We start from the raw sequence: 58,414 nt of genomic DNA on the forward strand, positions 1-58,414 counted from the left end.
TGGCGCTCAGATTTGTATTTTAGCAAAACCACTGTGGTTGTCAGTGGAGAAGAGGCCACAGGGAAGTGAAGGTGCAGTTAGGGAGCCCCGTGAGTCTGTCTGCTCCTCACACCTGTCACTGCGGGGAGCTCCCTCTGAGAGCAGGAGGGCTCAGTGTGCCACAGCCCAGACCTCCCAGGGAGACCAGCATTATGGGCCCAGGGTGGGGCTGAAGCTAGAAATGGCTCTTAACCCAAGCACTCTGGCATGGTGACAGGCAGGGAAAATATGATTTTACATGTATTTATTTATTTATAGGTATTAATAATTCTCATGTATCGTGTGTACTTTTCAAGCCCAGGCCTGAGTGGCACTGAGGGAACTGAGAGCAAAGCTCATGTCCGGGCCCCACACAGGGTTGGAGAGCACAGTGAGGATGGCCCTGTGCACCTGCAGGTAAGGGACAGCAGGGTCACCTGAGAGCAGAGGGTGGGTCTGCTGAATTCTCTGTTGTGACCACCTCCTAAAACACTGAAGAGTCCACAGCCATAACAGCTGTTTGAAAATGCATAAGAAAGAACCTGTCATTATCAGAAATGACTGTCCAAGGTCAGAAGAAAACTTTGCTATGCTGATCCCCAGAATGGTAACTCTTTTCCAGCACATACCTGAACCTGTCAGCTGCAAATTTCTGCTCTTGATTTTTTGATAGTCTGTATGACAAATGTTACAGCAAAATTTCTGGAAAACTCAAACAAACGACATAACCTACATTTTCCTTTTGTACTAAGTTTTTAATTCCAAGAAAGAGGCAGGTCAGGAACACATTGGAAACCTGATTTCTTATCAGATCCTAATGAAAAAGAATGAATTTTAACTGTCTGGACAAAGGAGTTTTTTTCGTTTTTTTCATTAGTACATAGTTTGAAAAGTTTATTAGCTTCGCAATAGCCACCGTCAGCATTAGGCAAGCAGTTAATTCTTCAAAAAGATTAGCAGATTGGTCTTGTCTGTCCTTTGCTTCCACGCCTGCTTTACTAAAATCTAAAAATCTTCCTTGCTTTGTCCATTGTTTTCATATCCTCATGAGGCTTCCTCTGGCTGCCAGGCTGCAGAAACTTCTTCACAGTTGGGAGGTTGCTGATTCTGGTTTGCAGGGCCTGCAATGCACAGATCACAGCCTCACAGTGCAGCCCAAAGACTAAAGCAATTATTAGACAACCCAGGAAATCTGAGCCCTGCCACTCTACACACAGACAGCGTCTCCTCCTTAAGCACCAGTGTGGCAGCTGGGAACAGACACCAGAGAAATGAAGATACAAGGAGAAACGAAGATATGGGAAAACTGAGGTGAGAATGAAGATAGAAGATAGTAAAGGCAAACAATGGGGCCAGTCAGACCAATTTTCCCACTGAGAGGTGGACATGGGGAGTGGGTGGAAGTGTGTAGGGGAGCCCTGGGCAGACAAGAACACAAGGTCTGACAGCAGGAACTACAGTTCAGGGAAGGAAACCAGATGGAAAGAGACCTGCCCAGACAGACTCAGTGTGGGAAGACAGGAGAACCCCCAGGATGATGGGAATCCCAGAGAAATCAGGCACAGAGACTACAGTGGAATGGGTTGGGGGGAGATGCTGGGCTTTGGGCCCTTTCATTCCAAAAGGTGAAATATTCTTGGGGTAACACCCACCTGAAATTTCCATGCCATAGCACGAATCTTATCACGCCTCAGAACCAGGGCCTGGAAGCTCATTAGGGAGACCTGGGGGTAGTGCCAGCCTGGAGGAGGCTGGGGTCTGAATGTCACCAGTCCAAGGGCCCAAATACTACATTCCATCACAGGAGATGTGGGGCTGCCTCTCTGGGGGCTGTGAGATAGTGAAACTGATCACCTTCAGCAGAGGGAACTTGGCGGTAAGGCTGGGGTCAAACTCTTCCACGTTGTAGATAAGTTCAACCAGCTGAATGTCAGCCCGGCTCAGCCTGTTGCCAACAAAGTAGTCCTGTCCATGGCTCTTTAACACCTGGGGAATTCGAGGCATCAGATCAGGGACACACACACAGAGACAGGCTGGGCACCTGCTTGTCCCTGAGCCTCTCCATCCTGACCCTCCCACCTCTGCATCCTCACTGGCAGGTGTGAGACCCAGACCTTTCTCCAGGGTCCCTGATTCATGAGCGAGAGTAAGAATCGGGCTCTCCTCCCCGCTCCCCTCCTCGGGGGAAACCCAGGCTCCCGTTGCCTCTGCTCATTCCCACAGCCCTGCAGAGTTCGCACCTCCCACCCACACTGGCATCTTCCACGTGGGCCCGGGTCTCAGCACCTGCTGCGGCATGTTTCTGTCTGCCCCGCGCCCTAAAGCTCGCAGCCCTGATGTTCCAGGACTAGCTCTGCTCTTTGCTCTCTCTCTTTGCAGTCTCCCTTGACAGCCCTCTCCCCTTCTTCTCTCCCCATTTCCTGGCCTACATGCTGGGATCTGAAGTAAACCTGGGTGACCTTGAATTCATCACTTCTCTTGCAGCCTTGGCTCTGACTCCTAACTTACACTGCATTGTAATTTGCAAGCTGAAGTGTCTAGGGATGAACTGCACTCATGCCTGAAACTTATTTGAAATGTAAAAATAATCTTACTCCACATCCCCTTGCCACCATTCTTGTTTAGATACTTCTCATCCATCTCTGAAGCACTACAGTACTCTCGTGATGGGCAGCTGGTCTCATGTCTCCCCACACACGGTTCCAAAACACTGTCTGCCATATTGGTCTCACCATGTTCCTCTTGAATAAAAGCCCATGGTGTTGTAGAGACTCTAGTCTAGACCAACATCTAGTGTGGCGCTGAACCTTGCACAGCCCACATTCTACGATGACAATAAAATTCTGTTGAATACAGAATTCTAGACTTGGGTCTAGTAAATTGAAATTTTCCTGGAAAATTATAACTTGGGTATAAGTACTATAATTTTTCTTCACCGCCTATTTTTATAAAATGCCTTGAGCGTCAGAGAGCTGCACTCGGGTTCAGGAAGTGTCACTGAAAGTGAAGGTCACTGCCTCATGAATGCCCGGCATGATTTCCATTGCCCTCTGAACTCAGCGCCTTGATGTGCTGAACAGCTCCACTTACTTTTTCAAAGGCAGGGAAATAGCGATTGGTTGTTTTCTCTTTGAGCAAGGCAAGCTGGTTGACTTGCTCCTCAGGTGGATACGTGAGTAGCATGATGATGATTTCATTCAAATCCATCATACCTTCCACATACATATCGATCCTGGAGGACGATACAGCCTGTTAAATGCCTCCTGTCTTAGACTTAATGGTTTAAAACTTTAAGAGAATAGAGCATCAGGTGGTGACCATGTAATTCACCTGCAGTGGGTACTTTTTATAGGTCATTCAATTTCATGTGATTTTTACATATATCAACATTTATTACATAAAACACCCGATCAGGGTAGATGTCTTTCTAATATTTTTGTTACACACATGATCAAATACAGGTTCAAAGATCATCAGTGACTCCTCCTGAGTTATTGTAATAAGAAAAATTGGTGGATTCCCTGCAAGTAACCACCCATACTGCACTAAATTTGCCGTTTCTATTTTTGGTCGTTCTGTTCTGTTCATCAACTCAGTGTGACTCAGGTGGCCAAAGACCTGCTGCCTCAGTGACCTCAACAGAGTCCCTGGCACACCCATCTCGGTCATGTTCCTCTTCCTCTCCCACCATTCTGTTCCTCCCAGGCACACGTCTCTGCCCCATGTTAGCAGGTCTTTCAACCGTCCCCCATAAACACCGTCCACAGCCCCCTCCAAGTGCTGCTGCCCTGCTCTAGCCGTGTCTGCATTTCTCCCGACCCCACGTGAACACCCTTCCCTGGTGCGATCCTGACACAGTTACCACCAGTGTGGACAGTAGGAGACCTTCTTTTCTTTTCTGTCAAGTTGGGGTTTCCAGGATACTTTTTTAAATAATAGTTTTATGGACATATTTACATACTGTAATTGTAACCCCTTTAAATTATACTATTCTGTGGTTTTTGGTACATTAATAGAATTCTGCAAATATCACAACATTCTAATTGCAGAACATTTTTATCACCCTGAAAAGAAAATCTGTACCCATTGGCAGTATTCTTCATTTCTCCCCACTCCCCACTCCTCTAGCCCCAAGCCACCACTAATCTATTTTCTGCCTCCATGGGTTTGAATATTCTGGACATTTCATACAAAGGAAATCCTGCAAAATTTGACCTTCGGAGTCTGGTTTCCTTTATGTCATAATGTCTTTAAGGTCAACCATGTTGAGGATACATCAAAACCTCATTCTTTTTCATGGCCAAATAATGTCCCCGTGTGCCTCTGGCACACTTTAATCCTCCATTATTCTGCTCATGGATAATTCTCCTGTTTGACTTCTTTACCTTTATGAATATTGCTGTTATTTTATTGATAAGATGTAGTGTGGATGTATCTTCAATTGTATGGGTGACAATCCAGTAGAGAAATTGGTAAGTGTGTATAAAACTTTTGTAGGAAAAGTGAGTGATTCCAACAAGGTTTTATTTTGAGTCCTGAGCTCTCAGCATAACTGGGAGGAGCCCCCAGAGCTTTGGTCATCCTGAATACCTCTGGCTGTTTCAGACTCGTATCAAAATGTTAAGGTAAACCCAGCTTCTTAGACACCAGGCTGTTCTAACCCTTGTCAAGTGACCAGTCCATATAACTGGTTGATAACTGAGTTACCTGATCATCATTGTCATACTTACTGAAGCTCAAATTTCAGCTCCTTTGGATCATTCCCTCCCCAGGCCATCATCTGCACACACTCAAGCAATCCATCCTTGTCCCTACCAGCTGGTGGGAACTCAGCTCCTAAAGGCCTGAGCACCTGGAACCAGGATTCCACCACCCTCCTGAGTTCATGGTTCATGAGTGTTTGGAAGCCTCTATCATGGCGCTGAACCCGTGGGCTGCATCCTCGTGTATGATCACACTCGCCTGAACCCTTCCACGTTCCTCTTCCCTCAGGTCCACAGGACACTGCTGCCCTGAACCTCAGTGCCCAAGGCCCAGCCTGCTGCTGTCCTGACCCCCTGCATGGTCCTGCTCACTCGAGGCAGGACCTCAAGCTCTCCTGGGTCAGCTGCTGGTGTGAGGACAGAAAATGTACCTACAGGGCTCTCTCCTTTAAGTCCTTCCCATAGAGGTTGTGCTTGCTGGCAATGTAGTTGAGGATGGCTCTCGTCTGCACCAGCTCCATCCCATCAATCTCCACCAGTGGCACTTGCTGGAATGGCAGACGCCCGTCTGCACGAAGAAGGAACAAAAAAGGAGAGGGAGGTGACTATGGGCCCAGCTCTTTTTAGAATGAAAAAGCATTTGGTGCAATGATCGAAGATAAAATATAAAACATAAAATCATTGTCTGGTAGACTTTCAACTCAAAGAGGATTTGGTTTTTAGTGTCTTATAGTCCTTTTTCTTATTAATCTGTATTTTCCTTTTCAGCCTTTTTATTTCCTATCCAATGATGGGTCCCCCGTATATTTTGTGTTGATTTATCTTCATGGATATTTTGCAAGAAACTCAGAGAGGCTACAACAGGGCTACCATCCTAATGTCATTTAAAATGGGAAGTTCTGAAAGTAAGTCTCATGGTATTCATGACATTTAAGGTAGATCTCACAGAAGTTTCTATGTAAAGGTCCCTTTCTGTGCTCTTCAAAGCCTATAATATTGCCAGGATATCACCTTGTCAGCCTGGGAAGAGTAAAGAACTCAAGATGGACCCATACTTACTGCTTTCCTCCAATGCATGTCCTTGCTGTGTGGGACCCTGAGCTGTCACAGCTCGAACACGGTGCAGAAAACACGAGAAAGCAAGGGGAGGGCCTTCTCAGGGCACTGGGGATGGTTCCTTTAGCAAATGCTGAGTAAGGTCCAGCCCTTTTCAGCCCTGAGAGTTGCCAGATCTGCTCAAGGAGACTCTCCCCTACCATTTTAACCACTTTTCTCCCTCTCCACCACCCCAAATCACCACTCCCCAACAGGCATGGCCTGGTGTGAAGACCTCCCCATGTACCTTCTACTAGATACTCACAGAGGCATTTAGATACTTGTTCTTACCATTTCTTAACTTATCCAGATCTTCTGCTGTTTCTAAAAATATCTCTTCGAACTGAAGGCAAAAACAGCAAATGGGTTCTTGTTAGTTCATCCCGTAGCATCACAGACTTTTCAAGTTGCATACCCCGGTCCAGAACATACCATGGAGAAGGGAAGATTTCTGAGTTTTGCAGGTACACAGATTAGTCTGGTCATGGCCATTTGGGAATTTAGAGTAGACCCATCAGGAAAAAGGTCTGTGTTATAGCACATAGCTGCTCCTTCTTGTATTTCACTTCACCCCTTCCCTTACCTCACCAGTGTCCATGATCCAGTCATTATTTGGAAACAGAAGTCACTGCAGGGAAGGGACTGAAATGTTGTTTGGTTAAAATGTTGCAATGTCTCAGGAAAGCCTGTGTGCCCAGGAGAGATGAGAGAAGAACTTGGGTGTGCCCCCCTGCCGTGTACCATGGACCGACGACTATCTAAGATTCTGCCCCCAGGGTTTCTACTGTAATTTCTATCACTCTTTTCTATTTCATAGATTAAAAGGGCTTCTCAATCTAGGAAAGGTCAGGAATTTGGGGGTTCCTAATGTGCTCCCTGGAACAGACTTTGTTGCCGATCTGTGATCACGCAGGGTCATAGCATATTAATAGGTATAAATGTGTGATACAGGTGTGTAAGTGAGGAGGGGTGCGTGTGCCAGCAATTAACAAAGTGTCCACTTCAAGGCAAACGGAGGGATGGTGGTTGGTCACTGCAAGAGGTGGGATGGGGTTGGCCAGTGTGGTGTGTTTTTGTTTATTTTGCTGTTTTCTTTGAGATAGGGTCTCACTCTGTCACACAGTCTAGACTGCAGTGTCATCATCATAGGTCACTGCAACTTTAAACTCCTGGGTACAAGCGATCTTCCTGCCTCAGCCTCCTGAGTAGCTGGGACTGTAGCTATGAGCCACCAAGCCTTGCTAACTTTTCCATTTTTTGTAGAGACAGGGTTTCACTTTTGCTAAGACTGGTCTCAAACTCCTGGCCTCAAGCCATGCTCCCACCCTAGCCTCCCAAAGTGCTTGGATTAAAGGTGTGAGCCACCGCAGGGGGTCACCACTGTGATGTTGCTGGACAGCCTGAGGGACTGGGTCGTAACCATCACCCTCTGGGCACCAGGAACCCAGAGCGCTGAGCGAGGGCCTCCAGTCAGTCCTGCCCCCCGGTCCCCTCAGTCAAGCTGGGATGGAGAGGAGGGAGCCTGGGTGCTCTAAGCCGAGCCCCTGCACCTGCTGTGCTGCACTCACCCTGCCCAGGGCTCTCACACACCCCTGGACGACTGTGAGAGCAGCTTCTTCATTTGCAGAAAGAAAACAACCGGGAATGACCCTCTGGATTTGTTGTGTGCTTGTGTCTTCATAAAATGAGGAAGGATCAGGCTAAAGTCCCACGTATGAACAAAGCAACGGAGAAAGTGCAATCCCGAGGCTTCGGTCCACACGTTGCTCTGAGGCTGAAGGACACAGGTTCCCTTCACAGGACGCCTCCTCACCCTGACAGCCTCCTTTCCTGCTCCTGCCTCAGGGACAAGATCTCCTGAGCCTGTCCCTGCCTCTCTCCCTCACACACACTTGCTGGGCCTCAGTCTGCACAGGCAAGTGTTTTTCCCAGGGACACCTGCAGAGGGCAGCCCTCCACACAATCACACCCAGAAACCCACCAGCATGTCCTGTTCAGACACTGGGAGGAAGGGCCTTGGAACACTGTGGAATGCTTGGGTGGTCTCCTAGAGGCCCCCACTCCTCATTTTAATCAACCACTTACTTGTCTGTGTTCTCAGAGACATGCAGCTGCCTTAGGGCAGGGACCAAGTCTGTCTTGTTCTCTGTCTACCCCAGGGCCTAGCACAGAGCCTGGCACTTCATAGGTGCTCAACAAAATAATTGCTGAATGAGTTTCCTCAGTCTAACGGGAAATTTATTACAATCCACTCCCTCCTTCCATCCATCATGCTTTATACTTTAATTACGTTTCACTTCTCACATATTTTATCTTTTCATTATGGAAATCTCTAGCATGTATAAAAATACATATAACATCCAATGATCCATTGTGTTTCAGTCACCTAGCTTCAGTAATTACCAGCTCAAGCCAAGTTGTTTTCATTGTATGCCAAACTCTCTCTGGTAGTCACAATATGAAACAAATCTGGGGTATCATATCATCTCACCCTAAATACTGGAATGTGTACCTATAAAACATAACAGCCATTTTAAAACTAACAATAATACCATCCCCCAAATCAGGCAAAATTACACTAAAAAATTAACAAGAATTCTTTACTACTATCTTTATTGAATCAATATTCAGGTTCCTAATTGTGGTATGAATGTCATAAAGTATATTTTACATTTTGTTTTTATCCAAATCAAAATAAGGTCCACACATAAGGTATAATTGATGTTTCTTCTGTTTCTTCTGAAAATATTTTTTAATTGTTTATGTGCTTTTGGATAAACAGATTTCTTCCATTTTCATTTGGTCAAATCAGTCCATTTTTTTCTTAGTAACTATGAATATTTTCACTGAAGGTAAAATTATTCATAGGTCATCTTGTACAGAAGTCTACTGCCTTAGAAAAGAAATTTCATACAGTCCATTTTAGATGCAAGTTAGGTTGACCTAAGTCCCAACCTACCTCTACTCCAGCTGCAGCCAAGAGCCAGCGGATGGCCTCCATTCTGCCCCGTCCATCGTAGTAGTGAAGCTTGACCTTTCCCGGCATAGTAGCAGTCTCTTGCTTTCTGTAAACAGAAATAAATATATGAATGAATGGGTCCACAGAAGCAAAATGTATTTTTGGATGTAAGGTTGGGAGTATCTGCTTTCCTTGTGGCAGGGTTGGAGGAGTCCCCAGAAGGTCTTCTATGGCTCAATTTCTTACCACCATTGTGAAAATGCACCAAAACCAGTCTCATGTTGCCATTTGTCTTTAATTTGAGAACCTAAATAGGGCAGCCTGGATCCCACCAGGGGAAGGTCCTGGGAGCCTGGGAGGGACCTTTAAACCAGAGGACCTCACTGACAGGGAGGAGCAGGAGGGGGCAGAGTCAGTCTTCAGCTCTGGGTGTTACGCTGCTCTCGCTCACAAGCAGAACTGGGGCTTAGTCTTGTCCTGACTGTGGCCGGTATCTACATTGTCTTTTACAGAACAAGGTGCTCACTTCTTTTTCTATTAGATTTCCATATTTTCCCACTTCTGGGTGAATTTTATTTTTTAACCTTGAAAAACAGAAGTTGCTGCATTAACATTATATTACAAGGAAAGGAAGCAATATTGGTTTAGAGTCTACCACATAATAAACAATTTCTCATTTTTATTCACATTTATTTGTCATAAAAGTTACTTGATGTATATCCTGTTATTATTCTAAGTTTACACTTGAGATTATTCATATCAATAGAAATTTTGTGATGTGCTAAACCTAGCATGGTTTTTTTCTTTTTTTTTTTTTTTTTGAGACAGAGTCTCACTCTGTTGCCCAGGCTAGAGTGAGTGCCGTGGCGTTAGCCTAGCTCACAGCAACCTCAAACTCCTGAGCTCAAGCGATCCTCCTGTCTCAGCCTCCCGAGTAGCTGGGACTACAGGCATGCACCACCATGCCCGGCTAATTTTTTCTATATATATTTTTAGCTGTCCATATAATTTCTTTCTATTTTTAGTAGAGATGGGGTCTCGCTCTTGCTCAGGCTGGTCTCGAACTCCTGAGCTCAAACGATCCGCCCACCTCGGCCTCCCAGAGTGCTAGGATTACAGGCGTGAGCCACCGCGCCCGGCCCTAGCATGGTTTTTATTTGACAATAAATTTTGTTTTAATTTAAAGAGGTTTATTCAGAACCAAAGAGGTTTATTCTGAACTGGTGTGTGACCAGTCTGGAGCATATGACCTCAAGAGAAAATGTGCTGTGACAATAAAGTCTTGGAGCTTGTCTATACAAGCATTTGGCAAACATTAGGTCATGACCTAGTAGTGGCTTGTACAATTCACACAGTGGGCTCTGACTAGCATTTTAAACTTGCACGTCATAGAAAATACCAGCGTGCATCAGGTGCCAGGGGTAAATTCTTTTGCGTGTGTGGAACATTAATTTATGTTGTGTGCAAGTGAATGCACATATATGTGTGTGTGCTCTGGGTGGTTGTACGACGTAAGAAACACATGTGCCTGGGACTAGCTAAAAACGTTTGACAGCTGTTGCTCTAGTCTGCACTATTGACATTTTGGGGTGGGTAATTCTTGCTGTGAGGGTCTGTCCCGTGCACTGGGGGATATTACAAAGCAGCATCCCTGGCTTCTACACTCTGGTAGCATAGTGTTGTGACATCATGACAACCAGACACATGTCCACACATTGTCAGATGTCCCTGGGGCAAAATCAGCCCTGGCCCAGAGGGAGAACCACTGCTGTATTCCAAGGTCCCACATAACATGGAACGAAAGGGATCACCTCACCCAGAGACCAGGCCAGTTGAGCAACAGTGTCAGGCAAGCTGCAGCAGTGGTGTGACAAAAGCACAGGATTCATTAAAAAGCAAATATTCCATTGCCTAAACCTAGGGAGGGACAGTATCGGTCTCATTTGTAGTCAGAGACTAAAACTTCAGAGCTGAAATGGACAATCTGCCGCTCCAGAGATAAAGTGTGAAGTCAGAAAACATTTAAACATATTTTGAAAGATTTATGGTTGTTGAATTTTTAGCACAAATATATTTCTCTACACACAATAGCTATACTTCCAAAAAGGTATGTGAAACTTAAATTTTTTTTTTTTTTTTTTGCGACAGAGTCTCACTCTTTTGTCCGGACTACAGTGCTGTGGCGTCAGCCTAGCTCACAGCAACCTCAAAGCCCTGGGCTCAAGCGATCCTCCTGCCTCAGCCTCCGGAGTAGCTGGGACTACAGGCATGCGCCACCATGCCCAGCTAATTTTTTCCATATATATGTTTTTAGTTGTCCATATAATTTCTTTCTATTTTTAGTAGAGATGGGGTCTCACTCTTGCTCAGGCTGGGCTCAAACTCCTGAGCTCAAACAAACCACCCGCCTCGGCCTCCCAGAGTGCTAGGATTACAGGTGTGAGCCACCACACACAGCCAAAACTTAAATTTTAATATGTCAAAATAATTTAGCTATTCCAGGAGAATCTTTATTTTTTTTTTCTTTCCTTTACATGTTTTTTTCTGGGTTATAAATAAATGTTTCTATCTCTCTTTTTGGAAACTTTCACTCACACTTCCTAACTAACACCCACTGAGCAGTTTCCATGTCCAGCCATGGCCGTCATGGACACTGATGCTGGTAGGAAGGTACGAGTTTGATTTGGTCGCTGCCTCCAAAGGAGTTTAAACCTAGTGAGAACAACAGGCTTGTGGACAACTGACAGAGCAGAATGCGCCCAGCAGAGCCTTCACTTAACAGGTTCCTGGGAACTCCAACCAAAGTCATGATTTTCTTCGCCAAGCAAGTCAGAGCAAGGGCTGCCAGGCTGGGAAACCTGAGGACCTGCCCCTGCCCACGTGGCTCCTACCGTCCAGGGTGGCATCGTCCAGGCTCAGCAACTGTTTTTATCTCTCAAATGTCTGCTTTCTACTCTTAGGTTAGGGTCACTCCTTGGAGTTGTCCAAAAATCTGTTTATGGCATATTTAAAAGTGCTTGTTCTTTATTACTGTTTCAATTTCGTCTTCCTTGGGCACTATTTTTTTTCCTCTGAATTTTTTTTTTTGCCCTGCAAAGGTCCAACACCAATGTGACGTTTCACAGGGTCTCTGTGAGATTCGGAGGCTTTCCTGGATAAGATCTTTGTTTTATTTATTTATTTTTTACATTGGCAATTATTGGGGTGCAGTACAGACTCTCATCGTGTTACATCCTACTGGGTGACTTCATGCCCGTTATAAATACTAGTTAGACATCCTACTGATACATGGATCTCTCCTTCACCCCTTCCCCAGTTACAGTGCTACAAGAGTCTGAGAAGTCAGCCCTTCCTCCAAGTTTCTGAGATTATGGACTCACTTTTGAAAGACTGAACAACATCTCCATTGTGAGACCTCAGGCTGTGGGTTGGAGTCTCTCTGGACAAGGCGCCTAGGAAAGACCACCTGAAACAAAGGGACAGGGGATGCCCCGTTGACCTTTGGGAAAACGCCAGGGAGGCCTGGGCCCAGTGGTCTCTACTGGCTTTGTGCACAGCTTGGGTTATTTCTTATTTTCTTCCTCTGCTTTATCCTCGTATAATTCCAGCTAATAAATGACAAGTTGCCTCTTCCTCTCCTCCTCTCCTGACTCACTGCTCTCAGAGACAACCTACTTCTCCCTTTTTGCAACTACCCTCCAGTTTACGTCCACTTTTGGTACAAAAGCCCCTCCAAGGCTGGGCGTGGTGGCTCACGCCTGTAATCCTAGCACTCTGGGAGTCCGAGGCAGGTGGATCGCTCCACGTCAGGAGTTCGAGACCAGCCTGAGCAAGAGCAAGACCCCGTCTCTACTAAAAATAGAAAGAAATTATCTGGCCAACTAAAATATATATAGAAAAAAATTAGCCGGGCATGGTGGCACATACCTGTAGTCACAGCTACTGGGGAGGCTGAGGCAGTAGGATTGCTTAAGCCCAGGAGTTTGAGGTTGCTGTGAGCTAAGCTGACGCCATGGCACTCACTCTAGCCCAGGAAACAAAGCAAGACTGTCTCAACAACAACAAAAAAAGCCCCTCCAGTTTCCACCCGAAATTTTAAGTACACACTGGGCCTCCCTAGTGAGGCTCACCTTACTTCGAGGGGCTCTTGTTTAAAACCTCTTGAGTATCCTGTATCAAGGAAAATTCCGAGTCCACATGGACAATCTGCCACCATAGTATTAAAACATGGAGTCTGGAGCTCGCTGTCTATCTCTCTATTTTCTTTTTTACCGACTTTAACTCTGCAGTGGCTGAGTTCCTACTGGTGTTGAGACAAAGCTCACGGAATGTGGATCATTAATTCAGTTCACTAATTAGAGCAGAAAATTCTGGCTATAATATAGACATTCAAAACTCATTTCCACTGGAAAAAAAAAACAACTAAAAGAGGTTTTCTTAAAAAAAAAATCAAACTGCCATGGAACCCGCTTTACGGAAAACTCTGGTCCTCAGCTTTCATTATATTACCTATTGGGGCAAGTAAAGTTTAGCCATGTTAGCAAGTTACAATTTTGCCAGAAATAATTTTCATCCAACCACTTTTTGCAAAATGGTGAGTTTATATTGTTATCTCAAGACTGAAATTCAGAGGTAAAGACTATTAGATCTTTGTGTGCATATGCGTATATATGTTTAAATGTATTTATGTGTATGTACATTGTTATATATTGTGTTTCCATGGTACCAAATTGGCATATAAAGGAGTGCTCATAAATTAAGTAAATAAGTCTAAGTGCTTTTTAAGTTCATGTGAGTTTTTAAAACACTTTTGGTAAACAAGATAGGTTATTAAAAAGGAAAAGTTATTATTTGTAAAATAAAAACAAGTATGTCTTCTAATTGCCAGAATACACTGTTGCCAGAGTTTATCAGTCATTTTTACCTTTTACTGCTGCTTAATGTTTTAAGGTGTCAAGATTTAATATAAAGATTATAAAACTATAAACCCAGCCAAACCAAAATGGTCTGTGTTTATGTAATTTTTCATAAGTAAGACTAATTGAATATTGGTAGCTTAATGAAAACAACTAGATCTTCTGAGTTAAGAGCAAAAACACCCATGCATTTGTTGTTCTTAGGTAATATACACAGGCTATAAAAATGGTTAATAGGGAAATAACTTAAAATAATAACTAAGATCTAAGTCCATTGCTAAAATAAATAAATTAAATAAATATAAATAAAATAGATGCTTATAACAAATACTTCAAAATTTCCTGCTTCTTAGGTTTTTACTAAAATGTAAGGCTATTAAGAATAAAAATTCTCGTCAATATATGTGATTTATATGTATATAAAGTATACAAAAAATAAGATGTGTTTTTATTCAAATAATAAAAGATGATAGAAGAGGACTAAACTGTGTTCTTATTGAAAGAGGAGTAATTCCGACTGATTCAAAAGTTGTTGAAAGGTTGTTAAAAAAAAGGCTAGAGGGGCCGGGCGCGGTGGCTCACGCCTGTAATCCTAGCACTCTGGGAGGCCGAGGCGGGTGGATCGCTCAAGGTCAGGAGTTCGAGACCAGCCTGAGCAAGAGCGAGACCCCGTCTCTACTAAAAATAGAAAGAAATTATATGGACAGCTAAAAATATATATATAGAAAAATTAGCCGGGCATAGTGGCGCATGCCTGTAGTCCCAGCTACTCGGGAGGCTGAGGCAGTAGGATCGCTTAAGCCGAGGAGTCTGAGGTTGCGAGGTTGCTGTGAGCTAAGCTGACGCCACGGCACTCACTCTAGCCTGGGCAACAAAGTGAGACTCTGTCTCAAAAAAAAAAAAAAAAAAAAAAAAAAAAAGGCTAGAGGGACCCTGTACATGGGAGAGAGAGAGGGACGTGGAGGGTTATGGACACAAAGATGTATATTTTTGACAAGAAGTTTTGGTAAGAAAAGAGAATGATTTAATATAAAGAAATGATGTTGTATAGTAAATTTTTATGCGAAAATAAACTGGTTATTTAAGAAAGGGGAAATTGAGGACAATATAGAAAGTCCAAGTATGTCATAGATGGTCTGTGTAAGTTGTGATAAGATTAATGAAAGAAAATTTATAAAGGAATTTTGTATGTGATCAAATTGGCTACAATTTTATTAATAAAAAATATTTTTTTGGTTAAAACAAGGTTTTCTTAAGGTATTGATTTGCTCTTACTAAAATTCCAAAAAGTTCTGATTCTAATTCTGTAATCTGCTTCTTTTGAGACTTCTCAGATTTCTATCTCAGAAGTTCAGCTTTTGCTCCATCTTGCTGTTTTCAGACTTTTTTCTCCTTCAGAAGGCCTGAGATGGTAACCCTCTCCTTCAACCCTTTTGGTGGTTCCTGTAACTTTCTTCCCCCCTCTAGATCTGGTTCTAAGTCTGCTGCTAATGTCTGAGGCTAAAACGTTTACGTTCAAAGTCTACAAAGCAATGTTTTTTTCTTAGCTTCTTCATATGTCTGAACTGTTCAATATGATTAAAAAAATCTTCCTATGCTGTTACTAAGAGTTACACGTTCCCCTTCTCAAGGTACTACTTTTCTAGTTCCTTGTTTCCTTTATAACATAATACTCACTCATTACCCGAACAGTCTACTTACGTCTGACCCTTTTCATGAGGTTTGACTTCCAAGTTGCCCAAATTGGTTTCCCATGAGAAAAAGCAATTGCACTAAAGATTTGGGGTTTTTTTTACTTTTTAGTTACTGGCCTAAGAATCAAAGGTTTTATGTTTTATCAAGATAATTCTTACTGTCTGTATTAGGTTTTTGATTACTTGGGAAACCTGTGCTTTGAAAGTTAAGGTTTTTCTGTATTGCCTTTAAAGTCTCCTGATTGTCGCTCTTGGTTAAGCAAATTGCTATTATTTTATAGTCACATGGGATCCTATTTTGATCACATGTTCTAAGCCTTTTAACATCTTTCACAAATGTCTGCAAAATTTAGATAATTTCAATGTTTAGCTACTTATAAGCTTCTTTTTCCTGTCATTGCCACAACTAGGCAGGATTTATAACCTTTTTGGTTAAGATGTTAGTTCTTTAAACAGACCACAAAGGCATTCTGATATAAAAGCCTCTACATGCTTAGCTCAAAGGGCTTTAACAAAATGCTTGTTTTGTATAGTGAATTCCTGCAAGTCTGACAGTAACTCAACGGTTATAGATAAGTTAACTTTATAACCTTCCTTTTGGCCTTTGCTCTTATGTTGTTTAAATGGTTTTAAAAGTTGATAAATTCCTGCCCACCTCCATCTCATCGGCCTTGAACATCTAACTGGCCATAAGTCTTTTGACTTGAAGTCTCTGGGCCACAGTGTCCCACTGAGGGACAGGGTGGAACCGGGGCAGGGAGTTGCACCACCCTGGCAATGACCAGGCAAAAGGAAAGTTTGGCCATCAATGAAAGTCCTGCCTCTGGCAAATCTTGGCCAAAAGGAAAAAAATGTAAACCCCCCTGACTGGACAGACCCCTCTTGCCAAGGGGACCCCAGAAAACCGTTAAAATGGAGACTTAAGAGGTCAGACACACCTTGTCATACTTCCCTCCTTTTGGAGTTTAACATTAATGTTAAAATAGAAATCATAAGGTTGAAAAAATGGCCTCGATGACAATAAGATACCAAATTTAAAAACAGAACCTGAGGCCATTTCAGACAAGGCTTAAGGTGCTGCCCTAAAACTAGAGATAAAGACACTCAGATCATCGTGGTATTACAGCCTGCAGGATGCAGGCCGGGACCCAGTCACATTCCCCCCAGGAGCCCGGCTGACACTGAAGTAGGGCTGAGCCTGTTTCAGTTTAGTCCACGCAGGGACTTGAACTACTCGGTCTTGAACACCCTGAGAGAGAATCTCACTCACCCAGAATACAAAATTTCCAGAGTGTCAGAAAAGGCAAGAGACAGTCCCTTTATTGGCCTGGTTCATCCCCTTCCTTGGCCCACTGGCAGTTCTCCTGCTTTCCTTGCTTTTTGGGCCTTAGGTTATTAACCTTTTGGTGAGCTTTGTTAGTAAAAGACTAAAACAATTGAGCTGCAGATAGACCCTCAGCCTTCAGCAGCCCTCAAGAATGGGGAGCAAATAGAAGAGGGATTTCTGGCCAGGACAGCGCCAGCAGCAGGGGCTTGGGAGGGATTAAAACACAAAGAGAGTTTTAGACCAAGCCAAAAGACTACACAAGCTTAATAACCCTGCTGCTCAAAACAGGAGACTACACTAAAGTTCATCTCCCTTGTTCCTTCCCTTACTGGGACCAGTAATGTTCCAACTATTATAATACTACTACTGCTTCTCAGTCCCTGCTTTTTTAACTTACTAATAAAGTGTCTTCCAGGCCCCAAGAGTTCCATGTCAAGGTGGTGGTGGCACAGGGGTTCCAATCTATACTGTCTGCTGAAGACCCCTATAAATCATCAGACCAGTCAACAAGAGATTTGTACCACCTCCAAAAGGGAGTAGGGACAGCAACCCTAGTCAGCAGGAACCAATTCCAGAACATGGGACCTTGGACCCTTCTCCTTAAGAATCAGGAGGGTGGGCTGGGCGTGGTGGCTCACACCTGTAATCCTAGGACTCTGGTAAGCCGAGGCAGGCAGATCATTTGAGCTCCTGAGTTTGAGACCAGGCTGAGCAAGAGCGAGAACCCGTCTCTACTAAAAAAATATAGAAAGAAATTAGCTGGACAACTAAAAATATATAGAGAAAAATTAGCCAGGCATGGTGGCGCATGTCTGTAGTCCCAGCTACTTAGGAGGCTGAGGCAAGAGGATTGATTGAGCCCAGGAGTTTGAGGTTGCTGTGAGCTAGGCTGACGCCACGGCACTCACTCTAGCCTGGGCGAAAAAGCGAGACTCTGTCTCAAAAAAGAAAAGAAAAAAAGAATCAGGAGGGTGAAATCTCTCAGGGGGTAATGACACAGTACAAGGACAGGACTAGGGCCTCCCTTCTGACCAAGGGAGGCAACATGGCACAACATGATCCAGCCTAGTGAACTGAAGAAGAAAAAAACAGAAACAAAAACAAATGACTTCCGTGTCTGCTGGAATTCAGCACACACCCACACAAGGGGGGTGGGATAAACCGTCTGGCTGTTGAGTAGTATTTTCTGAGACCACGGAAACAAAATGCTGACAGTAGCTGATAAGGAACCTGGCTGCAAAGAAACCAGACCTATCCGGATCTAACCACCTCAAGCCAAAAAGAACCCCCACACCTCCCTTACTCTGCCTTCCCCCCCCCCTTATAATCTCATTTTGATGCTAAAAATCATGCAGGGAGTTGAGATTTAACATGCTGTTGAGACATGCCACACGTGAAGCAACACTTAATAGAACTATACAGGCGCAAGACAATCTCCACCTCTAAGTGCTTACATGTCACCCTTTTCCTGCCTAAGCCTCTTTAAAACTCCCCCTGAACTCCCCTCCAGGAGGCGGCCTGAGGACTTTTCCTCCCAGTGCCTAGCCTGCAACTCCCATTCCTCCTCTTGCTGGTTTCTCTTGCACAGAGAGCCCAAGGGCCTGGGCCAGCCAGCACTGTCCTGTGAGCTATCTTTTCTCCTAACAACTGTTTCGCCCTGCAGAGCTCCAACCAAAGTGACTTTTCACAGCGTCTTTCTGAGATCCCAAGGCTTTCCTGTATCAGATCTTTTTTTTTTTTATGTTGTCAATTCTTGCCCGGCACCACTGACTCTTACCATGTTACATCCTACCTGGTCACTACATGCACCTCATAAAAATTATTTACATGTTCTAGTGATATATCTAGCGATCTCTCAAGGAATACCCAGTTACAAGCAGAAAGGGAAAGTAACAGTGCTCCTGCTCCCTGTCCCCTCTCCCTGTGACCTCACAGGAAGCAGGACATCAATCCAGGTTCAGTCCAGGCTTCACAGGATGGGACTGAGTTAGATAACTCAAAAGCTACACTTTTTTGTTTAGTTTGTTTTTTAGCTTTCCCGTTATAGAGCTTCCCGTTTTAGAACCCAGTAGTGCAGAGTAGTTACATAACAAGCTGGGATCATGGTAGCAAAATAACCAATGCTGATTATGAAATCCACCATGTACTGTTTAAACATAATTATCATGGCAATGGAACTCGCTCACACAGTAGAAACATTAAGACTATGCAAAAATAAAAGTGTTTTGCCAGGGTAGCCATGGGAACATCTAGTCTGCCAAACGCAAGGAATTTGCAAATGCTCTGTTAGACCAGAAACAAGACAGCTCAAGAGAAGGGCATCATTATTAAGTTTGTCTAAGATGCAATTCCACAGCACTTGTTTTACTGTCCTATACATGTAGATTCATTTGCAATTTTGAGACTTTCAACTTTGCTCAGCCATTGGTCCCACAAACATTGAACAAGTAACAGGAGGAGGAGGAAGAGGATGAGGGGAAGAAGAAAGATGAAGAGGAAGGAGAAAGTGGAAGAGGAGAAGGGGAAATAGCACACCACTTGGTATCCAACTGCAAAGTATTAATAACTCATGTGAACAATAAGCTAATGTGTATGTAATTGAATGTGTCCATGTAAATTTAGTTCCTAATGGGCAGGCATTGATGATTTGTTTCCCACCTGGAGGGGCGGCTTTAGAGGCAGAAGAGGCATGCAAACACCCTGGTACATTTCTTTACATTACTCAAGTGGCACCCCAAAGGGGTGACCCTGCCATATGTAAATCCTGTATAATCGTGTGTTGCCTCCTGTATGAATCATACTGATACCTCCTGTTTAACTGTGTAACAAATTGCATGTAAGCTCCGACAAATGCATGGCGGCATTTTCAGATTGCCAGTACTGTTGTCACTCTCACTTTTCTCACACCATCTAAGTCACTGCCTTTGTTTTCTAATTCCTGAATCTTATTTTTGTTTAAGCCATTTGTTCAGGAACCAGTAAACAATGCTTGAATTGTCTCCTGAGCACACTAAGAAGGCACAATAAGAACATGAAGTACCCACACAAAGTAACACATTGAAACATGCTCTCCTAGTGAAGCAGACACAGAACATTTAGGAAGGTTCTTAAGGTCGGCACTAACCTAATGAAGTCCTGGCTACGTCTCTGCTCAGCTCCTCCAGGCCAGCTCCTGAGCTGTGTGCCAGCTGCTTAAATGCTGGGACACTCCTGCCCGCTGAACTGGGCGGGCCCAATAGGGAACAGCCACTCCCACTGCCTTGAAGGCTCCAGAGTTCCCTGCTGGACTAAAAAGCATGACAGTCAACAATGCTTCATTTCAAGCTGATCCAAAAATGCACAATAAGGGATTTTAAAACCGTTTCCTGCCTCAGAAGGTCCCGGGGCACCAGGCTTGTTTGAACACTGTTTAAGGAAGACCTTATTAAACAGGCTGCAGATTTGAGCAGATGAGACACCATGTGGGGGGAGGAGGAGAGTGGCATAACAGGGTGTTGTCAGGGAAGGGGACTTGAGAGAGAGAATGGGGAGACTGAACCTATGTTTAGAAAAAGCACTCAATGATGAATGCTGTTGCAAAATTCTGTAGGCTGAAGAATCTAGCAGAGTTGTCCTAGCCCTGGGTGGGAAAACCTCAGCTGCATTTCCTGGGGTCACTGGCTGATCCTTCTCTATGGGGAACATGTTGGCCTTTCTCTGTAGCCCAAGGCCCTTGATGCACCATTTCTTCTGCCCGGAACATGCTCTTCTCCCCTCCTCGCAGGCATCTCGTCGTTCCTCCGTCCTATCACTCTTCCCACATTCTGTGTTCAACGTCTGCATTTCCCCTGCTCAGTGTGAGCTCCTAAGGACAAGGCTGCCCAGTCCTTGTGGCTGACCGCAGCGCCCAGCATATGGCAGAGGCTCAATGTGTATCTGTGATTTCTCTATTTCTAAAGGAAATTGTCTAACATACAAACTTAGAAAGAACAGTGCAATGAGCTTGATGTACCCATCACCTTGGTTCAACTACCGTCAGCAATATTGAAAGCAAACCCCAGACTTTGTCTTATTTCATCAATAAGTAATTTAATGTGTATCTCTGAAACCTTTTTTTGGAGATATTTACATTACAGAAAAATTGCAAAACTGGTACAGAGTTTCCCAATACCCTTCGCCCAGTGTCTTCTAATGTTACATTCTTACACAACCATAGTTTTAGTACAAGGATCAAAACCAAGAATTTATCACTTATATAATACTATGAACTAACTGTAGCCCTTATTTGTATTTCACCAGTTTTTCAAGAAACGTCCTTTTTCTGCTTCACGTTGATCCCATTTGGGATCCCACAGTGGATTTGTTTTTCCCCAGACAGTGTCTTGCTCTGTCACCCAGGCTGGAGTGCAATGACAAGACCATAGCTCCCTGCAGCCTCCAACTCCTGGGTTCAAGCAATCCTGCCTTTTCCACCTCCCAAAGTGCTTGGGTTACAGGCTGAGCCACCACGCCCAGCCCCAACACTGTCTTTAGTTGTTATGTCTCCTTAGTCCCCTCAATCTGTGACAGTTCCTCAGTCTTTCCTTGTCTTTCATGACCATGGCACTTTTGAAGATTCTTGGTAAGATATTTTGTGGAATGTACCTCAGTTTTGGTGTATCTGCTGTTCTCCCATGATTCGGTTGAGTTTATGCATTTTTTGCAAAGCATCACAGGAGTCTTACTGTTCCCATCTCAGGATACCATTCCCACAAGGAATATCACACCCGAGACATAGTATGTCTTATTAATGGTGATGTGAACCTTGATCCCTTGAGTAAAGTAGTGTCTGCCAGGTTTGTCCACTATAATGTCACTCTTTATCCCTTTGGAATTAATAAATATCGATGGGAGATACTTTATGACTATGCAAATACTCTGTTTCAGAATAAGTTTCCACCCTCTAACTTTAGTATCCACTATGGATCTTGTCTGCAGCAAACACTACCTTCATGTTTGTCTAACGGTGATTTTCTATTTCCCTCATCCCATCTACATTTAATAATTGGAATTCTTCTTTAAGGAACACCTACCCCTTCTCCTTCTTTCTCTCCACACTCGGCCCTTGTGTGTCCATCCGTCTGTCTGTCTCTCTCTTCATCTAATCATTTCATTATTGACTTCTAGCAGTATGGAGTTATGGATATTTTATTCTAAAGATTACAATCTAGCACTATCCATATATATAATTTGTGGCTCATACTGCTCCAGCTTTGGCCTGTGGGAGCTCCTTCAGGTTGGTCTTTGTGTCCTTTGTGACAAGCCTCCTCTTTTTGTGAGCATTTCCAGAGATTTCCTTGGCCAAAGATGTTCCAGGCTTTTCTTGTATTTTCTCTGCCCCAGCCCTTAAGTAAGCCATTTCTCGAAAGATCCTTGTTTCCTTCTATTGGGGAAGGTATTTCAAAGCTAGGATCTAGGCACTGTGTGTTGCACTGCTTCTGGGATTTTAATGTTCCCAGGCCCTCCCCAGTGGTCAATATATGTATGTATGTTAACGTAAACACACACACACACACACAAATACACACACACACACACACACACATTTTTAATCTCTTTCTCTGACAAGTGAGAAACTTGGCTCTGATTATTTAAAATATACAGTATTTACACATTTTTCAGTCTAGTACACATAAAATAGTTCCGGAACTGCTGATGTGTACCTCTAGGAGAAACAAATTTAGTAACAAGAGTATAGTGTTCTCCTCACCTTTTACATAGTTTTTTCCCTGGAGCCAAAGATAGATTTATAAGATCAGTATTTACTGTCTTGTCACCCTCCTGACTCTGTAACATAAAAGCAGTTCCTGATGTGACTACAGCTACTTTTCATTTCAATAAATGCCTTCCCAAGGAAAGGGGTAGTGCCAAGTTAGGGAAAAGCTACTCCCACACCTTTCAGGGCCAGGGCTCCCTACTGGATTGGAAGAGAAATTGCCAACTCATCTTCTTGGCACAGAAGACCTGGTTAATATGTTCCTTTTCAAGGTTGGCAATGAATGTTTAAACAAAAAGAATCAGCTGTTAATTGATTTTGCTTTCTCTGCAATGCCATAGAGGCTGGCTTTTTATCTTTTTATTTTTAATTATTATGGGTACATAGTTGTATATTTTTATAGGGTACATGTGAGGTTTTGATATAGGCATACAATGTGAATTAATAAAATCAGGGGAATTTGAGTATCCATCACCTAAGGCATTTATCATTTCTTTGTGTTAGGCACATTCCAATTCCACCCTTTCAGTTATTTTAAAGTGTACCCTAACTTATTGTTGATTACAGTCACTTTGCTGTGCTGTCAAACATTGTTCATTCTATCTAACTATATTTTTGCACCCATTAACCATCCCCACTCTATCTCTCCCTCTCTGCTACCCTTCCCAGCCTCTGGTAAGCATCATTCTACTCTCTGTCACCATGAGATCAATTGTGTTTAATATTTAGCCCCCACGTACATGTGAGAACATGCAAGATTTGTCTTTCTGCGCTTGGCTTATTTCATGCAATAGAATGTTCTCCAGTTCTCTCCATGTTGTTGTAAATGGTAGGATTTCATTCTTTTTTGTGGCTATATCATATTCCATTGTGTATATAGACCACAATTTCTTTATCCATTCATCCATTGATGGACACTTAGGTTGATTCCAAATCTTGACTAATGTAAATAGCGCTTCAATGCACATAGGAGGGCAGATATCTTTTCAATATATGAAATTCCCATCCTTTGGATATATACCTAGCAGTGGGATTGCTGGGTCATATGGTAGTTCTATTTGTAGTGTTTGGAGGAAATTCCACACTGTTCTCCATAGTGGTTGCACTGATTTAGATTCCCACCAACAGTGTACGAGGGTTCCCCTTTCTCCACATCCTCTCTAACATTCATTATTGCCTGTCTGTTTGATAAGAGCCATTTTAACTGGGGTATGAGGATGTCTCATTGTAGTTTTGATTTGCCTTTCTCTGATGACTAATGATGTTGAGCATTTTTTCATATACCTGTTGGCCATTTGTATGTCTTCTTTTCAGAAATGTCTATCCAGATCCTTTGCTCATTTTTTAATCGGATCAAGTTTTTTTGCTGTTGAGTTGTTGGAGCTGCTTATATATTCTACTTATTAATCTCTTGTCAGATGGGTAGTTTGCAAATATTTTCTTCCATTCTGTGGGTTGTCTCTTCACTTTTTTGATCATTTCCTTTGCTGTGCAGAAGCTTTTTTAGCTTGATGTGATCCCATTTGTCTAATTTTGCTTTGGTTGCCTGTGTTGGGGGGTATTACTCAAGAAGGCCTTGCCCGGACCGATGTCCTAAACCATTTCCACAAAGTTTTATTTTACCAGTTTCATAGTTTCAGATCTTAGATTAAAGTCTTTAATCCATTTTGATTTGATTTTTGCACATGGTGAGAGATAAGGGTCTAGTTTCAGTCTTCTGCATATGGATATCCAGTTTTGCCAGCACCATTTATTGAAGAGACGGAGACTGACTTTTTAAAGCCACTTACTAGAGGGTTTTCATGACTTGAACACAAGAACTAAGGCAGATGACAAACTCCTACTGTGGACATACGTAGCCAGGAGGTGATGTCTGTAAAGGACAAGCTGATGACATTCTGGAAGACTTTCCTTAGTGGGTTGCTAGATAAAATATAGGACACCAGTTAAATGGAAATCTGAGGCAATTAATAATTAATAATTTTTAGTATAATTGTGTTCTAAACATTCCACATAACATAATTATACTAAAATTTTTATAAATTATGTACCTGAAATTCATATTTACCTGGTATCCCCTGTTTTATCTGCCAAATCTTGCAATGACATTTGCATGCTTTCTCCTCCTCTGCCTTCCTCACATTATTCTTCCTGGCCTTTGGGCTTTTGTGTCTTGCCTTTGTCCTGAATGGAATACTCTGCTTTCACCTATTAGTGTATTTTCTCTATGTAGCTTTCCTTATATTGCTTTGACGTTATGTACTTAATATCAGTTTCCCACATAGGCTTTGAGCTCCTGGGGGAAGAGCTTCCATCCGTGTGAGTCAAGTCCTACTAATTGGAACTCCACCACTCGAGAAATTTCGTGTAGCAGCAAGACTTCTTGTAAGTTGTATTCTTGTTGAAGTGTCTCTGTACAAAATTCTAATCATTCTTACTTTCTTTTGCGATGTAGACTAAGAGCATGGATTATGTAAATCAAACCAGACCTTGAGAAGGATCCCCAGATATGCATGCCTTATTGGAGAGAGTGCGTGAGTTATTGAAACGTTTCAAAAGGTATTGGGGAATATTGATAGCTGCCATTCTTGGCATCGTAGCCTTGGCAGCTAAGGCAGCTGTCTCTGGGATGGCATCCATCAGACTATTCAAACCACAGAGTTTGTACAACAATGGCCTGCCAGTGCCAGTCAAGCTTGGGGAGCACAAGCAAAGATTGACCAACAGGTAGAAGGAACCAGTAAGTCGGGCAGAGAGATGTAAAGAAAGTTAAAGAAATGAGAATGTATTTTTGATAAGTAAAGTTAAAAAGAAAGAGACTAATTTTGTATAGAAAGGAAACTTATATGAAAATTTTTATTCTAAAAATAACTGGTGGTTTAAGAAAGAAAATTTGGGACAAAAACAGAAAGTCCAAGCATGTCAAAGATAGCCCGCACAAGTCGAGATAAAGTTCGTGGAGGAAAATTTATGAAAGAATTTTTTATGTAATTAAGTTGGCTATAGTGAAAAGTGAATCTCTAGTTAAAACAACAAAGTTCTCTAGTCTCAGTTTGTAAGACTTATATAAGAAGCCTCTTAAATTTCTGTTCTTCTATACATGTTTAAACAAATAGACAAAATACATCAAAAGTTCAAAACTTAAAGGGTTAATCTACCACTGTAAAGTTAAAAAGTAGAGTCCATTAAACTTTCTATCTATCTTTTGCCTGTTAAAGCTGCAATTACTAAGTTACTGGGATTGAAATATAGCTCACTGAAGTATGTTTTGTGATAAATTCAAGGCCAACTGGGAACAGCAAGTTACTCATTCAAAACAGAAGGAAAAAAAAGGGAGATAAAAAGAGCCCTTACAGTGTTGTGATTCCTGTCCTAATCCTACTCCCTAACAGGGAAACACTGGCTGAAATTGCAGATGGGTTACAGTCTCTGAACCCTGTTGCTTGGTTTTGAGGACTAAAAAGAAAGTTATTGGGAAATGTCTTAATCACATTGATTTGTATTCTCTGCTTTTGTCTAATCCTCTAATGCATCCTTGCAGGGCTCCTCAGGGGGGAAACTGCAAAGGCCGCCTTTCTAACTCTGCAATCCAAACAAAAAGGGGGAGATGTAGCAGCAGGAGCTGTGAGCTGGCTGTTTCCTTAATGCTGAATGGGTGTGGAGGGAGGAAAGCCGAGTCCCAGCTGGCGGAAAGCCACCTGGTCAGCAGCCCGAGAGGTTGAAGTAAACAGCCATGTCTCCAGTGACTGCAGTCATGTAGGAGGCCTGGGAATGTTCTTTGAACAGAGCATTCTCAAAATGTAGAGACTGGGGAGCAAGCGGCCATCTGTTTCCTGCCCTTGAGTTCCCTCCTTCCCTCTTGAGTTGTAGGAATGAAAGCGATGTACACACCAAGGACGGGGCTCTTTGCTCTTAGAAGCATCCAGTCCCCCGCGCCCACTTGTCCTGATAATTGGCTATTGTGTCTTCATGTCTGCGGAGCCGCTGGGTTCGGGGTTCCCTGTGGCTGAGCTGGACTCAGCAAAAAGGCACAGACACTCAGAGAGTGAGGTGCTAGAAGACAGAGGCAGATATTACAGTGATGGGGACAGAATCCGTGGGAGTCAAGAAATGCCAAGAGTGACCAGAAGTAAAAGAGGCAGGGAAGGATTCTTCCCTAGAGTTTGCAGAGGAATGTGGCCCTACTGACACCTCAACTTCAAATTTCTGGCCTTCAGAAGTATAAGAGAATACACTTATATTGTTTCAAGCCACCTGCTTTGTAGTAATCTGTTACAGTAGCCATAAGAAACTAAGACAAACTCCCACCTATTCCCTCTACTACATGGGGTTATCTTGAAGCAAATTCCAGATGCCATAGCACCTTGTCTATAAATAATAATATTTACCTCTGGAAAGTAACCATTTCTTTTTTAAACATGATAACATTAAAAATTTGAAATTGCTTAATTTTATCTAATATTTAGCATTCTAATCTACCTAAGTCCCAAGTAGATGCCTTTGCAGTAGGTTTATTTTCCTCAGCATCCCAGCAAGGTCCGTACATAGCATTTGAGTGATGTGAATAAATGTACTTTGTAGAAATGGAGTCACACCAAGTGAGTGGGGCTTTGTGAGCTCTCCAAGCCCAGACTCAGGTCCTAGGTCCTGGAGGTGTACATGGAGCTGTGCAGGTGTCACAGCCGTTGGTGATGCAGCCCTGGGGACCCAGGAGGCCATGCCCCACCCCGAGAGCTGACAGGACAGGAGCAGACACAGTGGCCCCCGGCTGTTGACAGAGCCTTCCAGGGCTCTGTGGAGGGCAGAGGAGAGGCCACGAGGTGGGCAGGGAAGTGTGGCCAGGTGGGAAGGAGCTTGCCAGGCAGGGCTGGCCACTGTGCCCAGGCAGGAAGGCCAGAGGCCCCGCCATGCTCTGGGGGTGATGGCTGGAGATCAGGGGGTGAGGAGGCGAGTAGACCCGTTCTGCTTGCAATGGGGACTCACTGAAGAATTTCAGAAAGGTGGTGGCGCTCAGATTTGTATTTTAGCAAAACCACTGCGGTTGTCAGTGGAGAAGAGACTAGAGGGAAATGAAGGTGCAGTCAGGGTGCCCTGTGAGTCTGTCTGCTCCTCACACCTGTCACTGCGGGGAGCTCCCTCTGAGAGCAGGGGGGCTCAGTGTGCCACAGCCCAGACCTCCCGGGGAGACCAGCATTATGGGCCCAGCGTGGGGCTCAAGCTAGAAATGGCTCCTAACCCAAGCACTCTGGCATGGTGACAGGCAGGGAAAATATGATTTTACATGTATGTATTTATAGGTATTAATAATTCCCATGTATCATGTGTACTTTTCAAGCCCAGGCCTGAGTGGCACTGAGAGAACTGAGAGCAAAGCTCATGTCCGGGCCCCACACAGGGTTGGAGAGCACAGTGAGGATGGCCCTGTGCACCTGCAGGTAAGGGACAGCAGGGTCACCTGAGAGCAAAGGTGGGTCTGTTGTGTTCTGTGTTGTGCCCACCTCCTGGAACATAGAAGAGTCCACAGCCATAACAGCTGTTTGAAAATGTATAAGAAAGAACCTTTCATTATCAGAAATAAAATGACTGTCCAAGGTCAGAAGAAAACTTTGCTATGCTGATCCCCAGAATGGTAACTCTTTTCCAGCACATACCTGAAACTGTCAGCTGCAAATTTCTGCACTTGATTTTTTGATAGTCTGTATGACAAATGTTACAGCAAAATTTCTGGAAAACTCAAACAGACCACATAATCTACATTTTCGTTTTGTACTAAGTTTTTAATTCCAAGAAAGAGGCAGGTCAGGAACACATTGGAAATCTGATTTCTTATCAGATCCTAATGAAAAAGAATGAATTTTAACTGTGTGGTCAAAGGAGTTTTTTTGTTTGTTTGTTTTTTTCATTAGTACATAATTTGAAAAGTTTCTTAGCTTCGCAATAGCCACCGTCAGCATTAGGCAAGCAGTTAATTCTTAGAAAATGTTAACAGATTGGTCTTGGCTGTGCTTTGCTTCCACGCCTGCTTTACTAAAATCTAAAAATCTTCTTTGCTTTCTCCAACGATTTCATATCATCACGAGGCTTCCTCTGGCTGTCAGGTTGCAGAAACTTCTTCACAGTTGGGAGGTTGCTGATTCTGGTTTGCAGGGCCTGCAATGCACAGATCACAGCCTCACAGTGCAGCCCAAAGACCACAGCAATTATTAGACAACCCAGGAAATCTGAGCCCTGCCACTCTACACACAGACTGAGTCCCCTCCTTCAGCACCAGTGTGGCCGCTGGGAACAGACACCAGTGAGAAATAAAGATATGGGAAAACTGAGGTGAGAATGAAGATAGATGATAGTAAAGGCAAACAATGGGGCCAGTCAGACCAATTTTCCCACTGAGATGTGGACACGAGGGGTGGGCAGGAGTGTGTAGGGAAGCCCTGGGCAGACAGGAACACAAGGTCTGACAGCAGGGACTAGAGTCCAGGGAAGGAAACCAGATGGAAAGAGACCTGCCCAGACAGACTCAGTGTGGGAAGACAGTGGATTCCCCGGGAAGATGTGAATCCCAGAGAAATCGGGCACAGAGACTGCAATGGAATGAATGGGAGTGGGGGGAGATGCTGGGTTCTGGGCCCTTTCCACTGCAAAAAGTAAAATACACTTGGGGTATGACCCACCTGAAATTTCCATGCCATAGCAAGAATCTTATCACGCCTCAGAACCAGGGCCTGGAAGCTCATTTGGGAGACCTGGGGGCAGTGCCAGCCTGGAGGAGGCTGGGGTCTGAATGTCACCAGTCCAAGGGCCCAAATACTACATTCCATCACGGGAGATGTGGGGCTGCCTCTCTGGGGGCTGTGAGATAGTGAAACTGATCACCTTCAGCAGAGGGAAGTTGGCGGTAAGGCCGGGGTGAAGCTCTTCCACGTTGTAGATAAGTTCAACCAGGTGAATGTCAGCCCGGCTCAGCCTGTTGCCAACAAGTTAGTCCTGTCCATGGCTCTTTAACACCTGGGGAATTCGAGGCATCAGATCAGGCTCACAGGCACAGTCAGGCTGGCACCTGCTCTAGTCCCCGAGCCTCTCCAGCCTGACCCTCTCACCTCTCCGTCCTCATTGACAGGTGTGAGACCCAGACCTTTCTCCATGGTCCCTGATTCAGAAGTGGGCTCTGCCCCCTGCTCCCCTCGTCGGGGGAAGCCCAGGCTCTCATTTCCTCTGCTCATTCCCACAGCTCTGCAGAGTTCACACCTCCCACCTGCACTGGCATCTTCCACGTGTGCCCGGGTCTCAGCACCTGCTGTGGCATGTTTCTGTCTGCCCCGAGCCCTAAAGCTCACAGCCCTGACATTCCAGGGCTAGCTCTGCTCTCTGCTCTCTCCATCTGCAGTCTCCCTTGACAGCCCTCTCCACCCAGGAGGACACTTCTCCTCCTTCTTCTCTCCTCATTTCCTGGTCTACATGCTGGGATCTGAAGTAAACCTGGGTGACCTTGAATTCATCACTTCTCTTGTAGATTTGGTTCTGACTCCTAACTTACACTGCATTGTAATTTGCAAGCTGAAGTGTCTAGGGGTGAACTGCACTCATGCCTGAAATTTATTTGAAATGTAAAAATAATCTTACTCCACATCCCATTGCCACCATTCTTGTTTAGATACTTCTCATCCATCTCTGAAGCACTACAGTACTCTCGTGATGGGCAGGTGGTCTCATGTCTCCCCACACATGGTTCCAAAACACTGTCTGCCATATTGGTCTCACCATGTTCCTCTTGAATAAAAGCTCAGGGAGTTCTAGAGACTCTAGTCTAGACCAACATCTAGTGTGGCTCTGAGCCTTGCACAGCCCAAATTCTACGATGACAGTAAAATTCTGTTGAATACAGAATTCTAGACTTGGGTCTAGTAAATTGAAATTTTCCTGGAAAATTATAACTTGGGGATAAGTACTACAATTCTTCTTCACCGCCTATTTTTATAAAATGCCTTGAGTGTCAGAGAGCTGCACTCGGGTTCAGGAAGTGTCACTGACAGTGAAGGTCACTGCCTCATGAATGCCCAGCATGATTTCCATTGCCCTCTGAACTCAGCGCCTTGATGTGCCGAACAGCTCCACTTACTTTTTCAAAGGCAGGGAAATAGCGATTGGTTGTTTTCTCTTTGAGCAAGGCAAGCTGGTTGACTTGCTCCTCAGATGGATACATCAGCAGCATTATGATCATTTCGTTCAAATCCATCACACCTTCCCCATACATATCAATCCTGAAGGATGACACAGGCTGCTAAATGCCTCCTGTCTTAGACTAAATGGTTTAAAACTTTAAGAGAATAGAGCATCAAGTGGTGACAATTAATTCACCTGCAGTGGGTACTTTTTATAGGTCATTCAATTTCATGTGATTTTTACATATATCAACATTTATTACATAAAACAGCCTATTGGGCTAGATGTCTTTCTAAAATTTTTGTTACAACATGATCAAATACAGGTTCAAAGATCATCAGTGACCCCTCCTGAGTTATAGAAAAATTGGTGGATTCCCTGCAAGTAACCACCCATACTGCACTAAATTTGCCATTTCTATTTTTGGTCATTCTGTTCTGCTCATAAACTCAGTGTCACTCAGGTGGCCAAAGACCTGCTGCCTCAGTGACCTCAACAGAGTCCCTGGCACACCCATCTCGGTCATGTTCCTCTTCCTCTCCCACCATTCTGCTCCTCCCAGGCACACGTCTCTGCCCCATGTTAGCAGTTCTTTCAACCGTTCCCCATAAACACCGTCCACAGCCCCCTCCAAGTGCTGCTGCCCTGCTCCAGCCGTGTCTGCATTTCTCCCGACCCCACGTGAACACCCTTCCCTGGTGCGATTCTGACACAGTTACAACCAGTGTGGACAGTAGGAGATCTTCTTTTCTTTTCTGTTAAACTGGGTTTTCCACAACACTTTTTAAAATAACAGCTTTATGGACATATATTCACATACTATATTTGTCACGCATTTAAAGTATACTATTCAGTGGATTTTGGTACATTCATAGAATTCTACAAATATCACAACATTCTAATTCCAGAATATTTTCATCACCCTGAAAAGAAAATCTGTACCCATTGGCAGGATTCTTCATTTCTCCCCACTCCCCACTCCTCTAGCCCCAGGCAACCACTAATCTATTTTCTGCCTCCATGGGTTTGAATATTCTGGACATTTCATACAAAGGAAATCCTACAAAATTTGACCTTCTGTGTCTGGTTTCCTTTATGTCATAATGTCTTTAAGGTCAACCACGTTGAGGATACATCAAAACCTCATTCTTTTTCATGGCCAAATAATGTCCCCCTGGGTGCCTTTGGCACACTTTGATCCTCCATTACTCTGCTCATGGATAATTGTCCTGTTTTGACTTTTTTACCTTTATGAATATTGCTGTTATTTTATTTACAAGATGTAGTGTGGAGGTATCTTCTATTGTATGGGTGATAATCCAGTAGAGAAATTGGATAAGTGTGTATTAAACTTTTGGAGGAAAGGCGAGTGATTCCAACAAGGTTTTATTTTGAGTCCTGAGCTCTCAGCACAACTGGGAGGAGCCCCCAGAGCCTTGGTCATACTGAATACCTCTGGCTGCTTCAGACTCGTATCAAAACGTTAAGGTAAACCCAGCTTCTTAGACACCAGGCTGTTCTAACCCTTGTCAAGTGACCAGTCCATATAACTGGTTGATAACTGAGTTACCTGATCATCATTCTTGTAAATACTGAAACTCAAATTTCAGCTCCTGTGGATTGATCCCTCCCCAGGCCATCATCTGCACACACTCAAGCAATCCATCCTTGTCCCTACCTGCTGGCAAGAACTCAGGTCCTAAAGGCCTGGAGCACCTGGAACCAGGATTCCACCACCCTCCTGAGTTCATGGTTCACGAGTGTTTGGAAGGCTCTGTCATGGCGCTGCACCCGTGGGCTGCATCCTCGTGTATGATCACACTCGCCTGAACCCTCCCACGTTCCTCTTCCCTCACGTACACAGGACACTGCCATCCTGGACTTCAACACATGTGCCCAAGGCCCAGCCTGCTGCTCCCTGAACCCCGTCACAGTCCTGCTCACTCGAGGCAGGACTTCAGGCTCTCCTGGGTCATCTGCTGGTGTGAGGACAGAAAATGTACCTAGAGGGCTCTCTCCTTTAAGTCCTTCCCATAGAGGTTGTGCTTGCTGGCGAAGTAGTTGAGGATGGCTCTCGTCTGCACCAGCTCCATCCAATCAATCTCCACCAGTGGCACTAGCTGGAACATCAGACGCCCGTCTTTGGGAAGAAGGAAAGAAAAAGGAGAGAGGGAGGTGACTATGGGCCCGGCCCTTTTTAGAATGAAAAAGCATTTGGTGCAATGATCGAAGATAAAATATAAAACATAAAATCATTGTCTGGTAGACTTTCAACTCAAAGAGGATTTTGTGTTTAGTGTCTTATAGTCCTTTTTCTTATTAATCTGTATTTTTCTTTCCAGCCTTTTTATTTCCTATCCAATGGTAGGTCCCCCGTATATTTTGTGTTGATTTATCTTCATGGATAGTATGCAAGAAACTCTGAGAGGCTACAACACGGCTACCATCCTAATGTCATTTAAAATGAGAAGTTCTGAAAGTAAGTCTCATGGTATTCATGACATTTAAGGTAGGTCTCACAGAAGTTTCTATGTACAGGTATCTTTCTGTGCTCTTCAAAGCCTATAGTATTGCCAGGATATCACCTTGTCAGCCTGGGAAGAGTAAAGAACTCAAGATGGACCCATATTTACTGCTTTCCTCCAATGCATGTCCTTGTGTGTCCTTGCCTGGGGGAGCTGTGTGGGACCCTGAGCTGCCACAGCTCGAACTCGGTGCAGAAATCATGAGAAAGCAAGGACAGGGCATTCTCAGGGAGCTGGGGATGGTTCCTTTAGCAAATACTCAGTGAAGTCCGGCCCTTTTCAGCCCTGAGAGTTGCCAGACCTGCTCAAGGAAACACTCCCCTTCCATTTTAACCAAATTTCTCCCTCTCCACCACCCCAAATCACCACTCCCAACAGGCATGGCCTGGTGTGAAGACCTCCCCATGTACCTTCTCTTAGATACCTACACAGAGGCATTTAGATACTTGTTCTTTTTTTTTTTTTTGTTGAGACAGAGTCTCACTTTGTTGCCCAGGCTAGAGTGAGTGCCGTGGCGTCAGCTTAGCTCACAGCAACCTCAGACTCCTGGGCTTAAGCGATCCTACTGCCTCAGCCTCCCAAGTAGCTGGGACTACAGGCATGCGCCACTATGCCCGGCTAATTTTTTCTATATAGATTTTTAGTTGTCCATATAATGTCTTTCTATTTTTAGTAGAGACGGGGTCTCGCTCAGGCTGGTCTCGAACTCCTGACCTTGAGCAATCCACCCGCCTCGGCCTCCCAGAGTGCTAGGATTACAGGCGTGAGCCACCGCGCCCGGCCTAGATACTTGTTCTTACCATTTCTTAACTTATCCAGATCTTCTACTGTTTCTAAAAATATCTCTTCGAACTGAAGGCAAAAACAGCAAATGGGTTCTTGTTAGTTCATCCCATAGCATCATAGACTTTTCAAGTTGCATACCCCTGTCCAGAACATAACATGGAGAAGGGAAGATTTCTGAGTTTTGCAGGTACATGGATCAGTCTGGTCATGGCCATTTGGGAATTTAGAGTAGACCCATCAGGAAAAGGGTCTGTGTCATAGCACATAGCTGCTCCTTCTTGTATTTCACTTCACCCCCACCCAGACCTCACCAGTGTCCATGATCCAGTCATGATTTGGAAGCAGAAGAAACTGGAGGGAAGGGACTGAAATCTTATTTTGGTTAATATGTTGCAATGTCTCAGGAAAGCCTGTGTGCCCAGGAGAGGTGAGAGAACAACCTGGGTGTGCCCCGCACGGACTGTGCAATGGTCCAACGACTATGTAAGATTCTGCCCCCAGGGTTTCTATTGTAATTTCTATCACTCTTTCCCATTTCATAGTTTATAAGGGCTTCTCAATCTAGGAAAGGTCAGGAATTTGGGGGTTCCTAATGTGCTCCATGGAATAGACTTTGTTGCCGATCTGTGATCACGCAGGGTCATAGTATATTAATAGGTATAAATGTGTGATACAGATGTGTAAGTGAGGAGGGGTGTGTGTGCCAGCAATTAACAAAGCGTCCATTTCAAGGCAAACAGAGGGATGGTGGTTGGTCACTGCAAGAGGTGGGATGGGGTTGGCCAGTGTGGTGTGTTTTTGTTTATTTTGTTGTTTTCTTTGAGACGGGGTCTCACTCTGTCACGCAGTCTAGACTACAGTGTCATCATCATAGGTCACTGCAACCTTAAACTCCTGGGTACAAGCGATCCTCCTGCCTCAGCCTCCTGAGTAACTGGGACTGCAGGTGTGAGCCACCAAGCCTTGCTAACTTTTCTATTTTTTGTAGAGACAGGGTTTCACTTTTGCTCAGACTGGTCTCAAACTCCTGGCCTCAAGCCATCTTCCCACCTCAGTTTCCCAAAGTGCTCGGATTAAAGGTGTGAGCCACCGCACGGGGTCACCACTGTGATGTTGCTGGACAGCCTGAGGGACTGGATCATAACCATCACCCTCTGGGCACCAGGAACCCAGAGCGCTGAGCGAGGGCCTCCAGTCAGCCCTGCCTCCCAGTCCCCTCAGTCAAGCTGGGATGGAGAGGAGGGAGCCTGGGTGCTCTAAGCCGTGCCCCTGCACCTGCTGTGCTGCACTCACCCTGCCCAGGGCTCTCACACACCCCTGGACGACTGTGAGAGCAGCTTCTTCACTTGCAGAAAGAAAACAACCGGGAATGACACTCTGGATTTGTTGTGTGCTTGTGTCTTCATAAAATGAGGAAGGATCAGGCTAAAGTCCCACGTATGAACAAAGCAATGGAGAAAGTGCAATCCCGAGGCTTCGGTCCACACGTTGCTCTGAGGCTGAAGGGACCACACAGGTTCCCTTCACAGGACGCCTCCTCACCCTGACAGCCTCCTTTCCTGTTCCTGCCTCAGGGACAAGATCTCCTGAGCCTGTCCCTGCCTCTCTCCCTCACACACACTTGCTGGGCCTCAGTCTGCACAGGCAAGTGTTTTTCCCAGGGACACCTGCAGAGGGCAGCGCTCCACACAGTCACACCCAGAAACCCACCAGCATGTCCTGTTCAGACACTGGGAGGAAGGGCCTTGGAACACTGTGGAATGCTTGGGTGGTCTCCTAGAGGCCCCCACTCCTCATTTTAATCACCTACCTACTTTCCTGTGTCCTCAGAGACATTCAGCTGCCCTAGGGCAGGGACCAAGTCTGTCTTGTTCTCAGTCTACCCCAGGGCCTAGCACAGAGCCTGGCACTTCATAGGTGCTCAACAAAATAATTGCTGAATGAGTTTCCTCAATCTAACAGGAAGTTTATTACAATCCACACCCTCCTTCCATCCATCATGCTTTATACTTTAATTACGTTTCACTTCTCACATATTTTATCTTTTCATTATGGAAATCTCTAGCATGTATAAAAAATACATATAACATCCAATGATCCATTGTGTTTCAGTCACTTAGCTTCAGTAATTACCAGCTCAGGCCAAGTTGCTTTCATTGTATGCCAAACTCTCTCCGGTAGTCACAATATGAAACAAACCTGGGGTATCATATCATCTCACCCCAAATACTGGAATATGTTCCTATAAAACGTAACAACCATTTAAAAAATAACAATAGGCCGGGCGCGGTGGCTCACGCCTGTAATCCTAGCACTCTGGGAGGCCGAGGCGGGTGGATCGCTCGAGGTCAGGAGTTCGAGACCAGCCTGAGCAAGAGTGAGACCCCTTCTCTACTAAAAATAGAAAGAAATTATATGGACAACTAAAATATATATATACAAAAAATTAGCCGGGCATGGTGGAGCATGCCTGTAGTCCCAGCTACTCGGGAGGCTGAGGCAGTAGGATCGCTTAAGTCCAGGAGTCTGTGGTTGCTGTGAGCTAGACTGACGCTACGGCACTCACTCTAGCCCGGGCAACAGAGTGAGACTCTGTCTCAAAAAAAAAAAAAAAAAAAAATAACAATAAATGCCATCCCTAAAATCAGGCACTATTACACTAAAAAATTAACAAATATTCTTTAATATCATCTAATATTTAATAAATATTCAAGTTTCTAATTGTGGTATAAATGTCATAAATTATGTTTTATACTTTGTTTAAATCCAAATCTAAATAAGGTCCACACATAATGTTTAATTGATGTTTCTTTTGAAAATATCTTTTAATTGCTTATGTGATCTTGGATGGACAGCTTTCTTTTACTTTCATTTAGTCAAATCAGAACATTTTTTCTTAGTAACTAGGCATATTGAAAGCAGAACTATTCATAGATTATCTTGTACGAAAGTCTACTGGCTTAGAAAAGAAATTTCATACAGTCCATTTTAGATGTAACTTAAATTGACCTAAATCCCAACCTACCTCTACTCATGCTGCAGCCAAGAGCCACCGGATGGCCTCCATTCTGCCCCGTCCATCGTAGTAGTGAAGCTTGACCTTTCCCGGCATAGTAGCAGTCTCTTGCTTTCTGTAAACAGAAATAAATATATGAATGAATGGGTCCACAGAAGCAAAATGTCCTTTTGGATGTAAGGTTGGGAGTATCTGCTTTCCTTGTGGCAGGGTTGGAGGAGTCCCCAGAAGGTCTTCCTTGGCCCAATTTCTTACCACCATTGTGAAAATGCACCAAACCAGTCTCATGTTGCCATTTGTCCTTAATTTGAGAACCTAAATAGGGCAGCCTGGATCCCACCCAGGTGAAGGCCCTGGAAGCCTGGGAGGGACCTTTAAACAAGAGGACCTCACTGACAGGGAGGAGCAGGAGGGAGCAGAGTCAGTCTTCAGCTCTGGGTGTTACGCTGCTCTGGCTCACAAGCAGAACTGGGGCTTAGTCTTGTCCTGACTGTGGCCGGTATCTACATTGTCTTTTACAGAACAAGGTGCTCACTTCTTTTTCTATTAGATTTCCATATTTTCCCACTTCTGGCTGAATTTTATTTTTTAACCTGAAAAACAGTAGTTGCTGCATTAACATTATATTACAAAGAAAGGAAGCAATATTGGTTTAGTGTCTACAACATAATAAACAATTTCTCATTTTTATTCACATTTATTTGTCATAAAAGTTACTTGATGTATATCCTGTTATTATTCTAAGTTTACACTTGAGATTATTCATATCAATAGAAATTTTGTGATGTGCTAAACCTAGCATGGTTTTTATTTGACAATAAATTTTGTTTTAATTTAAAGAGGTTTATTCGGAACCAAAGAGGTTTATTCTGAACTGGTGTGTGACCAGTCTGGAGCACATGACCTCAAGAGAAAATGTGCTGTGACAATAAAGTCTTGGAGCTTGTCTATACAAGCATTTGGCAAACATTAGGTCATGACCTAGTAGTGGCTTGTACAATTCACACAGTGGGCTCTGACTAGCATTTTAAAGTTGCACGTCATAGAAAATAGCAGCGTGTATCAGGTGCCAGGGGTAAATTCTTTTGCGTGTGTGGAACATTAATTTATGTTGTGTGCAAGTGAGTGCACATATATGTGTGTGTGCTCTGGGTGGTTGTACGACGTAAGAAACACATGTGCCTGGGACTAGCTAAAAACGTTTGACAGCTGTTGCTCTAGTCTGCACTATTGACATTTTGGGGTGGGTAATTCTTGCTGTGAGGGTCTGTCCCGTGCACTGGGGGATATTACAAAGCAGCATCCCTGGCTTCCACACACTGGTAGCATAGTGTTGTGACATCATGACAACCAGACATATGTCCACACATTGTCAGATGTCCCTGGGGCAAAATCAGCCCTGGCCCAGAGGGAGAACCACTGCTGTATTCCAAGGTCCCACATAACATGGAACGAAGGGATCACCTCACCCAGAGACCAGGCCAGTTGAGCAACAGTGTCAGGCAAGCTGCAGCAGTGGTGTGACAAAAGCACAGGATTCATTAAAAAGCAAATATTCCATTGCCTAAACCTAGGGAGGGACAGTATCGGTCTCATTTGTAGTCAGAGACTAAAACTTCAGAGCTGAAATGGACAATCTGCCGCTCCAGAGATAAAGTGTGAAGTCAGAAAACATTTAAACATATTTTGAAAGATTTATGGTTGTTGAATTTTTAGCACAAATATATTTCTCTACACACAATAGCTATACTTCTAAAAAGGCATGTGAAACTTAAATTTTTTTTTTTTTTTTTGAGACAGAGTCTCACTCTGTTGCCCAGGCTAGAGTGAGTGCCGTGGCATCAGCCTAGCTCACGGCAACCTCAAACTCCTGGGCTCAAGCGATCCTCCTGCCTCAGCCTCCCCAGTAGCTGGGACTACAGGCATGCGCCACCATGCCCGGCTAATTTTTTCTATATATTTTAAGTTGTCCAGCTAATTTCTTTCTATTTTTAGTAGAGACGGGGTCTCACTCTTGCTCAGGCTGATCTCGAACTCCTGAGCCCAAACGATCCTCCCGCCTCGGCCTCCCAGAGTGCTAGGATTACAGGTGTGAGCCACCACGCCTGGCCGAAACTTAAATTTTAATATGTCAAAATAATTTAGGTATTCCAGGAGAATCTTTATTTTTTTTACTTTCCTTGACATGTTTTTTCTGGGTTACATATAAATGGATGTATGTCTCTTTTTGGAAACTTTCATTCACACTTCCTAACTATCATCTGCTGAGCAGTTTCCATGTCCAGCCATGGCCTCACGGACACTGATGCTGGTAGGGAAGGTACGAGTTTGATTTGGTCGCTGCCTCCAAAGGAGTTTAAATCTAGTGAGAACAACAGGCTTGTGGACAACTGACAGAGCAGAATGCTCCCAGCAGAGACTTCACTTAACAGATTTCTGGGAATTCCAACCAAAGTCGTGATTTTCTTCGCCAAGCAAGTCAGAGCAAGGGCTGCCAGGCTGGGAAACCTGAGGACCTGCCCCTGCCCACGTGGCTCCGACTGTCCAGGGTGGCATTGTCCAGGCTCAGCAACTGTTTTTACCTCTCAAGTGTCTGCTTTCTGCTCTTAGGTTAGGGTCACTCCTTGGAGTTGTCCAAAAATCTGTTTATGGCATATTTAAAAGTGCTTGTTCTTTATTTCGGTTTTAATTTCGTCTTCCTTGGGCACTATTTTTTTTCTATGAATTTTTTTTTTTTGCCCTGCAAAGGCCCAACACCAATGTGACGTTTCACAGGGTCTCTGTGAGATTCCGAGGCTTTCCTGGGTAAGATCTTTGTTTTATTTATTTATTTTTTACGTTGGCAATTATTGCGGGGCAGTACGGACTCTCATCGTGTTACATCCTACTGGGTGACTTCATGCCCGTTATAAATACTAGTTAGACATCCTACTGATACATGGATCTCTCCTCTCACCACTTCCGCAGTTACAGTGCTATAAGAGTCTGAGAAGTCAGCCCTTCCTCCAAGTTTCTGAGATTAAGGACTCACTTTTGGAAGACTGAACGACATCTCCACTGTGAGACCTCAGGATGTGGGTTGGATCCCTCTGGACGAGGTGCCTAGGAAAGACCACCTGAAACAAAGGGACAGGGGATGCCCCGTTGGCCTTTGGGAAAGTGCCAGGGACGCCTGGGCCCGGTAGTCTCTACTGGCTTTGTGCACAGTTTGGGTTATTTCTTATTTTCTTCCTCTGCTTTATCCTCATATAATTCCAGCTAATAAATGACAAGTTGCCTCTTTCTCTCCTCCGCTCCTGACTCACTGCTCTCAGGGACAACCTACTTCTCCCTTTTTGCAACTACCCTCCAGTTTACGTCCACTTTTGGTACAAAAGCCCCTCCAGTTTCCACCCGAAATTTTAGGTACACGCTGGGCCTCCCTAGTGAGCCTCACCTTACTTCGAGGGGCTTTTGTTTAAAACCTCTTGTGTGTCCTGCATCAAGGAAAATTCCAGGTCCAAATGGACAGTCTGCCTCCATAGAGTTAAAACGTGGAGTCTGGAGCTTGCTGTCTATCTCTCTATTTTCTTTTCTACCGACTTTAACTCTGCAGTGGCTGAGTTCCTACTGGTGTTGAGACAAAGCTCACAGAATGTGGATCATTAATTCAGTTCACTAATTAGAGCAGAAAATTCTGGCTATAATTTAGACATTGAAAACTCATTTCACGTGGAAAAAAAAAAACAACTAAAAGAGGTTTTTTCGAAAAAAAAAAAAAATCAAACTGCCATGGAACCAACATTACTGGAAACTTTGGTCCTCAGGTTTCATTACATGACCTATTGGGGCAAGTAAAGTTTAGCCATGTTAACAAGTTACAATTTGCATCCAACCACTTTTTGCAAAATGGTGAGTTTATATTGTTATCTCAAGACTGAAATTCAGAGGTAAAGACTATTAGATCACTGTGTGCATATGTGTATATATGTTTAAATGTATTTATGTATATGGTTATATATTGTGTTTCCATGGTACCAAATTCACTTATAAAGGTGTGCTCATAAATTAAGTAAAGGTGCTCTCTAAGTTCATGTGAGTTTTTAATACATTTTTGTTAAACAAGCTAGGTTATTAAAAAGGAAAAGTTATTAAAAACAAATGTCTTCAAATTGCCACACGAATTGTTGCCAGACTTTACGAGTCAATTTACCTTTTACCCCTGTTTAATGTTTTAAGGTGTCAAGGTTTAATAGAAATATTATAAAACTATAAACCCAGCCAAATCCAAAATGATCTGTGTTTATGTGATTTTTGATAAGTAAGACTAATTTAATATTGGTAGCTTAAGGAAAACAGCTGAATCTTCTGAGTTATCAGCAAAAACACCCACGCATTTGTTGTTCTTATGTAATATACACAAGCTATAAGAATGGCTAACGGGGAAATAACTTAAAATAACAACTAACATCGAGGTAAATTGCTAGAATAAATAAATTGAATCAACATAAATAAAATAGATGCTTATAACAAACAATTCGAAATTTGCTGCTTCTTAGGTTTTTACTAAAAGGTAAGGCTATTAAGAATAAAAATTCTAGTCAATATATGTGATTGTATATATGTATTTATATAGTATACAAAAAATAAGATGTATTTTTTTTTAAACAATAAAAGATTACAGAAGAGGCCTAAAATGTGTTCTTATTGAAAAAGGGGTAACTCTGACTGATTCAAAGGTTGTTTAAAGATTATTTGTTTAAAAAAAAAAAAAAAAAAAGGGTAGAGGGACCCTGTACATGGGAGAGGGAGAGGGATGTGGAGGGTTATGGACACAAAGATGTATATTTTTTATAACAAGTTTTGGCAAGAAAAGAGAATGATTTAATATAAAGAAATGATGTTATATAGTACATTTTTATGCAAAAATAAACTGGTTATTTAAGAAAGGGGAAACTGAGGGCAATATAGAAAGTCCAAGTATGTCATAGATGGTCTATGTAAGTTGTGATAAGATTAATGAAAGAAAATTTATAAAGAAATTTTATGTGTGATCAAGTTCGCTACAATTTTATTAATAAAAAATATTTTTTTGGGCCGGGCGCGGTGGCTCACGCCTGTAATCCTAGCGCTCTGGGAGGCTGAGGCGGGTGGATCGCTCCAGGTCAGGAGTTCAAGACCAGCCTGAGCAAGAGCGAGACCGCATCTCTACTAAAAAAATAGAAAGAAATTATCTGGTCAACTAAAATATATACAGAAAAAATTAGCCGGGCATGGTGGCGCATGCCTGTAGTCCCAGCTACTCGGGAGGCTGAGGCGGTAGGATCGCTTAAGCCCAGCAGTTTGAGGTTGCTGTGAGCTAGGCTGACGCCACAGCACTCACTCTAGCCAAGGCAACAAAGCGAGACTCTGTCTCAAAAAAAAATAAATAAAAAATAAAATAAAAATTTTTTTTGGTTAAAACAAGGTTTTCTTAAGGTGTTGATTTGCTCTTACTAAAATTGCAGAAAGTTCTGATTCTAATTCTATAATCTGCTTCTTTTAAGACTTTGCAGATTTCCATCTCAGAAGTTCAACTTTTGCTTCATCTTGCTCTTTTCAGCCTTCTCTCTCCTTCAGAAGGCCTCAGATGAAGACCTTCTCCTTCAACGTTTTTGGTGGTTCCTGTAACTTTTTCTCTCCCTTTAGAACTGGTTCTAAGTCTGCTGTTAATGTCTGAAGCTAAAAGGTTTACGTTAAAGGTCTAAAAAGCAATGCATGTTTCTTAGCTTCTTGATATATCTGAATTGTTCAATATGATTAAAAAAGTCTTCCTATGCTATCACTAAGAGGTGCAAAATCCCCTTCTCAAGGTACTACTTTCCTAGTTCCTTGTTTCCTTTATAATATAATACTCACTCATGACCCTAACAGTCTACTTACATCTGATCCTTTTCATGAGGTTTGACTTCCAAGTTGCCCAAATTTGTTTCCCATGAGAAAAAGCAATCGCACTAAAGATTTTTTTTTTTTTTTTTACTTTTTATTTACTGGCCTAAGAATCAAAGATTTTATGTTTTATCAAGATAATTCTTATTGCCCGTATTAGGTTTTTGATTACTTGGGAAACTTGTGCTTTAAAAGTTAAGGTTTTTCTGTATTGCCTTTAAAGTCTCCTGATTGTCACTCTTGGTTAAGCAAATTGCTGTTATTTTATAGTCACATGGGATCCTATTTTGATCACATGTTCTAAGCCTTTTAACATCATTCACAAATGTCTGCAAAATTTAGATAATTTGAATGTTTAGCTACTTATAAGCTTCTTTTTCCTGTCATTGCCACAACTAGGCAGAATTTATAACCTTTTTGGTTAAGATGTTAATTCCTAAAACAGACCACAAAAAACCATTCTGATATAAGAGCCTCTACATCCTTAGCTCAAAGGGCTTTAACAAAATGCTTGTTTTGTATAGTGAATTCCTGCAAGTCTGACAGGAGCTCAACGGTTATAGATAAGTTAACTTTATAACCTTCCTTTTGGCCTTTGCTCTTATGTTGTTTAAACGGTTTTAAAAGTTGATAAATACCTGCCCATCTCCATCTCATCGGCCTTGAACATCTAACTGGCTATAAGTCTTTTGACTTGAAGTCTCTGGGCCACAGTGTCCCACTGAGGGACAGGGTGGAACCGGGGCAGGGAGTTGCACCACCCTGGCAATGACCAGGCAAAAGGAAAGTTTGGCCGTCAATGAAAGTCCTGCCTCTGGCAAATCTTGGCCAAAAGGAAAAAAATGTAAACCCCCCTGACTGGACAGACCCCTCTTGGCCAAGGGGACCCCAGAAAACCGTTAAAATGGAGACTTAAGAGGTCAGACACACCTTGTCATACTCCCCTCCTTTTGGAGTTTAACATTAATGTTAAAATAGAAATCATAAGGCTGAAAAAATGGCCTCCATGACAATAAGATACCAAATTTAAAAACAGAACCTGAGGCCATTTCAGACAAGGCTTAAGGTGCTGCCCTAAAACTAGAGATAAAGACACTCAGATCATCGTGGTATTACAGCCTGCAAGAGGCAGGCCGGGACCCAGTCACATTCCCCCCAGGAGCCCGGCTGACACTGAAGTAGGGCTGAGCCTGTTTCAGTTTAGTCCATGCAGGGACTTGAACTACTCGGTCTTGAACACCCTCAGAGAGAATCTCACTCACCCACGATACAAAATTTCCAGAGTGTCAGAAAAGTCAAGAGACAGTCCCTTTATTGGCTTGGTTCATTCCCTTCCTTGGCCCACTGGCAGTTCTCCTGCTTTCCTTGCTTTTTTGGGCCTTAGGTTATTAACCTTTTGGTGAGCTTTGTTAGTAAAAGACTAAAACAATTCAGCTGCAGATAGACCCTCAGCCTTCAGTAGCCCTCAAGAATGGGGAGCAAATAGAAGAGGGATTTCTGGCCAGGACAGCGCCAGCAGCAGGGGCTTGGGAGGGATTAAAACACAAAGAGGGTTTTAGACCAAGCCAAAAGACTACACAAGCTTAATAACCCCGCTGCTCAAAACAGGAGACTACACTAAAGTTCATCTCCCTTGTTCCTTCCCTTACTGGGACCAGTAATGTTCCATCTATTATAATACTACTGCTTCTCAGTCCCTGCTTTTTTAACTTAATAATAAAGTGTCTTCCAAGGACACAACAAAAATAGAGAACTACAGACCAATTTCCCTCATGAATATAGATGCAAAAATTTTCAATAAAATACTAGCAAATCGAATCCAAGTACTTATCAAAAAAGTAATCCACCACGACCAAGTGGGCTTCATCCCCGAGATGCAGGGGTGGTTCAACATACGTAAATCTATAAATATAATTCACCACATAAATAGAAGCAAAAACAAAAACCATATGATACTCTCATTAGATGCAGAAAAAGCATTTGACAAAATTCAACACCCTTTTATGATAAAAACGCTTAACAAAATAGGCATTGATGGAACCTACCTAAAAATGATACAAGCCATATATGACAAACCCACAGCCAACATCATACTGAATGGGGAAAAACTGAAAGCACTCCCACTTAGAACTGGAACCAGACAGGGCTGCCCATTGTCTCCATTACTTTTCAACATAGTATTGGAAGTCCTTGCGAGAGCTATCAGGCAAGAGAGCAGAATCAAGGGAGTCCAAATAGGGAAGGAAGAGATCAAACTCTCACTTTTTGCTGATGATATGATGTTATATCTGGAAAACCCCCAGGATTCAACCAAGAGACTCCTGGAATTGATTAACGAATACAGCAAAGTCTCAGGCTACAAAATTAATATACACAAATCAGAGGCATTTATATATGCCAATAACAGTCAATCGGAAAACCAAATTAAAGACTCAATACCCTTCAAAATAGCAACAAAGAAAATAAAATATCTAGGTATATATCTAACTAAAGAGGTAAAGGACCTCTATAAGGAAAACTATGAAACACTGAGAAAAGAAATAGCAGAACTTGCAAATAGATGGAAAAATATACCATGCTCGTGGATCGGAAGAATCAACATTGTTAAAATGTCTATACTACCCAAAGTGATCTACAGATTCAATGCAATCCCTATTAAATTACCAACATCATTCTTTACAGACATAGAGAAAATAATTATACACTTTGTATGGAATCAAAGAAGACCCCGTATAGCAAAAGCAATTTTAAGCAACAAAAACAAAATGGGAGGTATTAATTTGCCAGACCTCAAACTATACTACAAGGCCGTGGTTCTTAAAACAGCCTGGTATTGGCACAAGTGCAGGGACACAGACCAGTGGAACACAACAGAAAATCCAAATATAGAACTATCCTCATATAGTCACCTAATTTTTGACAAAGCAGGAAAGAATATACTCTGGGGACAAGAATCCCTATTCAACAAATGGTGCTGGGAGAATTGGTTAGCCACTTGTAGAAGACTGAAACAGGACCCACAGCTTTCACCTCTCACAAAAATCAAATCACGGTGGATAACAGACTTAAACCTTAGGCGTGATACAATCAGAATTCTAGAAGAAAATGTATGAAAGACTCTTACAGACATTTGCCTAGGCAAAGAATTTATGAAGAAGACCCCCAAGGCAATCACAGCAGCAACAAAAATAAATGATTGGGACATGATTAAATTAAAAAGCTTCTGCACAGCCAAAGAAACAGTCCAGAGAATAAACAGACCACCTACAGAATGGGAAAAAATTTTTGCATACTACACATGAGATAAAGGACTGATAACAAGAATCTATTTAGAACTCAGGAAAATCAGCAAGAAAAAATCAAGCAACCCTATTAAAAGGTGGGCAAAGGACATGAATAGAAATTTTTCAAAAGAAGATATAAAAATGGCTAACAAACATATGAAAAAGTGTTCAACATCTCTAATCATCAGGGAAATGCAAATCAAAACCACAATGAGATATCACTTAACCCCAGTGAGAATGGCCTTTATCAAAAAAACCCAAAACAACACATGTTGGCGTGGGTGTGGAGAGACAGGAACACTAATACACTGCTGGTGGGACTGCAAACTAGTGCAACCCCTGTGGAAAGCATTATGGAGGTATCTTAAACAGATTCAAGTAGACCTGCCATTTGACCCAGCAATCCCATTACTGGGCATATACCCAAAGGAAAAAAGGTCATTCTGGAACAAAGGCACATGTACCCAAATGTTTATAGCAGCACAATTCACAATAGGAAAGATGTGGAAACAACCCAAATGCCCATCAATACATGATTGGATTAGTAAACTGTGGTATATGTATACTATGGAATATTACTCAGCTATAAGGAATGATGAAGATACGACATCTCTATGGTTCTCCTGGAGAGAGTTGGAACCCATTATATTAAGTGAAGTATCCCAAGAATGGAAAAACAAGCATCACATGTACTCACCAGAAAATTGGTTTCCCTGATCATCACCTAAATACAAATCTGGGAATGACACCAATTGGACATCAGACTGAGGTGGGGGGTGGGGGAGGGGATGGGGGTATGTCTACACAATGAGTGCATTGTGCACCGTTTGGGGAGGGGTAACACTTGAAGGTGCTGACTCGGGAAAGGGGGGGTGGGGAAAAAATATGAAACTATTGTTTTTAACTTGCACTGTTCACTTAATAATTTATCATGAATATTTCCCATATTATTTCATATCATTGTACAAGAAATAATGTATACATTATGTGGACATACTGTATCTAACAACATATACTGTTAGACTCTTTGATTCTGTAAAATTAAATTGAAAAAAAAAAAAAAGAAGACAATCTGGCAACTGTAGCTTGATAAATATAAAAAAATAAATAAATAAAAATAAAAAAAAATAAAGTGTCTTCCAGGCCCCAAGAGTTCCATGTCAAGGTGGTGGTGGCACAGGGGTTCCAATCTATACTGTCTGCTGAAGACCCCTATAAATCATCAGACCAGTCAGCAAGAGATTTGTACCACCCCCAAAAGAGAGTAGGGACAGCAACCCTATTCAGCAGGAACCAATTCCAGAACATGGGACCTTGGACCCTTCTCCTTAAGAATCAGGAGGGTGGGCTGGGCACGGTGGCTCACACCTGTAATCCTAGCACTCTGGGAGGCCGAGGTAGGCAGATCATTTGAGCTCATGAGTTTGAGACCAGGCTGAGCAAGAGCGAGAACCCGTCTCTACTAAAAAAATATAGAAAGAAATTAGCTGGACAACTAAAAATATATAGAGAAAAATTATCCAGGCATGGTGGTGCATGTCTGTAGTCCCAGCTACTTGGGAGGCTGAGGCAGGAGGATTGATTGAGCCCAGGAGTTTGAGGTTGCTGTGAGCTAGGCTGACGCCACGGCACTCACTCTAGCCTGGGCGAAAAAGCGAGACTCTGTCTCAAAAAAGAAAAGAAAAAAAGAATCAGGAGGGTGAAATCTCTCAGGGGTAATGACACAGTACAAGGACAGGACTAGGGCCTCCCTTCTGACCAAGGGAGGCAACATGGCACAACATGATCCAGCCTAGTGAACTGAAGAAGAAAAAAACAGAAACAAAAACAAATGACTTCCGTGTCTGCTGGAATTCAGCACACACCCACACAAGGGGGGTGGGATAAACCGTCTGGCTGTTGAGTAGTATTTTCTGAGACCACGGAAACAAAATGCTGACAGTAGCTGATAAGGAACCTGGCTGCAAAGAAACCAGACTTATTGGAATCTAACCACCTCAAGCCAAAAAGAACCCCCACACCTCCCTTACTCTGCCTTCCCCCCCCCCCTTATAATCTCATTTTGATGCTAAAAATCATGCAGAGAGTTGAGATTTAACGTGCTGTTGAGACATGCCACACGTGAAGCAGCACTTAATAGAACTACACAGGCGCAAGACAATCTCCACCTCTAAGTGCTTACATGCCACCCTTTTCCTGCCTAAGCCTCTTTAAAACTCCCCCTGAACTCCCCTCCAGGAGGCGGCCTGAGGACTTTTCCTCCCTGTGCCTAGCCTGCAACTCCCATTCCTCCTCTTGCTGATTGCTCTTGCACAGAGAGCCCAAGGGCCTGGGCCAGCCAGCACTGTCCTGTGAGCTATCTTTTCTCCTAACAACTGTTTCGCCCTGCAGAGCTCCAACCAAAGTGACTTTTCACAGTGTCTTTCTGAGATCCCAAGGCTTTCCTGTATCAGATCTTTTTTTTTTATGTTGTCAATTCTTGCCCGGCACCACTGACTCTTACCATGTTACATCCTACCTGGTCACTACATGCACCTTATAAAGATTATTGACATGCTCTAGGGATATATCTAGCGATCTCTCAAGGAATACCCAGGTACAGAGCAGGAAGGGAAAGTAACAGTGCTCCTGCTCCCTGTCCCCTCTCCCTGTGACCTCACAGGAAGCAGGACATCAATCAGGTTCAGTCCAGGCTTCACAGGATGGGACTCAGCTAGATAACTCAAAAGCTACACTTTTTTGTTTAGTTTGTTTTTTAGCTTTTCCCTCATAGGACTTGTCATTTTAGAACCCAGTAGTGCAGAGTAATTACATAACAAGCTGGGATCATGGTAGCAAAATAACCAATGCTGATTAAGAAATCCACCACTGTGCTGTTTAAACAGAATTATCATGGCAATGGAACTTGCTCACACAGTAGAAACATTAAGACTATGCAAAAATAAAAGTGTTTTGCCAGGGTAGCCATGGGAACATCTAGTCTGCCAAACACAAGGAATTTGCAAATGCTCTGTTAGACCAGAAACAAGACAGCTCAAGAGAAGGGAATCATTATTAAGTTTGTCTAAGATGCAATTCCACAGCACTTGTTTTACTGTCCTATACATGTAGATTCATTTGCAATTTTGAGGCTTTCAACCCTGCTCAGCCTCTGGTCCCCCAAACATTGAACAAGTAACAGGAGGAGGATGAAGAAGAGGATGAGGGGGGAGAAGAAAGATGAAGAGGAAAGAGAAAGAGCAGGAGGAGAAGGAGAAATAGCACACCACTTGGTATCCAACTGCAAAGTATTAATAACTCATGTGAACAATAAGCTAATGTATGTGTAATCAATGTGTACAAATAAATTTAGATCCTAATCAGCAGGTGCTGATACTTCTTATTTAACTGTGTAACCAATTGCATGTAAGCTCCAACAAATGTATGGCGACATTTTCAGATTTCCTGTACTGTTGTCACTCTCACTTTTCTCACACCATCAAGGTCACTGCCCTTGCTTTCTAAATTCCTGAATCTTATTTTTGTTTAAGGCCATGTTCTTCACGAACCACTAAACAATGCTTTAATTGGTTCCTGAGCACACTAAGAAGGCACAATAAGAACATGAAGTACCCACACAAAGTAACACATTGAAACATGCTCTCCTAGTGAAACAGACACAGAACATTTAGGAAGGTTCTTAAGGTCAGTACTAACCTAATGAAGTCCTGGCTGCATCTCCGCTCAGCTCCTCCAGGCCAGATCCTGAGCTGTGTGCCAGCTGCTTAAATGCTGGGACACTCCTGCCCTCTGAACTGGGTGGGCCCAATAGGGAACAGCCACCCCCACAGGGGTGAAGGCTCCAGAGTTCCATGCTGGACTAGAAAGCATGACAGTCAACAGTGTTTCATTTCAAGGTCATCCAAAAATGCACAACAAAGGGTTTCAGATCTATTTTGCTGCCTAAGAAGGTCCCGGGGACCAGGCTTGTTTGAACACTGTTTAAGGAGGATCTCATTAAACAGGCTACAGGTTTAGGGCAGATGAGACACCTTGTGGGGGGAGGAGGACAGTGGCTTAACAGGGTGTTGTCAGGGAAGGGGACTTGAGAGAGAGAATGGGGAGACCGAACCTATGTTTAGAAAAAGGACTCAATTGTGAATACTGTTGCAAAATTCTGTAGGCTGAAGAATCTAGCAGAGTTGTCCTGGCCCTGGGTGGGAAAAACTCTACTGCATTTCCTGGGGTCACTGGTGGATCCTTCTCTGTGGGAACATGTTGACCTTTCTCTGTAGTCCAAGGCCCTTGATGCACCATTTCTTCTGCCCGGAACATGCTCTTCTCCCCTCCTCGCAGGCATCCCGTCCTTCCTCTGTCCTATCACTCTTCCCACATTCTGTGTTCATCGTCTGCGTTTCCCCTGCTCAGCGTGAGCTTTGAGGGCAGGGCTGCCAGGTCCCTGTGGCTGACCACAGTGCCCAGCATATGGCAGGGGCTCAATATGTATCTGTGATTTCTCTTTTTCTAATGGAAATTGTGTAACATAAAACATAGAAAGAACAGTGCAATGAGCTTGATTGTACACATCACCTTGCTTCAACCATAGTCATCAATATGAGAAGTAAACCCCAGACTTTGTCTTATTTCATCAATAAATAATTTAATGTGTATCTTTGAAACCTTTTTTGTAATTATTTACATTACCGAAAAATTGCAAAACTGGTACAAAGTTCCCAAATACCCTTCACAGAGCATCCTCTGATGCTAACATCTTACATAACCATAGTACAATGATCAAAACCAGGAATTTAACACAGATATAGTACTTTTAAGTAAACTACAGACCTTACTTTGATTTCACCAGGTTTTCAACCAATGTCCTTTTTCGAGTCCAAGATCTCATCCAGGACCCCACACTGTAATTAGTTGTCCTGTCTCCTTAGTCGCCTTCCATCTGTGACACTTCTCTAGGCTTTCCTCTCTTTCATGACTGTGACACTTTTGAAGACTCCTGGTCAGTTATTTTGTGGAATATATGTCAGTTTGGGTCTATCCACTGTTTTCTCATGATTCAATTATGATTCTACATCTTTTGCAAAACATTGCAGAAGTCATGCCGTTCCCTTTTCAGGATACCATTTCCAGAAAGAATATGATACCCAAGACTTCGTATGTAATTAATTCTTTCTCAAACAACCAGCTCCTAGGCCCCTGCCCCAGAGACATCCATCCTTCAGCTCCAGTGTCGTCCTTATCAGGATAGCTAGGGAGGGATCAACTTTGTCTCTACTGGGGGAAAAGGAATGCTGGCTGCAGCTGTCTATTAGATTTACAAAGTCTGGGAATTCTCCAGACTCCTGCGGCTATTGTTTTACAAGCCTAAGTTTTGCATCAACCACATTCTGCCCTATACATATTTTGGGTTCCCACCTGGAACAAACTTAACTCTATCTGGCTTTTTTACCTTGCCAATTTGTTTCAAATGTTCCAATATTGTTGGAATAGTAACATCAAACCTTGCTACTATTAATAATTCATGCACAGGTTGAGATGGATTCGCTTCTACTACAGGTTTCAGCTCATCATTATCCACCTTGGTCTCAGATCGTCCACGTGGCTCATTTTCAAGATTAAACTCACCAGAACAGAACTTCTCAAACATGGAAGTACTGTGAGTTGGTTAGCCACATCCTTCCCAAACACTTCACTGATATTTTAAGCTATCTGTGCAGCATTGGTTCCACAACAGAACTCATATTCGAAAATAATAGGAATTTTGACTTAACCATGGTTTCACAAAAATTGCTCTAAAAAGAAATTTGAAAGATAATCACAAGCCAAACCATACGTTTGAAAAAAGGATGGGCCGGGCCAGGTGGCTCACCGCCTGTAATCCTAGCACTCTGGGAGGCCGAGGCAGGTGGATCGTTGGAGCTCAGGAGTTTGAGACCAGCCTGAGCAAGAGTGAGACCCCGTCTCTACTAAAAATAGAAAGAAATTATACGGACAACTAAAAATATATAGAAAAAATTAGCTGAGCATGGTGGCGCATGCCTGTAGTCCCAGCTACTCAGGAGGCTGAGGCAGGAGGATTGCTTGAGCCCAGGAGTTTGAGGTTGCTGTGAGCTAGGCTGATGCCACTCACTCTGGGCAACAAAGTGAGACTCTATCGCAAAAAAAAAAATAAAGAAAGAAAGAAAGAAAGAAAGAAAGAATAAGGACGTACCTGCACAATGAAAATAAAACAAGAGGTGTCAAAGTGAAACGTCAGCTGTATCAACTGTCAAACTTAGTACTTAAGGAAATCAGATATTTCACACATAATAACCTAATATTATTATTATTAATAAATATCTTATGGGAGATACTTTGTGAATCTGCAAACACCATTTCAGACTAAGCTTCTGTAAGTGCATCCCAAGGGCCATTCATGCTTTCGGTTTGTTCTGTCTTAAGAGTTTAGAATTAACCTGCTGCTTGCTCACACACACAACTGCCAGACAAGAGATTAGAAAACGACCTTGAGGAAAAACTGATCAAAGAGTCTGGAATCGGCCAACTGCAAACACCTGTGTGCAAGTCCCACCAGATGACCTATTGTTTGCTGCTAACTATCCAGCGAGCCAAGATGACTTGTACAAATCTTGCTTTCTGCCAACAACCCCCCTTACCCCTTTCCTTTATAACTTGCTCAGTAAGCAGAGGAGGTGAGATGCTATTTTGAGGCAGTAGTCCACGACCTCCTCAGGCTGCCGGTACTTGAATAAACCACCTTTCCTTCAGCAACACTAGCCTCTCCTGTCTGTCTCGCAGGTGTAGGACAGCAGAACCTGCATTTGGTAACATGTCCATCTCTAACTTTAGTATCCATTATGGTTCTGATAGCAATTAGATCACTGCTCCAGCTTTGGCCTGTGGGAGGTCCTTCAGGTTGGTCTCTGTATCCTTTATGACAAGCCCTCTCTTGGTCATGCTGACCAAGTCCATCTTACGGACCGCTCTATGCCAGTGGGGGCCGAGGCTGTCCCTCACAAAGAGCCGGAGTGGGAATACCAACTCAACACCCCGGCCGGCCAGGAGGGCAGGAAACGGCGGGACCACACGTTGCAGTATGTCCTTGCCGGCCTCCAGCCCGCCACCCACCGTGCCATAAATTATGATAAACTCAGGGAAATCACTCAAAGGGCAGACGAAAATCCCGCGGCCTTTCTCAGCCACCTTACAGACGCCCTTATCCAATATACCCGCCTAGATCCTACCTCCCCCTAGGGGACTACTGTCCTTGCAACTCACTTTATTACTCAGTCCTCCCCTGACATCAGAAAGAAACTCAAAAAGGCAGAGGAGGGCTCTCAGACCCCTATCCGAGACCTGGTAAATATGGCATTTAAAATCTTTAATTCCCAAGATGAACAGGCAGAGGCCCAAAAGAAGGCTCGTGTCCACCAAAGGGCGCACCTGCAGGCCCAAGTCTTGCAGTCCTGAGGCCAGCGGGACCCGGGAAGCCATTGACCTTGTGTAAGGCGACCAGCCTTGCTCCACCAGGCACCTGCTTCAAGTGCGGTAAGGAAGGCCACTGGGCCAAGCGGTGCCTGTAGCCACATCCACCCACCAAGCTTTGCCCAGCATGTGGTCAAGAGGGACACTGGAAAAGTGACTGCCCCTTGGGACAGAAGTCCGGAGGGTCAGTCTTTCCATCCCTAGACCTGCCGATGGCAGCTTGGGGTCAGGCTGCTGAAGGCTGAAGAGGCCTCGACTCGGTGACCCCGATCACCCTCGCCGAGCCCAGGGTAACAATCAAGGTAGCGGGTAAGGCAGTGCCCTTTCTGGTTGACACGGGGGCTACCTACTCTGTCCTGCCTTCCTTTTCAGGCCCTACTTATCCTTCCCAGGTGTCAGTCGTGGGTATTGATGGCAATCCCTCTCGACCCCCCCATCACCGGTCCCCTAACTTGTCTAATAGATGATCGTCCCATCACCCATTCCTTCCTTATCATGCCCTCCTGTCCTGCTCCACTATTGGAAGGGACTTATTAACCAAGCTGGGCACAACCCTCCACTTTTCCTCTGGAACTTCCGCCCTCCTTCTCTCTCTCTCTCTCTCTCTCCAGATTCCTCAGCTCCGCCCACAGCCTCTCCCGCCTTACCAAATCCTACATACCCCCTCCCGCCTGAACTCATAGACCCTCGGGTTTGGGACACCTCCACCCCAGCGGTGGCCACACACCACACCCCTGTCCTTATTCGACTCAAAGACCCCTCATCCTTCCCTTTGTGGCCACAGTTCCCTATTTCACCAACCCACCACAGAGGTCTAAAACCGATTATAGAATGTCTTCTACACGAAAAACTTTTAATTCCGACCAACTCTCCCTATAACACACCCATTCTCCCGGTAAAAAAGCCAAATGGCTCCTACTGGCTAGTCCAGGACCTCAGACTCATTAACGAGGCAGTTGTCCCCATACACCCTGTAGTGCCTAATCCCTACACTTTACTCTCTCATATTCCACCCTCCACCACCCACTTTTCTGTCCTGGACCTCAAAGATGCTTTCTTTACCATTCCTTTAGACCCAGCCAGCTACAATCTCTTTGCCTTTACATGGGAAGATCCTGACACAAACATATCTCGACAACTCACTTGGACTATCCTGCCCCAGGGGTTCAGGGACAGCCCCCACCTCTCTGGTCAGGCTCTCGCCCAAGATCTTCTTCAATGCCCCTTACAGCCAAGTACTGTCCTCCAATATGTGGACGATTTATTACTCTGCAGCCCCTCATACTCCGACAGCCACACATACACTGCCTCTCTACTTAACTTTCTTGCCTCTAAGGGCTAGCGGATGTCCCCCTCCAAAGTTCAATTGTCTAAGCCTACTGTCACTTATCTTGGACTTAGTCTCACCCCTACTTCCCGTCATCTCACTGTTGATCGCCAGCAGGCTCTTCGTGACCTCCAGCCACCCACCACTGCTGAATTCTGTCCTTCCTTGGGTTTGTTGGTTTCTTCCGACACTGGATCCCCAACTTTTCTCTCCTTGCCAAACCCCTCTATGAGGCAGCACATGATGCCTCTGCTTGCCCTCTGTTAAACCCTCAGGCTGTCTGCCGAGCATTCCTGAAACTTCGAGACTCTCTCTTACAAGCACCCCCTCTAAGACTCCCTCATCCTGAAAAACCCTTTTATCTCTACATGGATGAGTGCCAGGGCCTGGCCCTCGGCGTCCTCACCCAACCTCTGGGACCTACTCCCATTTCCACCCCAGTGGCCTACTTATCCAAACAGCTGGACACTACGGTCCGTGGCTGGCCCCCCTGTCTCCACGCCTTAGCCGAGGCCACTGCTCTCACCAGGGAGGCCCTGAAACTCTCCCTGGGACAGAACTTACATGTCTTCTCCACCCACCATTTACAGGACTTTCTAACTCACCGCTCTTTAGCCCTCCTCACTCTGACTAGACTACAGGAATTCCATCTCTTGTTTATAGAAAATCCCACCATTACTTTATCTCAATCCCCAACTCTAAACCCTGCCACTCTGCTCCCCATTCCCTGCCTATCCCTGTCCTCACACTCCTGCTCAGAAATGGTTGAAACCTCCACTACCCCTAGACCCGATCTGTCAGACAAGCCACTCCCTACAGCGGACTTAACTTTCTTTGTTGATGGCAGCTCGGTCACAGGTGAGGACGGCAAACACCGGGCGGCCTATGCCATTGTCTCTGCCTCTCAGGTAGTAGAAGCCTCCCGACTTCCGGAGGGCACCACCTCCCAAAAGGCAGAACTGGCTCTCACCCGAGCCTTACACCTAGCCAAAGGCAAGATTGTAAATATTTACATGGACTCCAAGTATGTGTTTATGATAGCTCACTGCCATGTTGCCATGTGGAGAGAATGGGGCTTTCTCTCCACCAAGGGCTTCCCTGTTATTAACACCACCCTTATCTCCCATCTCCTTGAGGCCCCTCAGTTACCCACCCAATTAGCTATCATACACTGCAAGGGACACCAGTTGGACCGGTCCCCTGTTACTAAGGGAAACAACTATGCTGATACTATTGCCCGCAGCCTAACATCCCCAAAACTCCCTAGTCTGGCTCCTCTTCTTTTCCTTCCCATTCCTTCCCTCCAACCTCGCTACACTCCAGAGGAGCTCGACAGCCTTCTCACCCAAGAGGGATCAACCACCACTGAAGGGTGGGTGCTTCATAAGGACGGCAAGCTGGCTCTCCCTAAGGCACAGGCCCTGGAACTCGTTGGCCAGGTCCACTCCTCACTACACAGCAGCACTAAGGGCCTGTCCCACTTCTTACAGCCTCTATTTTCACACCCTTCCCTATATTCTCTCATCAAAACTGTTTGCTCGGACTGTGACATTTTTGCCTCTGTTAACCCTCAAGGGGGCCTGAAACCCTCTGTGCCCACCCACCAGATGCGTGGTTACCTCCCCGGACAAGACTGGCAGGTCGATTTCACTCATATGCCACCTCACAGACATTTCAAACTCGTGTACAGCCAGCCTTTTCTCATTAGGCCTTTTCTCATTGACTGTTATCTTCCAGCCCAGCCCCCACATTTGGCCTCCTATTTCCCATATATTTCTCTCCTCAGGCAAATTCTCCGTGACAGCCCAGCGACCCGTTTCTCCAATGCCGCCTGCAGGAATTATCCAGAATGACAGTAAATCAGATGCTTCTTCATCCCTACTCTCCCCTCCAGTCACCCCTCCACCAGCCAACTCTGGCCCATAGCCCCCACTACGCCCCTAAAAAGCAGGAAGTAGCCAGAAAGACCGTGGCGCCCTATTATCACTAAAAGGCTGGAATGTAAGGCTGGTGGCGGGCGCCCCTCCCCTCCCTAATGGAAAAAGTAGAAGCCCCTCCTACTCCTCCATACCTGCCCTAAAGCTGAAGCAAAGAAATTCCTCACTCTTCCCGCCGAAACCTTCCCTCCAGAGAAACTCTCATCCCCCACCCCTAAAAAACGTATATAAGCCCACCCAGACTTCTGGGCGGGGTGGCTTCTCTGGTTCCACTCATGGGACCATGAGGCTCGCCCGGGTCCCTCTCTTGGGACCCATTACCCCTACCTGGGAGTGTCCCAATAAAGCCTCTTTACTTATTCCTTTCAATTCTGCTCGTCTTTCTTTCTCTGGCAGCGGCCAATCCAAAAAACCTTACAGTAGGTGAAACTGGTCTTAGGGTTACAGCAAGCCCAGTGACTGGGTTGTGGCAAACTTAATTTTTGGAGGAGGTATAATGCGGTTTTTCACCCGGGCCCCTCAACTCTGATTTAGTTGGGAATGATCCAATGTATATAATCAACTCTCACAAAGCCAGCTATGAAAATGGGGAAATTTCACATAAACATCCTTATATCAGGCTGGGCATGGTGGCTTATGCCTGTATCCCTAGCAATTTGGGAGGCCAAGGTGGGAGGATCACTTGTAGCCAGGAGGTCAATACCAGCCTGAGCAACATAGTGAGACTCCTGTCTCTACAAAAATTAGCTGGGTGTGGTGGTGTGCACCTGTACTTCCAGCACTGGGAAGGATGATGCAGGAGGATCACTTGAGCCCAGGAGTTGGAGGTTGCAGTGAGGTATGATGATGACACTGCATTCCAACATGGACAGCGGAGCAAGACCCTGTCTCCAAAAAAAATGAAAGAAAGAAAGAAAGAAAGAGGGGAGACGGAGGGAGAGAGAGGGAGAGAGAGAGAGAGAGAGAGAAGGAAGGAAGAACAAAGGAACGAACATGCTTATATCAGGTTTCTTTTGTAAAACTGCAGAAGAACTGGGGAAATCGGGTACACTTAGCCACATCAACAGTGGGCTGGAGCTAGTAGTGCCCACCTGCCCTGTCCTGAGACCTGCCTGCCACCCGGTCACTCTGACACACTCCCTGAGCATAAGCACTCCCGCCCATTGGCCACTTCTCTCATTGGCCCACATATACCCTGGAGGCATTTGAGATTGCAATTCTGGATTTACTAGGGAGTCACTATAGTTCTTTTATCATTTAATTTCACACTCTTTTTTTCTTAGAAGCAGAATAATCTTTTTTCTTTCAGTCTCTTCTTCTTAGTTTTTTTTTTTTTTTAAGATCTTAGCTATTGATCCACACTTTTTAAATTTTCAAATGAATTAGAATCCAAAAGTAAGAAGACTGATTTCAAAACCCCCTCTGGGAGACATCGATCTCATTATTCTATGGTCATACCTCATGTCTAAACGGTAGCAAAGTCAGTCCTCACCTGTAGGATGGTGGAGCAGCCTCCTAAATTCTTGCCCATCGTGAGCCATCTCCTC

General features: G+C 44.0%; 1 protein-coding gene and 1 pseudogene across 1 annotated transcript; both read right to left on the bottom strand.

Moving 5' to 3' along the window:
- Nucleotides 1–686: 686 nt before the first annotated feature.
- On the bottom strand, nt 687–19,918 carry LOC138395906 (glutathione S-transferase A3-like). The gene is made up of 7 exons (XM_069488985.1): nt 19,837–19,918; nt 8,776–8,881; nt 6,108–6,159; nt 5,157–5,289; nt 3,109–3,250; nt 1,873–2,004; nt 687–1,139 (listed from the first exon to the last, which is right to left on the bottom strand). Exons 2-7 carry the CDS (start codon nt 8,860–8,862, stop codon nt 1,017–1,019), a joined length of 669 nt encoding a protein of 222 aa, XP_069345086.1. The 5' UTR covers nt 8,863–8,881; nt 19,837–19,918; the 3' UTR covers nt 687–1,016.
- An 8,284-nt stretch (nt 19,919–28,202) lies between these two features.
- Nucleotides 28,203–34,405, bottom strand: LOC138395027 (glutathione S-transferase A1-like; annotated as a pseudogene).
- Between the last annotated feature and the right edge of the window lie 24,009 nt (nt 34,406–58,414).

This window comes from Eulemur rufifrons, chromosome 15 (genome assembly GCF_041146395.1).
Source record: "Eulemur rufifrons isolate Redbay chromosome 15, OSU_ERuf_1, whole genome shotgun sequence".
Taxonomy (NCBI): domain Eukaryota; kingdom Metazoa; phylum Chordata; class Mammalia; order Primates; family Lemuridae; genus Eulemur; species Eulemur rufifrons.

Bases quoted from the DNA above. Each gene is read 5' to 3' on its own strand.
- LOC138395906 (XM_069488985.1), bottom strand. From the start codon at position 8,862: ATGCCGGGAAAGGTCAAGCTTCACTACTACGATGGACGGGGCAGAATG. The intron at 2,005-3,108 runs GTAAGTGGAGCT...CGAATTCCCCAG, and splicing joins ATTTCCCTGCCTTTGAAAAA to GTGTTAAAGAGCCATGGACA. The intron at 1,140-1,872 runs GTGATCAGTTTC...TGTGCATTGCAG, and splicing joins CCAAGTTCCCTCTGCTGAAG to GCCCTGCAAACCAGAATCAG.